Source organism: Coregonus clupeaformis, chromosome 19 (genome assembly GCF_020615455.1).
Source record: "Coregonus clupeaformis isolate EN_2021a chromosome 19, ASM2061545v1, whole genome shotgun sequence".
NCBI classification, from domain to species: Eukaryota; Metazoa; Chordata; class Actinopteri; order Salmoniformes; family Salmonidae; genus Coregonus; species Coregonus clupeaformis.
This window is the reverse complement of record NC_059210.1, coordinates 30,681,510-30,732,309: the sequence shown is the minus strand read 5'-3', so window position 1 is coordinate 30,732,309 and position 50,800 is coordinate 30,681,510. Positions and strand designations below refer to the sequence as shown.

Below are 50,800 nucleotides of genomic sequence, written 5' to 3'. Positions count from 1 at the left end.
CAAGATTTAGTCTGACAGCTGCAACAGATGTTTACATTTGAAGAATTTGAGGATCATTTTTTAAGTCTCTTGTGAGGGTATGCTAGAGAAGTCAGCTGCTGGGTATGCATAAATGGTCATTTGGTGGTGGTGGGTCTAACTAACTACTCCACTCACTCACACACACACACACACACACACACACACACACACACACACACACACACACTATAAGACTGAATGTGGGTGTTATACGGGCTGAGATCCATCCGTGGTGTCAGAGGTGATTTGTGTGTTGATAGAGTAAGTGGGTGTAAGTAAACTGAACTCACTATGTTCTCTCTTTGATACATTTTCTTATTATTCTTATGTGAGTGTACATCATTAACAGTAGATGTATCATTTTGAGATCCAATCTTTACTAGAAAACAGGGGGGAAAATGTAAAAATGTTTGAGATACATGACCCAGCTAGCGCATAACGTTTCTTAAAGGTTGGTGAGTGTCACGCCCTGACTCAGAGGACGCTTGTATGTTGAGTCAGAGTGTGTAAAACATTTTTGGGGGGGGGCACACGGTGTGGACGACGAGGCAGCAGGAGGCCGTTAAAGGGCGGATCTGCAGGTTAGGAGAGGAGGCCACGATGTTACGGGGGCTATTGGTTCAGATGGAGCAGGAGTTATTCGGTCAGAGGGAGGCGCTACAGGAGGCTATAAGGGAGAAGGAAAGTGTAGAGGCACGGCGAGAGGAGCTGGTTAGGCAGCAGAAGGAGCGGGGGTTAATAAAGGAACCCAGTCCCGCTCCTCGCACCAAGCAAGTGGTGCGTGTCGCCAGCCCGGTCCGGCCTGTTCCTGCTCCTCGCACCAAGCCAGTGGTGCGCGTCGCCAGCCCGGTCCGGCCTGTTCCTGTCCCTCGCACCAAGCCAGTGGTGCGCGTCGCAAGCCCGGCCCGGCCTGTTCCTGCCCCTCGCACCAAGCCAGTGGTGCGTGTCGCCAGCCCGGTCCGGCATGTTCCTGTCCCTCGCACCAAGCCAGTGGTGCGCGTCGCCAGCCCGGCCCGGCCTGTTCCTGCCCCTCGCACCAAGCCAGTGGTGCGCGTCGCCAGCCCGGTCCGGCCTGTTCCTGCTCCTCGCACCAAGCCAGTGGTGCGTGTGTCCAGTCCGGCACGGCCCGTGCCTGTTCCACCGGTGCCTAGTTCGGCACCGGTCAGCTGCTTTACTCCGGAGCCAGAGCAGTCCGCTCCACCGGTGCCCAGTTCAGCTCCGGTTAGCTGCTCCACTCCGGAGCCAGAGCAATCCGCTCCACCGGGGTCCAGTCCAGCTCCGGTCAGCGGATCCACTCCGGAGCCAGAGCAGTCCGCTCCACCGGTGCCCAGTTCAGCTCCGGTCAGCTGCTCCACTCCGGAGCCAGAGCAATCCGCTCCACCGGGGTCCAGTCCAGCTCCGGTCAGCGGCTCCACTCTGGAGCCAGAGCAGTCCGCTCCACCGGTGCCTGATCCAGCTCCGGTCAGCGGCTCCACTCCGGAGCCAGAGCAGTTCGCTCCACAGTCATCGGGTCCAGCTCCAGTCAGCGGTTCCAGTCCAGACCCAGACGTCAGCCCCTCTCCAGGTTTGGGGTCTCCCACACCAGGGTCCAGACAGGGCTTGGTACATCGTGGGAGGAAGGAGAGAGGAAGCAGCGCGCCGAGGTCCAGACCAGACCAGGAGCGTAACGGGGAGCCTGAGAGTAAGAGGTCGTCACGCCCGGAGCCGGATCCGCCTACGAGGCGGAATGCCCACCCGGCCCCTACCCTGTTATGTTTATGTTGTGCGGTCGGAGTCTGCACCTTTGGGGGGGGTACTGTCACGCCCTGACTCAGAGGACGCTTGTATGTTGAGTCAGGGTGTGTATTTTCCTTGCTGTGTTTTGTTCTATGTTGTGAATCTAGACTTTCTAGATCTATGTTGGCCGGTGTGGTTCCCAATCAGAGGCAGCTGTCGCTCGTTGTCTCTGATTGGGGACCATACTTAGGCAGCCTATTGGCACTAGTGGGTTGTGGGATCTTGTTCCGTGTTAGGTATGTTGTTTGTGTACCTTGGACTTCACGTTTCGTTTCTTGTTTTGTCGTTGTGTTTAATAGTCTAATAAACATGTATGCATATCATGCTGCGCCTTGGTCTGACCCGTTCATCAACGATCGTGACAGTGAGAGCGTGGTTGTCCTATGGTTATTTTGCATACAACCTTCCCACAATGTTCTGGGAAAGGTGCAGGATACCCAGCTAGCACATAACGCACTGAGAACCATATTTTTCTTAGGTGGGAATTTCAGTACTTCCGCATAACGTTTCCTACAGATTTCCTCATGGTTTTATTCAAGTAATGTTCTCTAATTGTTCAGAGAACTTTAAGAAACAACATTCTTCTGTGTGAATTTCAGTACTTCCACATAACGTTTCCTACAGGTTTCCTCCTGGTTCTATTTAAAGTAATGTTCTCAAATTGATCCCAGAATGTTAAGAAACAATGTTCTTCTGTGGGAATTTCAGTACTACAGCATAATGTTTTCTGCAGGTTTCCTCATGGTTCTATTTAAAGTCATTTTCTCAGAATGTTCAGAGAACATTAAGAAACAACGTTCTTCTGTGGGAATTTCAGTACTTCAGCATAATGTTTTCTGCAGGTTTCCTCATGGTTTTATTTAAAGTCATGTTCTCAGAACATTAAAACTGTAAGAGTCCATACCAGCTTTAGGACTCTCTGATATACTAATTTATAAAAAATAAAAAAAGACAGTCAGGCTTGTGGTAATAACCAATAAACCACAATTTCCATGAATAGAATTGGTAAGTACATTTTGATTGACTGACACAAACAGTACATTTACTGACACCACATAGAATGACATCACCATTTATTGTAACCTAGTAACTGGGAGAGTTCTGATCTAAAAATGAATTTCTCAAAACATGACCATTGCGGAAGGGATTCGGTGCATTTTCCATTACAGAGCTCTCCAGTAAAGCTCTTTGTTGACCCCTTATAAGAACTTCAAATATGTATTCCTGATCTCTCCTATAGTAGGCCTATGATATGAAAGCTCCATATGCTCCTCAATAGCATAAGATTAGCATCAGGTCATGGAGAGGGTCAGCATGTTTACTGCATGGGGAATCTGTAATTACTCCTGTTTCTAACTGATACTGAGAAACGACGAAGAGGTTTTCAGATGTGATTTTCAGATGAGAAACCCATTAAATTTTACATTTACATTTTACATTTTACAGATGTAGGATCTTAATTTGATCCCTCTTTTGTTGCTGAGAATCAAAAATATCCATTAATTATAATCCACCAAATAATTCACATTTCCTGTTGCTGCAGGATTATGTTCCTTCTGTAGCAAACTGTAGTCATTTAGCAGACACTCTTATCCATACAATTAGTGCATTCATCTTAAGATAGGTAGGTGAGACAACAACACATCACAATCGTATCAAGTACATTTTCCCTCAACAAAGTATTTATCAGCAAAGTCGGTGCTAGTAAGAAAAAAAAGTGCCATTTTGAGGCATCCTGAGAGTTATTTAAAATAATCTTCAAAGAGGTTAAGTTTCAGACATTTTTGGAAGATGGGCAGGGACTCCGCTGTCCTGACTGTAGGGGGAAGCTTTTTCCACCATTGAGGTGCCAGGACATAGAAGATCTTTGACAGGGTTGAGCGGGCGCTGCCCTCCCGTAGGGGTGGGAGTGCCAAGAGACAAGAGGTGTCTGGTTATATATCTGTCATAGCTTACTGGATATATTGTTATACTGAAGTTCACTACTGACAATATATTCTACTCTATTCTATTCTGATCTGTTCTATTCTATTATATCTTTATCTGAGCTGTAAAAGATAGGTTATCTGTTGTGTATCAGTTGTGTATCAGTAACAATTAAATAGCCTATTTCTCAAGCCTATCATTCGGTGAGAGGGGTCCACAGTTTGAATGCATGAGAACCACACCAAGGTATTTCCTACCCTGTGACTAAGCCATGTGGCTTTGAAACCTTGTCAAGAGTCATTATTGTATGCACAGAGCTATAGAAAGTGAATGGGTAGCAATGTCATGGCACATTGTGCATAGTCGGCTTGGATAAGTCAGTCAGGCAACTTCAAACAAATAGTCAGGTATGGTATGAGTCATCACATAAGTTTCCTATGATGTTCACCTCTTGTCTAAACGGGCTTTTCCTCATGACTTAACTCTCCAGTATCAGGCCTCTCCAAGGGGCTTAATTCGAAACAGACTGGCCATAGGGCAGTTCTGGCAAATGCCAGATTGACTGGTTCATCTTTAGCCCAGTGGGCTGGTCTAAAGTTGGTGGTAATTTTTGTGCAGAATTACCATTACTTTGCTAATAATGGCGGCCTCAAGGTAAGAAAATCGTCCGCTGTGGGGGCCTTGAGGGAAAAATGAGGGCGGTGTGTTAGAAATGCCCTGGATGATTTCTGGCCCCAGTCTGTCCCTGGGTTTAATTGGTTCATTAAAAAGTATATATATATTATAATCACTGATTCCTTGGTCCAGTTTATTCTTGGTGGGTTACATGAATGAGAAGTGAATCTTTATTGTAATGTTTGAGTTAATAATCCTGAATCAGTATGGAAAGTTCAATTTTTTTATACATTTTTCATTTGATTTCAATGTACTCGAAAACAGTATAGTTATTGCTCATGTTAATAGACTTTGTATTTTATTTCCTTTATTTCCTATCTGTGTAAAACCTTTAGTCTTTTTCTGACCCCTGATGTGTGCAGAGAATAAATAATAATTTGTTTTGCAATATTTCACACATTTGTATTCATTATACAAATATGTTTGATTAAGATACAGCTTTTCTCAATATTAAGGCAATTTCTAACTTCATTTACTTTTATTTGGTGCAGCAGATTGCCCTCATTCTCATAAGCAATGGTTGAATTCTCACATTGAGTGAATAGTCTACTTTAGTAAATGCCAATGTCGCCTCGAGGTGGCTAAATTGTATTGATTAGAAACGATCAACTTCACTGAAAACCCACTGATACTGAAATGAAAATAATCCATTCATCAAACCCTGAGATTCAAATAACTGAGAAACAAACAACCTACTGATTCACTGTATTATTAGGCTTACTTATACAACGGGTGGGTCTAACCCTGAATGCTGATTGGTTAAAATCGCATTCCAGACGGTGTCTATTACACAAGTTACCACCGGCTAAAGCTATGACGTTGAAATATCTATTTACTCTGTTCCATCTGACTGCGCAATCCACTGTCTCATCAGCCCAGCAGACAATTTATAAACTTGATCTCCACTATAAGAAGCATGTAGACATTATCTCCCATTTCTTTTAGACTAGCATTTGCTTTTCAACAGCGGAGATTTGTATAAACCTTGCTGCAGACAGCTTTTCTCAGCCAGTCAAAATCATGAATCAACTGGCATCATTTTTATGGATATATACAAAGAAATGTCAACAGAAAACAGGTCAAACGAAACGAAATGCAGCTAGTTTGCAGACTTTCCAGCTTCAGTTTGAAGCGATTGTGTTAGCTGTGTTGTTGGCTAGCTCCTCTGAACAACAGTGTCCTGATGAGAGAGCACATTGTCTATGCCATGCGAAATCGTGCACCATTAGCTCATTATTATGGATGTATCCGAATAAATGTCATTATACAACTGGTGGGTCTAATCCTGAATGCTGATTGGTTAAAAGCGCATTCCAGCCGGTGTCTATTCCACAAGTTACCACCAATTAAATCTATGACGTTAAAATGCCTATTTACTCTGTTCCATCTAACTGCGCAATCGACTGTCTCATCAGCCCAGCCAGACAATTTATAAACTTGATCTCCACTATAAAAAGCATCTAGACATTATCTCACATTTCTTTTAGACTAATATTTAGTTTTCAACAGCGGAGATTTATATAAACCTTGCTGTTTGTCTGTCCGACGTTTGCAAAAAAATTTCAATATTCAAATTCCATCTCCAGGTGTCCCATAGTAAAGAACATGTCGGGAGTGGGGACGAGACAGACAGACAGGCAGGCAGGCAGCGTTTCTCAGCCAGTCAAAATCATGAATCAGCTGGCATAATTTGAATAGATATATACAAAGAAATGTCAATTCAAAAAAGGTAAAACTAAACAAAGTGCAGCTAGTTTGCAGTCTATCCAGCTTCAGTTTGAAGTGATTGTGTTAGCTGTGTTGTTGGCTAGCTCCTCTGAACAACAGTGTCCTGACGAGAGAGCACATTTTCTATGCCAGGCGAAATCGCGCCTCATTAGCTCATTGTTATGGATGTGTCCAAATAAATATCACTAGAAAACAGCTTAAACAAATGCAGCTACTGTTGTTATTCTGGCTGCACTGTTTGATGTGACTGTAAATTAGCCATAGTTGACTTCGTCTCGGGCCTAACAACACCCATGCCAGTATATCCTCCAAACACCGGCTTCGAGGACATTATCACTTAACTAGAAAACAGCTAAAACAAACGCAAATGCAGCTACTTTGCTGCTATTCTGGCTGCACTGTTTGACGTGACTAAATTAGCCGTAGTTGGCTAGCTACAGTAGCAAGCAAGGGATAAGGACGTTGCCAGCCAGTATGGCAATGGAACATTTAGAACGACCGACTGGGTCGTGTCCATAGATACAGAACAAAAAGACTTAAGGGACTGGGTCGCGTCTCTGGCAACCAAACCGATAGAACGAACGACCATCCGGCTTGGGTAGCAACCTTTGATTTGTGTCGGGACTATACAGTGCATTTGGAGAGTATTCAGACACCTTGACTTTCACCAGAAAAAAATACGTTTTAGCCTTACTCTAAAATGGATTAAATTAAGTTTTCCCTCATCAATCTACACACAACACCCCATGATGACAAAGTGACAACAGGTTTTTAATTTTTTTTTGCAAATGTATTAAAAATTGAAAAACAGAAATACCTTATTTGCATAAGTATTTAGACTGCTATGAGACTCGAAATTGAGCTCAGATGCATCCTGTTTCCATTGATCATCCTTGAGATGTTTCTACAACTTGGAGTCCACCTGTGGTAAATTCAATTGATTGGACATGATTTGGAAAGGCACACCTGTCTATATAAGGTCCCACAGTTGACAGTGCATGTCAGAGCAAAAACCAAGCCATGAGGTCGAAGGAATTGTCTGTAGAGCTCAGAGACAGGACTATGTTGAGGCACAGATCTGGCGAAGGGTACCAACAAATGTCTGTAGCATTGAAGGTCCCCAAGAACACAGTGGTCTCCATTATTCTTAAATGGAAGAAGTTTGGAACCACCAAGACTCTTCCTAGAGCTGGCCGCCCGGCCAAACTGAGCAATTGGGGGAGAAGAGGCTTGGTCAGGGAGGTGACCAAGAACCCGATGGTCACTCTGAAAGAGCTCCAGAGGTCCTCTGTGGAGATGGGAGAACCTTCTAGAAGGACAACCATCTCTGCAGCACTCCACCAATAAGGCCTTTATGGAAGAGTGGCCAGACGGAAGCCACTCCTCAGTAAAAGGCACATGACAGGCCGCTTGGAGTTTGCCAAAAGGCACATAAAGGACTCTGACCATGAAAAACAAGATTCTCTGTTCTGACGAAATAAAGATTGAACTCTTTGGCCTGAATGCCAAGCGTCACGTTTGGAGGAAACCTTGACTACGGTGAAGCATGGTGATGGCAGCATCATGCTGTGGGGATGTTTTTAAGCGGCAGGGACTGGGAAACTAGTCAGGATTGAGGGAAAGGTGAAAGGCGCAAAGTAGAGAGAGATCCTTAATGAAAACCTGCTCCAGAGCGCTCAGGACCTCAGACTGGGGCAACGGTTCACCTTCCAACAGGACAATGATCCTAAGCACACAGCCAAGACAATGCAGGAGTGGCTTCGGGACAAGTCTCTGAATGTCCTTGAGTGGCCCAGCTAGAGCCTGGACTTGAACCCGTGCAGTAACGTGCAGTAAAATATAATATGCATCTCAAATAATAATCCAACTGGGCATAACAAAATACTTTTTATGTATCCTTATCAATTACTACCTTTTTATAGATGTGGTGAATACCATAGGTATCATCCTATGCGCGAAAAATGTAGTTATATAAGTGCACAGGGCTATGGCCAGTGACGTGAACGGGAAAAAGCGTTGAGGGAGGAGCGCCCTTCTCAAATCTGCGCAGCTTGGTCGTGTTGTCAACAAGGCAGCATTGTGTATCGTTCAGAAGCATACAGCTCTTTTCCATAAAATATATGTTCAAACTCGTTTTCATTGGGAAGGCAGATAAAGCAGTTTTGCATGTAAAAACACAGAATCCTACTCATTACTCCACGTGCTCAACCCACGTTACTTTTGTTTTGAGCCGACTTCGCCGTCGACCAAAACTGGACACCTGGCTCACGCCCGGGAGGAATCCCAGGTTCAAAACGATGCACTCAACGCTAACCCGCTTCACCCGGGGCATTAATAGAACACCCTCGCTGAAGTGTTATTTTTTTTTTGGCGTTGATAAATTGGCCAACATGTGACGTAGCGGTAACTGAGCTCCAATAAAAATAGCTATATGTAAATTACCTCTTCTTCAGTAGGAAGTCAGGCTGCAGTTGCTAGGCGCTCGCGTGTCTCAGCTGTAGTAAATGCTATAGTAAACAGTCCGTGGCTACACGGAGTAGCTGTGCAGTGTACACATATAGCAAAACAGCTTCTATACAGGCATGTAAGGAGACTGGTTCGGACGAAAGCTCAAGGAGACCAACAGAAATATCTTCGGGGTAAAAATGGTATGTTGTGCATGGTTGCTAACCAGCTGACTTGCTTCCCTTTTTACAGAAACAATTGCTACTGCGTGTGTGCTGAAATTAGGGACTCGGCTGACAGAGGGCAGTCTACTTTTTCTCTAGTAAACAATGTTCATTGTCTGTTACTGTTCATTCATTCACTGTCTGTTACACTGTATCAAACGTGGGTAACATTTTTCTATTCTAGACTAGATTGTAAGCGTAGGATGAGTTGTCTCGCGCAAGTTCAACTCTAACGCATGCACATTAACTGGCAAACTTGACTGCTAAACAGTGGCGGCTCCTGAAAAAATTCTCAGGAGGGGCAATTTTTCTGATGATTTAGGTGACCTACACACATTTTTAAAAAGATATGTCCAGCAACAACATGAAGACAGGGGCAGCATATAAGTCAATACCAGAATCATTTATTGACTGATCTCAGGGAGTGCTCCTAATCTCAGCTTGTTACCTGTATAAAAGACACCTGTCCACAGAAGCAATCAATCAATCAGATTCCAAACTCTCCACCATGGCCAAGACCAAAGAGCTCTCCAAGGATGTCAGGGACAAAATTGGAGACCTACACAAGGCTGGAATAATAATAATAATAATAATAATAATATGCCATTTAGCAGACGCTTTTATCCAAAGCGACTTACAGTCATGCGTGCATACATTTTTGTGTATGGGTGGTCCCGGGATCGAACCCACTACCTTGGCGTTACAAGCGCCGTGCTCTACCAGCTGAGCTACAGAAAGTGGATACTCATGGATGCGCATCGCAATTGTAAAATGTCAACACAATTGGAGACACCACGTCATTTTTGGAGACATGTTATTGACAGTAAACTATTGTAGATGCGACTGCTAACTAAATAAAACATTTTAGCTGGCTAGCTAATCATCTTAGCTAAATGTGGGGCAAACAATTCAGTTATTTACCGTTAATTTGAGGGATTGGGGTGAAAGAAATCGAGTTACATAGTGATACTTTACGATATACTGTATTGACAATATCGCAATATAACCATATCCACCCTGTCCAAAGTCTCTACTTGGTCTCAGTTCTCCAGTAAACTTGTGATTATCAACACTAACCTCATCGTTGTGGCGGCGGACAGCTAGCCTGTATCCCTCATCCAGTTGAGTGGCAATGTTATTTTTTCGTTCGTACCATTTTTTGGAAAATCCTCGGGTGTAGGACTTCCCCCTTTAGTAGAAACCTGTTGAATTATTAAATTTGGTCTGGGAGGTCCTAATTGTTTCGTTGCTAATTTATCTTCATTTGTTCGCCGACAAAAAGGAAATTCTTTCAAAGACACAATCGAGTTGCACTGAAGCCTAGCCATGTTGATAGTAGTAGTGAATTGATTGACGCTGCTACCCTCTCTTTTCTTAGTTACGTTCATGTGACGAAAGCGCGTAAGTGCAAGCCCACAGACACCCATTGAGATTGTATTGAAGGCTCTGAAATTTGAAAAAAATAGATTTTACATGGGAGTCTATGACAGAAGTTCTGGGCGATTTTCAATCTGACTGAAATCGCCCCAAAAGGGGGTGGAGCCATTTGAAGCACGACTTTAGCCTGATTCGACATTTAGTGGCAGTGTGGCACTGTGGCAGATCAGACGTATAGATTACAACACTGATAACTACTGTTGCCGTGATATAATTGATTAGAAAAAAAATCCCTTTTCCCGTTTGGCAGTGCGTCGCCCATATCGCCCTATTGAACAGGCCGTCCCTGCTGCTAAATATTGATGTCCGAATGATTGGAATTTGTACAATGATACTGTTTTATATAATATAATTTGTATATATATATAAAGTCAAACAGATTAGATTTTTGCATTCAACAATATGCTGACAGTTTGCTATTTGAGTGACTTGTTGTTCCTCTTTTCTAGCGCTGCCAGATTCTGAATTGCATGGCCAGGAGTAACCTTAGTTATTGAACAGAGGCAAGGCAAGGTGGGCAAAAATGTTTGACACTATGTCTGACCGACCTCATTTCATTCTGCTGTTTATGGACTTCAAATCAGTCTTATTGTGGTCATATCTGATCTCATTATCCTTATCAAGCTCTAATTTACATTATTTATCAATGCAATGACTGCCTGTTCCTCTTTCTATGCCATCTGCACCTGTGTGCCATGTGTTGCTGTGAGCTATTGTAATCATATGTTAATTGTGCCTAAACATAGGTCCTCTCTGTCAACCATGAGTACACTCGTGGAGCCGGGTGATGTCCACACCATTGCCCCCGAGATGCCAGCCATGTTTGATGGCATGAAGCTGGCTGCTGTCGCAACGGTGCTCTATTTCCTGGTGCGCTGTCTGAATCTGAAGAGTCCCACGGCCCCGCCTGATGTCACCTATCAGGACACGCCCCTCAATCGCTACCTGCTCAAGTCCTGCCCCATCCTGACCAAAGCGTGAGTACTGATACCTATCCAGCAGATAGGATGCCATTTGGGACACAGCCACTATCACCTATAGAGGCCTGGTCAAATGTAGTAAACTATATAGGAAATGGGGTGCCATTTGGGATGCAAACTGTGTCCACTGTTCCCTTGCACCGGCGCACACAGGCCTACTTGAGAGCAAGCACACAAACGTGAGCGAAATAGCAGTAATGCCATGCAGTGCTTCCTGGAACATGTTATGTTGTTGTGAATATGGTATCAATATCAAATTCCAGAGCAGACTGGTACATGCCACACACACAGACAGTCACACACTCATACTCATAAATCCACACATACTGTAGCTACAGGACATACTATCCCTTTTTCATAAACACCCTTAATCTGTCCTTTCCCCTGAGTCGTGATCACTTTCAACCCAGTCTTGATAGTGCCCTTTTCACAGTACCTCCCCTTGAGACCAATCCTCTACACTCCCTGCCTCAGTCAACGGCTGTCCAGACAACCCGAGATGCCCTGTGTGTGGGTATAGGAGGTGTCCTATTAAGACTATTATTTTACAGCCACATCGGAATTACATAACATCTACAGTATGGACCACACTGCAGACTTAGCATGACTAAATTACACTGTCTTTACATGGATAAAGTGAACATTTTAAGAGAAACTCTCTAGCTAAAGGATATAGGCAGCTGTTTGTCTTGTGTTTCATTGAGGCATATTTGCAGATCAGCTTAATATTGCAAATAGATTGTAACTTCCATCAATGTAATTGTCTGCATCACTTCCAATCCCCCATGTTTTTTTTATATATATATATACTCCCCTTTATTACTTTTCAACCCCGCAATCCTTTCCCTACTTGGGGTAAATTAGTGAACAACAATGCTTAGGCCTCTACTTCCAGCTTATACTTACTATCTACATTTTATGGACACAGTCAATTTTACAATAATTATATTTTATTTGTTTTTGCTCCTGAACTTCTTCTACTCTCAACCTCTCCGATCATTTTCATGATGTCCATCCGGTTTGCTTCTATATGCCATATCTTTTTAACTGTGCTCTTTCCCAAAAGCTCCCAACATACAACCTATATACTTATTATGGACACAGTATGCTTACATTATTAGTTATCTTGTTATTAGTCCCATCCTTCAACTCCATTCAACACCTCCCATCTATCTCTTAACACCATCCATATAAGATTTCTATTTGCCATATATATTTCAACTGTACTGTGATGTCTTACAAAAGTTCTGAACCTTTCTATTCTCATTGCTTCTACCGATTGTGAATTAAAAATAAACATTTTTGCTAAAAGTATTATTATATTATTGATTGATTTAACTATGGCTTTTCAGATCACCCAGTAATGCTATCTGCAAGGTTAGCTCCACGTAAATATTGCAATCCTTTAGCCATTCCTGGACCTGTGTCCAAAAACAAGCTACAAATGGACAGAACCAAAACAAATGATCTAATGATTCTGTCTCTTCACAGCAAAATCTGCAGAGCTGGGAAGACTGTATCCCCCATATAAATAACATTCTATTGGTAGCAAGAATTTTATATAATTTAAATTGAAAGATTCTAATTTTTGAATCCGGTGTCGTTTTGCGTGTCAGTTCATAAACACTATGCCATGGGATCGGTACGTCAAAAATCTCTTCCCAACTATTTTGCAATCTATATGGGACGGCTGTCAATCCTTTGGTCCTTAAATGAAACTGATATACTTTTTTATTTATCACAGTTTTCCTTAACCAATTATGTTCTTTAATGCAAGGCCGACAGACAAGTTCCTTACTTTCTCCCCCTTCCACTTTCCTCTTCCATTTTTGCGGTAAGGCTGCAATTACAGTGGGGGAAAAAAGTATTTAGTCAGCCACCAATTGTGCAAGTTCTCCCACTTAAAAAGATGAGAGGCCTGTTATTTTCATCATAGGTACACGTCAACTATGATAGACAAATTGAGGAAAAAAAATCCAGAAAATCACATTGTAGGATTTTTAATGAATTTATTTGCAAATTATGGTGGAAAATAAGTATTTGGTCAATAACAAATAAGCAAGATTTCTGGCTCTCACAGACCTGTAACTTCTTCTTTAAGAGGCTCCTCTGTCCTTCACTCGTTACCTGTATTAATGGCACCTGTTTGAACTTGTTATCTGTATAAAAGACACATGTCCACAACCTCAAACAGTCACACTCCAAACTCCACTATGGCCAAGACCAAAGAGCTGTCAAAGGACACCAGAAACAAAATTGTAGACCTGCACCAGGCTGGGAAGACTGAATCTGCAATAGGTAAGCAGCTTGGTTTGAAGAAATCAACTGTGGGAGCAATTATTAGGAAATGGAAGACATACAAGACCACTGATAATCTCCCTCGATCCCTCGCAAGATCTCACCCCGTGGGGTCAAAATTATCACAAGAACGGTGAGCAAAAATCCCAGAACCACACGGGGGGACCTAGTGAATGACCTGCAGAGAGCTGGGACCAAAGTAACAAAGCCTACCATCAGTAACACACTACGCCGCCAGGGACTCAAATCCTGCAGTGCAAGACGTGTCCCCCTGCTTAAGCCAGTACATGTCCAGGACTGTCTGAAGTTTGCTAGAGTGCATTTGGATGATCCAGAAGAGGATTGGGAGAATGTCATATGGTCAGATGAAACCAAAATAGAACTTTTTGGTAAAAACTCAACTCGTTGTGTTTAGAGGACAAAGAATGCTGAGTTGCATCCAAAGAACACCATACCTACTGTGAAGCATGGGGGTGGAAACATCATGCTTTGGGGCTGTTTTTCTGCAAAGGGACCAGGACGACTGATCCGTGTAAAGGAAAGAATGAATGGGACCATGTATTGTGAGATTTTGAGTGAAAACCTCCTTCCATCAGCAAGGGCATTGAAGATGAAACGTGGCTGGGTCTTTCAGCATGACAATGATCCCAAACACACCACCCGGGCAACGAAGGAGTGGCTTCGTAAGAAGCATTTCAAGGTCCTGGAGTGGCCTAGCCAGTCTCCAGATCTCAACCCCATAGAAAATCTTTGGAGGGAGTTGAGAGTCCGTGTTGCCCAGCGACAGCCCCAAAACATCACTGCTCTAGAGGAGATCTGCATGGAGGAATGGGCCAAAATACCAGCAACAGTGTGTGAAAACCTTGTGAAGACTTACAGAAAACGTTTGACCTGTGTCATTGCCAACAAAGGGTATATAACAAAGTATTGAGAAACTTTTGTTATTGACCAAATACTTATTTTCCACCATAATTTGCTAATAAATTCATTTAAAAATCCTACAATGAATTTAACCACAATATTTGTTGCATTATTTGTTCTGTCGTTTCTGGAGGATTAAATTGAAATTGCAACCAACTTTCTATGGCTTGTTTTAGAAATTGTGATATTTGGGAGATGATTTCCTTTTCAAATAACTGAAAATGAGCAGTTGTAATCTGAATAAAGGGGAAAAAGGCCATTCTTGAACATTGGGTGAGACAATCTTACTAATTTGTTTGAGAACCAGTTCAGATGTAAGTATAACTTTTGTATGACTGAAGCTTTTAGTGATAGGTCTAATGCTTTTAATATTTAATAATTTCTGTCCTCCGAATTCATATTCATTATATAAATAGTCCCTTTTAATTTTGTCTGGCTTGCCGTTCCAAATAAAATTTGAATATTTTTATTCTCATATAATTTAAAAAAAACTGTTCGCTAGGCTTAGGCAAGACCATAAGCAAATAGGTAAACTGGGATAATACTAAAGAGTTAATCAGGGTGATTTTTCCACAAATTGACAGGTATTTACCTTTCCATGGTAGCAAGATCTTATCTATTTTTGCTCACTTTCGATTAAAATTTATTGAAGTGAGATCATTTATTACCTTTGGGATATGTATATCCACATCACCATCAGACCATTTTATTGGTAAACTACATGGTAATGTAAAAATTGTATTTTTTAGTGATCCAATACGTAATATAGTACATTTGTCATAATTTGGTTGTAATCCAGAGAGATTAGAAAATGTATCTTGATCCTCTGAGGCTGTGGAGGGATTCTAGTTGTGGATTTAAAAGAAAACATGAATCATCAGCGTACAATGACACACCTTTGTTTTCAATCCCTGGATTTCTAATCCTCTGATATTATTATTGGATCTGATTTTAATAGCTAACATCTCGATAGCCACAATAAATAGATATGCCGATAGTGGACAACCTTGTTTCACGCCTCTTGACAGTTTAAAACTTTCTGATAAATGGCCATTATTTACTATTTTACACCTAGGGTTACTATACATGGTTTTGACCCATGTTATAAGAGATTCTCCAAAATTGAAATGCTCCAGGCATTTATATATAAACCCCAGTCGTACTTTATCAAATGCCTTTTTGAAGTCTGCTATGAATACCAGGCCTGATTTCCCATATTTTCCATAGTGTTCTATTGCTTCCAATACTTCCCTTATATTATCTCCAATGTATCTTCCATGTAAAAAACCTGTCTGATTGAATGAATAATATCCGACAATACCGTTTTTAATTCTATGCGCTATACATTTTGCTCGAATTTTTGCATCACAACACTGAAGTGTAAGGGGCCTCCAATTTTTTTAATGGACTGGATCTTTATATTTTCCACTTGTATCCTGTTTCAGTAATATTGAGATATTCTTCTTGAGTGTCAGATAATCTACCATTTACATAGCAGTGATTAAAACATGCTAATAACGGTCCTCTTAGTATATCAAAAAAGGTTTGGTATGCCATCCAACCCTGGAGTTTTCCCGGACTTAAAGTCTTTAATTGCATCCAGAAGTTCCTCCTCTGTAATTTCACCTTCACATGAGTCTTTCTGTATGGCTGTTAATTTTACATTATCAATAGAAAAAAATTCTCTACAATTAGCTTCAGTTAGAGGAGATGGAAGCGACTGAAAAGAAAACATATGCTTAAAGTACCTTGTTTCCTCCTTCAAAATATAATTTGGTGAATTATGGGTGACTCCGTCAATTGTAACCAATTTCATTAAATTCTTTTTGGTAGCATTCCTATGTTGAAGATTAAAAAAGAATTTTGTGCATTTTTCCCCATATTCCATCCAGTTTGCTTTATTTTTTATAATATATTACACTTGATCTTTCTTGAATAAGTTTCTCCATTTCTTTTTGTTTTTCCTCTAATTTATTCTGAGCCTCTATGTTAGTTTTTATTGCCGTCTATCTGTTCTGTTAGACTTTCTATTTCCTTTGTTAGTATAAACTCTTTTGACCTAAATTGCTTTTGTTTTCGAGATGAGTACTGAATTGCATGGCCTCTAAAGGCACATTTAAAGGAGTCCCATACAATAAGGGGATTTGCTGTACCTATGTTATGTCGGAAAAAGTCAGTTATAAATTCCTTTGTTCTAATTATAAATAAATTTACCATCCAATAGGCTTTGATTAAATTTCCAATATCCTCGCCCACGTGGAAATTCAGTAAGAGTAATGTATATGCCAATTATATGATGGTCCGACCGCATTCTGTGCCCTATCAACACTTTTTAAAACTTTTGGTGCCAACGAGAATGAGATAAGAAAGTCAAGACGACTAGCTTGATTGAGTCTCCGCCATGTATATCTCACTAGATCAGGATATTTAAGCCTCCATATATCTACTAGTTCTAATGTATCCATGACATTTCACAATTTCCTTAAGAGCATGTGGGTGATTGTTTGTGGTGTGAATTCCTTTACGGTCCATTGAGCTATATAAAACAGTATTATAATCCCCCACCATAATAATATTGTCTTGAATTGCTTGCAGGGTTGATAATTTATTATATATATTGTCAAAGAAGTGTGGATCATCATTATTTGGTCCGTAAAGGTTAATGAGCCATATCTGTTTATGGTCCAATAACATATTTAAAATAATCCATCTACCTTGCGTATCTATTTGGACAATTTGCACATTCGGATCGAAATTACTATTAATTAATATCATCACCCCTTTTGAATTTCTTTGCCCATGGGAGAAGTATATTCCCCCCCATTCCTTTTTCCACGCAACTTCATCTTGAATTGTTGAATGAGTTTCCTGTATACAATAGATATTATATTCCTTCTCTTTGAGCCATGTAAATATTGTTCTTCTTTTGTTATCAGCTAAACCATTACAATTATAACTGGCTATACTTATTTCACCACTTACCATAATGAGATACAGGTTTCATATATTTTTGTAAATTTACCAATAAAAAATACCGTAATGATTGAGTGTCCATATAGCTGTACCATGATATTTGCATTGCTACTGAGTAACCCTTCAATTGTTCTCCAATAATTCCCCCGCTAAAGCCCCTCCCCATCCCAAATTGAGCCGTCATCCCAGTGATCAGCATCCCACCCACGTTCCTCCGGATCCCTAAGGCCCCGAGAGGCCAGGACCCATCCATCGAAAACAGCACACAGTGCCACCCACAAAACCGAAGCAGATTAACTGCCAAAAGCATTTCCAATGCTGTCACCTCATATATAAAAAAAAATAATGCATATCCTATTTTCCATCATTATCAATTAATATGCGTAATAATGTCGGCAGTTCATGCGTAGGATTTTAACATATAACCCGGATTGCCATTGTATTACATTTAATTTATTGACAAGCAATTATTATCCTACCAAATAATTTCAGTGGTCCATCCCATACCCCCCCCCCCCCAACATCCCCACCCCCCCACAACAGATGCCGGACAAACACACACACTCACATACTCCAACACACTCAACCCCCCTCCTCCACAATCCACCATAAAATCAGATACTCAACGGCTGTTATATCCCAGAGCCCAACTCAAGAAAGGACCTGATTTACGAGTGCACATACAGTTACAGCTGATTGAGAAAGCATGCAGATTGAGCTGAAATTGACAACAGTGTGAGATTTGATTAATCTACTTAATCTATGTCAAGTCCTAGTTGATGGAGATCAGATCCACCCTCTTCACCTGAGACACACACTCTGATCCCCTGTTGTAACCATTTTTCCCAAGCATCTCCGTGCAGTCAGACCTTTGATTATTTTGTGCCACCTGGGCCACAATGATAAACCCCCTCTCTGATTGTCAGAATGTGACCCCATCCCCGTGGGTCACTGCAGCCAGTGTTGCCAGCACTGCCACTACCTGGGTGGGGGTACCCCACCGGCTAGGTAAAAGGTCGTCAAGGTTCTCATTAGCAGTTTTGAGAATTTCCAGGTATATAATGCTCTCCCATCAGGGGGCTCTGGCTTTGTAGGACCAACCCTGCCAGGCAGGCTCAGAATCTTGAGGGGGCGGTGCTGCTCAAGTAGGTCTCTGACCGCATTTATTTCTCTGTTTAGGTTGCATACTCACAGCAGGTCCATAAAAGAGATGGGAACTTCTCTTTGGTGTATAGGTCACTCAGGTGGGTGTCTAGGATATAGGGTTAGGGATCTTTCCATCATGATAGGACAATAAAAAATTAGATTAGATGTATGCTATATTTAAAAATGTATATCCCTCATCTACACAAAATTGAAAGCTCTCTCTCACTACCCCTGCTCATAGACCCCTGTCGGTTCTGGGATATGCAACCATTTCCCCTCTCACTCACTAACGTCGCACCTTTCCAAACACAAAAATGCACACCACATGGTTGACTGCGGAAGAAATGGGCCGAGCGTGCAAACGCTCCTGCATCCACACCTGCCGCAAGGGGGAAAGGACGCCAGAGAGAACACAGGACCAACCACAACAACCATGTTAATGTCTTGCTACCAGTGATATATTACTAATAATTGATCCTATAGGCCAAAGCCTGGTCACAGAGCGGGGAAACAAGGTTACTTAACACAGTTGTGTGTCTCTTTGCGTGAGATGGAAAGACTATGCCAGAGGCACAGCTAGGATCCAGAGTTACTCGCAAATTATATGTTTGTACATGCAATAACATGTTAACTTCATGCTAGATTTTGTGTGTGCTTTAGCGTGTGATTCCATGCAGGTGTGTGTGTGTGTGGAATGTACCAGTTCGCTCTGGGATTTCATACCATGTTCACAACACAAAATGTTCCACAAGGCACTGACATTACTGCTCTTACATCACTGGCTCACTCTGCTCTCACACATCCACTCTTGCCCATTTGTGTATTCACACAGGTACATACCACCGCTGCTGTGGGGGAAGAGTGGACACCTCCAGACGGCCCTGTATGGGAAGATGGGGCGTGTCAGCTCCCCGACCCCCTGTGGGGTACGCAAGTACCTCCTCATGCAGGATGGGGCCACTGCCACCTTTGACCTCTTCGAGCCGCTGGGTGACCACCGCACTGGAGGTGAGATATTCGCTCCAGGGTGAAGATTCCCCTAGGTGCAGAACTCAGCTTCCCCTGCCCCAATCATAACCTTAACCATTAGTGAGGAAATGTAAAAATGACCCAAGATCAGCGTCTAGGGGCAGCTTCACCCTACTCTGAGATATTCAGTGTCATGTACTGTACCACATGTCATGTACAGACCTGGGTTCAAATACTATTTTAAATCTTTCAAATACTTGTAGTGTTTGCTTGAATAATAATAATAACTTTATTTGTAGAGCGCTTTTCGATAACATGTTAACAAAGTGCTTTGCCTCAAGTGTATAATAAAAGTACGATAGAGACATAAAAATGGAGAAGAAAAACAAAATGGCTATATAAAATCATATATTTAAAAGCAGTTTTATAAAAGTGGGTTTTCAGGGGGGATTTAAAGAGACACTGAATCTGCAAGCCTGATCTCCTCTGGCAGACCATTACAAAGTTCAACCTAGACTTTGGAATGGTCAACAATGCTTTACCAGGGGATCTCGAGCTGCATTTTGGCACATAGCGAGAGAGAAGTTCTGCAATGTAGGTTGGGGCTAAACCAAGCCTAACCTTAAACATAATTGTATCTGTTCTAAAGGTGATTTGTAGCCAGTGTAGGGAAGCTAGCCTGCCTGGAGTGCCAGATGGGTGGGATTTGCACTTTTGCAATTATTGTGTTGGTTCAATTATGCCAAACGAGCTCAATCAAGCCCAGCTAAAGTATTTGAAATTATTTCAAATAGTATTTGAACCCAGGTCTGCTCATGTACCACATGCCATGTACAGTACTCTATCTGTGATTGGGCATGACTCAGCCTATTGGTTAGGGTTACAAAAACAGCTGTGCTGTGGTCAATACTGTCTGCAACTGTCTGCATCCCTTCAAGTCCTCAGTGTAGTGGCACTTCAAAATGAGTTTTGAATGCAACAGGTCTGCGATTCGTGTGCATTATTTTGACATTTTTAGGTAATTCATCGTATGGAATTGGCTTTGGTTGGTGTCCACTGTTTCCTTATCTTGAATACTGTATGTCAAGGTAACATATATATATATATCTTTTTTTTTTTTCTCAAGGACTGTTGACTTTTTTGGCACCTGCCCTAGGGTATCTAATTGGGTTCGAGACCATTAGCAAGATGGTCCCCCTGAGAAAAGAGTAGCATAGTCACCGGCCTCCAATTTTGTAAACAAACACACCCTTTATCTGTGCAGTGACTCCCTGGTAGGCTTGGACGGTATACTGGGGTATTTTGAAATACAGATGGTATGATTTTAATAATAATAATAATAATAATAATAATAATAATAATAATAATAATAATAATGATAATAATAGCAGCTAAGTAGCTAGCCTGCAAGATCAAGCTTCTTGGTTACAGCAGAGGCAATCAATCAAGATTCTTGGGGCCTCATTTATAAATGTACCCCCAAAATGTGTGTGCGCCAATTTTCACGCAAAAGTTGGCATTAATAAAAATTGAACTTGATGTGAGAATGTGCTCACCTCCAAGCAAACTTTAGACCATGTGTACACACATCTCTGCTAGTGGTTGAAATATTGTATTGCAAGCTGGCAAGTAAGTGTTTTGTGCAAATGGGGGATATGATGAAAAGCTTATTCATAAAAAAACAGGAAAACAAGAATTCAGCCATTTGCCGTTGGTGAGAAGAGCGAAAATCTTCTTTAAAAAATAAAATCTAAAATATAGACATTTCATATTTTTCCTATTTATTTTTGTTTTCATAACAGTTGCAGAAAAAAATGCTCACCTTTTCTGGCTGTGATGGGTTCATATTCCCCAAGTAGCCATACAACAAAGTACCATGCACAGCTCTCATTTAATTGGACCTAGTAAATAGACTGGCTATATGTATTTCAAGTTTTGCAATCCCATAGGCAGCGCTGTTTATATTATTCAGTCAAATTTAACAGGTGAACAGTTGATATTTTACATTGAAGTAGGCTGTAGCATACATAAGCCTACCTTAATCTAAAATATCAACTGTTCACCTGTTAAATTCAACTGTGTATTATAAATAGCACTGCCTATGGGATTATTGCATTTCAACATCAAAAAAATGAGTAGCCTGCCCTAGACAATGTTTCAGAATTCACGGGCAGTCCATCATTTAGGTTGTGGGAAAAGTCGATGCAAAACATTGTTAAATTCAAACGTTATGCTGCCAGGTCCATAATAATTTGACATTGTTTTCTCTTTCAGAAACGGACACAGTCCTTTGCCAGATACAGCATAAATTAATGCTAAAGATTAAAGCATTCTGCCAACTCAGTAAATAAACTGGTAGCTTATGTAAAATATTTGAAACTATGGTTAGGATACAGTATTGCTGTGCGACAGGAGCGCGACACCATTGCCTATTTTAATCTCAGAGCCTATACCAAGGCAGGACATTGTAACCCAATCTATTGATAAACTACATTAGAAAAAAAATAAAAATTGCATGCCGTGGCCTAATGCCAATAGTTCCAAATTATACAGCAAATAAAGGAAGTTATTGTCACCGTAAAAGGTGAATGGAGGGCGTTTTCCAGGCAGAGTTGTAATGCTTGTTCACGCTCGCACAGTTTTACAACCGGTCTGATTTATAACTGGGAAACATGTGTATGTATGGCGTGCGCCAAGTTTATAAATCTTAATATTGTTGTACCTGTGCAGACTTTTCAGAAATTGCGCATGCAGAAATGTTGTGTGAAATTTAAGCAACGGTTATAAATGAGGCCCCTGCTGCCTAAATGTGTTTTGTGCATTCCCCCCAAAAAATTTTTTTGAAAGAAATAGCGGCCCTTGTGTGCAATACCCTGTACCCCGGTCTGGTACAGAACGGTATGAAAATCTGGATGCCGCCTAACCCTACTCCTTGGTCTTGTTCATTAGGCACCACACAGACGAAAATGACTGAAACAGGGAAGGACTACCGGGACTGGTCCAATGCAAATTTTAAATTTCCTGTTGCAAAATGTTTTAAAGCGTTTTCCACTGTGTGCCCTAATGAATATGACCCCGTTGCACATAGAATAGCATACTTTTCAACCTTCAATTTACCCTAACACCACCTACCCACGGACTCCCCTTTTGCACCCGTGTTTGTTTACTGTGTTTTTACTCCAAAGATGACATCACAATGGTGATCTGCCCGGGGATTGGTAACCACAGTGAGAAGCACTACATCCGCACCTTTGTGGATCACTCCCAGAGGCAGGGATACAGGTGTGCTGTTCTCAACCATCTGGGGGCCCTGCCCAACATCGAGCTCACCTCGCCACGCATGTTCACCTACGGTAAGACAGACAGGGCCAGGGCTCTGTTAAGTACGCATATTGTTGTCCTTTTTAATAATAAAGCTGTGAAGAGACCGTCATTAGATCATTTATTTAGGTACTGTCCATATGTAGCTTGTTTTTGGTCATAGGTCCAGGAATGGCTGAAGAATTGCAACATTTACCTGGAGCTAACGCTGGAGATGGCACTACTGGGTGATTTGGAAAGTCATAGTCAATCGATCAATAATATAATAATACTTTTAGCAAAAATGTTTATCTTTAATTTACAATCTGTAGAAACATGGCAAAATAGAAATCCAATATGGATGGTGTTAAGAGATAGATGGGAGGAGCTGAAGGGTGGGACTAATAACAACAAGATAAATGTATATAGGTTCAGAACTTTTGTGAAACAGCACAGTTAAAGAATATATAGAAATCAAACTGGATGGACATCAGAAATAGATGGGAGAGGTTGAGGGAAGAGGAAGGACAGCACTAAAAACAAACAAATAGAACTATTGTAAAATAGAATCTGTCCTTAAAATGTATATAGTATGTACAGTGAGGGGAAAAAAGTATTTGATCCCATGCTGATTTTGTACGTTTGTCCACTGACAAAGACATGATCAGTCTATAATTTTAATGGTAGGTTTATTTGAACAGTGAGAGACAGAATAACAACCAAAAAATCCAGAAAAACGCATGTCAAAAATGTTGTAAATTGATTTGGATTTTAATGAGGGAAATAAATATTTGACCCCCTATCAATCAGAAAGATTTCTGGCTCCCTCTCCCTTTAAGAGTGTGCTCCTAATCTCAGCTCGTTACCTGTATAAAATACACCTGGGAGCCAGAAATCTTTCTGATTGAGAGGGGGTAAAATATTTATTTCCCTCATTAAAATGCAAATCAATTTATAACATTTTTGACATGCGTTTTTCTGGATTTTTTTGGTTGTTATTCTGTCTCTCACTGCTCAAATAAACCTACCATTAAAATTATAGACTGATCATTTCTTTGTCAGTGGGCAAACGTACAAAATCAGCAGGGGATCAAATACTTTTTTCCCTCACTGTATAAGCTGGAAGTAGAAGCCTAAGTGATGGTGTTCATTAGTTTACTCCAGTTAGGGGAGGGGTTAGCGGAAAATAATAATGGAAATATATTTTTACAAGGTGTGTGGAAAATTATATATATATTTACACTCACACACACACACACACACACACACACACAGTACCAGTCAAAAGTTTGGACACAACTACTCATTCAAGGGTTTTTCTTTATTTTTACTATTTTCTATGTTGTAGAATAATAGTGAAGACATCAAAACTATGAAATGGCACATATGGAATCATGTAGTAACCAAAAAAGTGTTAAACAAATCAAAATATATTTGAGATTCTTCAAATAGCCACCCTTTGCACACTCTTGGCATTTTCTCAACCAGCTTCACCTGGAATGCTTTGCCAACAGTCTTGAAGGAGTTCCCGCATATGCTGAGCACTTGTTGGCTGCTTTTCCTTCACTCTGCCGTCCGACTCATCCCAAACCATCTCAATTGGGTTGAGGTCGGGGGATTGTGGAGGCCAGGTCATCTGATGCAGCACTCCATCACTCTCCTTCTTGGTAAAATAGCCCTTACACAGCCTGGAGGTGTGTTTTGGGTCATTGTCCTGTTGAAAAACTAATTATAGTCCCACTAAACCCAAACGAGATGGGATGGCGTATCGCTGCAGAATGCTGTGGTAGCCATGCTGGTTAAGTGTGCCTTGAATTCAAAATAAATCACAGACAGTGTCACCAGCAAAGCACCCCCACACCATAACACCTCCTCCTCCATGCTTTACGGTGGGAACTGCACATGCGGAGATCATCCGCTCACCCACACCGCGTCTCACAAAGACACGGCGGTTGGAACCAAAAATCTCAAATTTGGACTGCAGACCAAAGGACAAATTTCCACCGATCTAATGTCCATTGCTCGTGTTTCTTGGCCCAAGCAGGTCTCTTCTTCTTATTGGTGTCCTTTAGTAGGTTTCTTTGCTGCGATTCACACAGTCTCCTCTGAACAGTTGATGTTGAGATGTGTCTGTTACTTGAACTCTGAAGCATTTATTTGGGCTGCAATCTGAGGTGCAGTTAACTCTAATGAACTTATCCTCTGCAGCAGAGGTACATCTGGGTCTTCCTTTCCTGTTGAGGTCCTCATGAGAGGCAGTTTCATCATAGCGCTTGATGGTTTTTGCGACTGCACTTGAAGAAACTAAAAGTTATTGAAATGTTTCGTATTGACTGACCTTCATGTCTTAAAGTAATGATGGACTGTCGTTTCTGTTTGCTTATTTGAGCTGTTCTTGCCATAATATGGACTTGGTCTTTTACCAAATAGGGCTATCTTCTGTATACCACCCCTACCTAGTCACAACACAACCAATTGGCTCAAACGCATTAAGAAGGCAAGAAATTCCACAAATTAACTTTTAACAAGGCACACCTGTTAATTGAAATGCATTCCAGGTGACTACCTCATGAAGCTGGTTGAGAGAATGCCAAGAGTGTGCAAAGCTGTCAAGGCACAGGGTGGCTACTTTGAAGAATCTCAAATATAACATGTTTTAATTTGTTTAACACTTTTTTGGTTACTATATGATTCCATATGTGTTATTTCATTGTTTTGATGTCTTCACTATTATTCTACAATGTAGAAAATAGTAAAAAATAAAGAAAAACCCTGGAATGAGTAGGTGTGTCCAAACCTTTGACGGGTACTGTATAATTACAAAAACATATATGGGGGATTGGAAATGATGCAGCCAGTTACATTGATGGAAGCTACAATCTATCTGCAACAATAAAGCTGATCTAACCCTTACATAAAAAAGTAATAAAGCTGGTGGGACATTTAGTTGAAGTTGACTTTGGTCTACTTCAAATTAGTCTGCTACAGCCGGACATGATTGAAAACACCTGTGACTGAATTAATGTTTCATGAGTTTTCCATGTAAAAGCTTGTTGTCTAAAAGTTGGTTAATTAATACATGTATTGCATTTACCTCTAACTTGCACTGTCTTTCTAACTGCTGCTAGGGGTGGCAGGTAGCCTAGAGGTTCGAAAGGCAGGTCAGCAATTGGAGGGTTGCCGGTTTGAATCCCTAGTACAACTGGCAAATTTGGTGGGGAGTGAGCCAGTAACCGGAGGGTTGCTGGCATCCGTGTCCTAGAGGCCATCTTCTGCCGTTGTGCCCTTGCGCAATGCCCGTAACCCCTACATCTGTCCAGGGGCACTACACTGTGGCTGCCCCTGGGTTCCAATCCCTTTTATACAAGTAACAAGATGAGATTAGGAGCACTCCCTTTAAGAGTGTGCTCCTAATCTCAGCTCGTTACCTGTATAAAAGACACCTGGGAGCCAGAAATCTTTCTGATTGAGAGGGGGTCAAATACTTATTTCCCTGATTTTTAAAATGCAAATCAATTTATAACATTTTTGACATGCGTTTTTCTGGATTCTTTTGTTGTTATTCTGTCTCTCAATGTTCAAATAAACCTACCATTTAAAATTATAGATTGATCATTTCTTTTTCAGTGGGCAAACGTACAAAATCAGCAGGGGATCAAATACTTTTTTCCCTCACTGTGTATATATATTTTTTTCTTTTTTATATTGTCCTTATTGTTATTTTTCTCCTTCTTTCTTCCTCTTCCAGGTTGTACATGGGAGTTTGCAGCCATGGTAGGTTACATCAAGCGGGCCTTCCCCCAGACACTGCTCATCGTGGTGGGCTTCAGCCTGGGGGGGAACATTGTGTGCAAGTTTCTGGGGGAGAACAGGATCAACCAGGAGAGAGTGCTGTGCTGCGTCAGTGTCTGCCAGGGATACAGCGCACTCCGGTAAGTTACAATGGAATTCATCCATTTCACAAAATATAGCATGTTACAAATGGCACCCAATACATTGTGCCAAGTAGAACGTTGTTGAAAAATGTTGATGCTGTGATTCGGCTACATGTGAATAAATAAAGATGTAAAGCCAGGACTCCCTTGAAAAAGAGATTAATAACTCAATGGTAGTCCCTTGTTTAAATAAAGGATAAATAACTACGCGTGTGTGTGTAAACGTGTGCGTGCTATGCGCGAACACGCGTGTGTCTAGATCCACGCCTGTGTGGATTTGTGGAAGGGGCAGGCAGCCAGTCTGGCCTCTCTTTGTTCATACCAATAGGTAGGCCATGGCCACCACTTTACCCCATGTAGCTTTTGTGTTTGTCAGCATCTGTTTAATCTCACTCAGAGCACTATACACACACACACACACACACACACACACACACACACACACACACACGTGTGACTCCACCTCAGTGACTGACTGCTATTGTCTCTCATAGACCTCATTTCACCCTGTTTAGCTGTGCACTTTTAGACACCGACACTGTCATTTTTCACGTGCACTCTGCAAATAGTCTGAAGTAGGTTACTCCGGCTATAAAAACCTGCCATCACATGCCCATTACCTGTTTATACAAACCACACCCAAGTGCTACCAAAGTGCTTACACCACTAATACACTTTTCACATAGGATTTACGGTATGTTGTCTGTTAAAAAATAAAAAAATCGGCCTATGTTTATATGACCCCTGTTAAAGCAGGCCCGGCATAAGCCTTTTATACCTCCCGTGCACATGCCGGAACAGAGTGCATGGGAGTAGGGCTGTGCAGATGTGGGTGGGCGTCTATTTTAATAAACCCATTGAATATACGCCATCACAAATACATCTGTTAATTCGTTAAGACAAAAGAATGGAATAGCATATTTTTTGTAAATTATGCTACTGGTCTATGAAGCCTAATTGGCTGCGCCATGCAAATCTAATCCATAGTTTGTTATTTTGTTCATTAAATAGACAGGACACACTTACATTCCCCTGCCCTGATCACAGTCAATCCACATATACACTACATGACCAAAAGTATGTGGACACCTGATCATTGAATATCTCATTCCAAAATCATGGGCATTAATATGGAGTTGGTCCCCCTTTGCTCATATAACAGCCTACACTCTTCTGGGAAGGCTTTCCACTAGATGTTGGAACATTGCTGCAGCCACAAGCATTAGTGAGGTCGGGCACAGATGTTGGGCGATTAGGCCTGGCTCGCAGTTGGCGTTCCAATTCATCCCAAAGGTGTTCGACAGGGTTGAGGTCAGGGCTCTGTGCAGGCCAGTCAAGTTCTTCCACACCGATCTCGACAACCCATTTCTGTATGGACCTCTTTAATTTATTTTTGGCACGGGGGCATTGTCATGCTGAAACAGGAAAGGGCCTTCTCCAAACTGTTGCCACAAAGTTGGAAGCACAGAATTGTCTAGAATGTCATTGTATGCTGTAGCGTTAAGATTTCATTGGAACTAGGTTACGGATACTTGGTGAGCGTTAACCCTGTAGGTTTACCTCAGGTAACTTATTATTAACAAGGTTACAGCTACTTGGTGAGCACGCACACTGTTCACCTGAGTACATGTTGTGGTCACCAATAGTGAGGTGAGACACAGTTTAAGAGGCGATGGCTGGCGGATAGCCATCAAACATTGAACATTTTCTGGTTATGGTTAACCATATTTGTTTTAAGAAAAAAGTGTACAATCTAAACAAAACGCATGTCCCTGTCCTCTTTTTCAAGATGTGGCCGATTTTTAAACAGCCAGAAGACATTTTATTGACGACTTGTTGTTTCTAAATGGCTGCTGGGTAATTTGATATGCATCGAAATCTTTGTTCGTAGGCATCAAATTGAGCGAATGCTGCACAGGTTCACTGAGTTGCAAACCAAATGGGTATAATGGGGTGATTGTTGTCTAATCGGGTGGTCTAGCTAATGGATTTGTAGATCTGACGCAGTTGCTACCTCAGATTATGAGCCTAGCAAGTGTCATGAAGTGTCAGGTCTCCCGAGTGGCGCAGTGGTCTAAGGCACTGCATCGCAGTGCTAGCTGGTTCGTATCCAGGCTCTGTCGTAGCCGGCCGCGACCAGAAGACACATGGGGCGGCGCACAATTGGCCCAGGGTAGGGGAGGGAATGGCCGGCAGGGATGTAGCTCAGTTGGTAGAGCATGGCGTTTGCAATGCCAGGGTTGTGGGTTCGCTTCCCATGGGGGGCCAGTATGAAAAAATAAATAATGCTCTGGATAAGAGCGTCTGCTAAATGACTAAAATGTAAATGTAACTAAGGGGCCTAGCCCGAACCATGAAAGACCGCACCAGACCATTATTCCTCCTCCACCAAACTTTACAGTTGGCACTGCATTCGGGGCAGGTATCGTTCTCCTGGCATCCACCAAACCCAGATTAGACCGTCGGACTGCCAGGTGGTGAAGCGTGATCCATCACTCCAGATAACTAATTTCCCCTGCTCCAGAGTCCAATGGTGGCGAGCTTTACGCCATTCCAGCCGATGCTTGGCATTGCGCATGGTGATCTTAGGCTTGCGCAGTGCTCTAAGGCACTGCATCCCAGTGCTAGCTGTGCCACTAGAGATCCTAGTTCGAATCCAGGCTCTGTCGTAGCCGGCCGCGACCGGGAGACCCATGGGGCGGCGCACAATTGGCCCAGCGTCGTCCAGGGTAGGGGAGGGAATGGCCGGCAGGGATGTAGCTCAGTTGGTAGAGCATGGCGTTTGCAATGCCAGGGTTGTGGGTTTGATTCCCACGGGTGGCCAGTATGAAAAAATTAAATAAAATGATGTATGCACTCACTAACTGTAAGTAGCTCTGGATAAGAGCGTCTGCTAAATGACTAAAATGTAAATGTTGTGCTCGGCCATGGAAACCCATTTCACTAAACTCCTGACAAACAGTTATTGTACTGACGTTGCTTCCAGAGGCAGTTTGAAACTCGGTTGTGAGTGTTGCAACCGAGGACAGACTATTTTTACGCGCTTCAGCACTCGCCAGTCCCGTTCTGTAAGCTTGTGTGGCCTACCACTTCGCGGCTGAGCCGTTGTTTCTCCTAGAGGTTTCCACTTAAATGATAATGCCTGAGAAGCCGGTGTTTGGAGGATTTATTGGCACGGGTGCTGTTTGACCCGAGACGAAGTCGAGGGCCGGCAAACCGTGCCAATATGTCCTCCAAACACCGGCTTCGAGGGCATTATCACTTTTATACAACGGGTTACCAACATATTCAAATAATGATTGACATATTTCTTATTAAAAACATTATTTTGATGAATTTATTAATACTATTTCATCCTTCCACAATATATAGTCCCGACACACATCTAGGGTTGCTACCCAAACTAGCTGGTCGTTCGTTCTATCAGTTCGGTTTCCAGAGACACGACCCAGTCGTTCAGTCTCTTTGTTCTGTATCTATGGACGCGACCCAGTCATTCGTGGCTGGCAACGTTCTTGTCCCTTGCTTGCTTGCTTGCTTGCTAGCTAGCCAACTACGGCTAATTTACAGTCTCGTCAACCAGTGCAGCCAGAATAACAGCAAAGTAGCTGCATTTGCGTTTGTTTAAGCTGTTTTCTATTGACATTTATTTGGACACATCCATAACAATGAGCTAATGATGCGTCAGGACACGGTTGTTCAGAGGAGCTTGCCAGCAACACCGCTAACACAATCCCTTCAAACTGAAGCTGGAAAGACCGCAAACTAGCTGCGCTTTGTTTCGTTTTGTAACTTTTTTTTCAATTGACATTTCTTTGTGTATACAGTGGGGAAAAAAAGTATTTAGTCAGCCACCAATTGTGCAAGTTCTCCCACTTAAAAAGATAAGAGAGGCCTGTAATTTTCATCATAGGTATACGTCAACTATGACAGTCAAAATGAGAGAAAAAAATTACAGAAAATCACATTGTAGGATTTTTTATGAATTCATTTGCAAATTATGGTGGAAAATAAGTATTTGGTAAATAACAAAAGTTTCTCAATACTTTGTTAAATACCCTTTGTTGGCAATGACACAGGTCAAACGTTTTCTGTAAGTCTTCACAAGGTTTTCACACACTGTTGCTGGTATTTTGGCCCAATCCTCCATGCAGATCTCCTCTAGAGCAGTGATGTTTTGGGGCTGTCGCTGGGCAACACAGACTTTCAACTCCCTCCAAAGATTTTCTATGGGGTTGAAATCTGGAGACTGGCTAGGCCACTCCAGGACCTTGAAATGCTTCTTACGAAGCCACTCCTTCGTTGCCCGGGCGGTGTGTTTGGGATCATTGTCATGCTGAAAGACCCAGCCACGTTTCATCTTCAATGCCCTTGCCGATGGAAGGAGGTTTTCACTCAAAATCTCACGATACATGGCCCCATTCATTCTTTCCTTTACACGGATCAGTCGTCCTGGTCCCTTTGCAGAAAAACAGCCCCAAAGCATGATGTTTCCACCCCCATGCTTCACAGTAGGTATGGTGTTCTTTGGATGCAACTCAGCATTCTTTGTCCTCCAAACACGACGAGTTGAGTTTTTACCAAAAAGGTCTATTTTGGTTTCATCTGACCATATGACATTCTCCCAATCCTCTTCTGGATCATCCAAATGCACTCTAGCAAACTTCAGACGGGCCTGGACATGTACTGGCTTAAGCATGGGGACACGTCTGGCACTGCAGGATTTGAGTCCCTGGCGGCGTAGTGTGTTAGTGATGGTAGGCTTTGTTACTTTGGTCCCAGCTCTCTGCAGGTCATTCACTAGGTCCCCCCGTGTGGTTCTGGGATTTTTGCTCACCGTTCTTGTGATCATTTTGACCCCACGGGGTGAGATCTTGCGTGGAGCCCCAGATCGAGGGAGATTATCAGTGGTCTTGTATGTCTTCCATTTCCTAATAATTGCTCCCACAGTTGATTTCTTCAAACCAAGCTGCTTACCTATTGCAGATTCAGTCTTCCCAGCCTGGTGCAGGTCTACAATTTTGTTTCTGGTGTCCTTTGACAGCTCTTTGGTCTTGGCCATAGTGGAGTTTGGAGTATGACTGTTTGAGGTTGTGGACAGGTGTCTTTTTATACTGATAACAAGTTCAAACAGGTGCCATTAATACAGGTAATGAGTGGAGGACAGAGGAGCCTCTTAAAGAAGAAGTTACAGGTCTGTGAGAGCCAGAAATCTTGCTTGTTTGTAGGTGACCAAATACTTATTTTCCACCATAATTTGCAAATAAATTCATAAAAAATCCTACAATGTGATTTTCTGGAGAAAATAAATCTCAATTTTTCTGTCATAGTTGACGTGTACCTATGATGAAAATTACAGGCCTCTCTCATCTTTTTAAGTGGGAGAACTTGCACAATTGGTGGCTGACTAAATACTTTTTTTCCCCACTGTATATCCATAAAAATTATGCCAGCTGATTCATGATTTTGACTGGTTGAGAAACGCTGCCTGTCTCTCGTCCCGACACGTTCATTATGGGACAGCTGGATATCGAATTTGAATATTGAAACAATGTTGCAAATGTCGGCGAGACTGACTGCAAGGTTTATACAAATCTCCGCTGTTGAAAACTAAATGTTAGTCTAAAAGATGTGAGATAATGTCTAGATGCTTTTTATAGTGGCGATCAAGTTTATAAATTGTCTGGCTGGGCTGATGAGACGGTGGATTGCGCAGTCAGATGGAACAGAGTAAATAGGCATTTTAATGTCATAGATTTAGCCGGTGGTAACTTGTGGAATAGACACCGGCTGGAATGCGCTTTTAACCAATCAGCATTCATGATTAGACCCACCCGTTGTATAATTCACAATAACAGCACTTACAGTTGACCGGGGCAGCTCTAGCAGGTCAGAAATTTGACGAACTGACTGAAAGGTGGCGTCCTATGACAGTGCCATGTTGAAACTCACTGAACTCTTCAGTAAGGCCATTCTACTGCCAATGTTTGTCTATGAAGATTGCATGTCTGTGTGCTCAATTTTATACACTTGTCAGCAACGGGTGTGGCTGAAATAGCCACTAATTTGAAGGGGTGTCCATATACTTTTGTGTGTGTAAACATAGTGTATGTGTATAGGGGTAAGGTGACTAGGCATCAGGATATAAGATAAACAGAGTAGCACCAGCTTGTGTGTGTGTGTGTGTGTGTGTGTGTGTGAAGAGTCAGTATAAATGTATTCACATTTTACGTGTGAGTGAGCAGATGATGGAGTGAGTGTGTAGGGCCCTGTGAGTGTGTATGGAGGCAGTGCATAAACAAAAGGTTCAACGAGGATACAAGGTTAACTCCGGTAGTCCATGTAACTATTTATCAGTCTTATTGCTTGGGGATAGAAGCTGTTCAAGAGCCTGTTGGTGCCAGACTTGATGCAGGCTGTAACACAACAAATGTGCAATAAGTCGAGGGGTATGAATACTTTTTGAAGGCACTGTAGAAATACATGCACAATAACAGAACCACTCATTGTGTGTCATTGACTTGGTGCCGTTATTGACTGTGTGTGTCTGTGTGTGTGTGTGTGTGTTAATCCAGGGCCCAGGAGACGTTCCTACAGTGGGACCAGTGTCGGAGGCTCTATAACTTCCTCATGGCAGACAACATGAAGAAGATCATCCTCTCCCACCGGTACATAAAACTGCTAAAACACACATCTTAGTAGTTAGTACACATATCACTACTGTCATAAGTCCCTATGCAATGTTCAGTCTTTAAAATCAGACCTAGACAGAAATCCTAAATAAATTGGCCTAATAGTTCATGTACTAGCTACATGCTTAAAGCCAGACTAATTTACGTAATTTGTGATTATGAAATATCGAACTGTCTGGACGACAAAACAAACCCAGGCAAGACATCATGTAAACAAACCCAGGCAAGACATCATGTAAACAAACCCAGGCAAGACATCATGTAAACAAACCCAGGCAAGACATCATGTAAACAAACCCAGGCAAGACTTCATGTAAACAAACCCAGGCAAGACTTCATGTAAACAAACCCAGGCAAGACATCATGTAAACAAACCCAGGCAAGACATCATGTAAACAAACCCAGGCAAGACATCATGTAAACAAACCCAGGCAAAACGTCATAATATGAGAGTTCTCAAGCGGCCCGGGGACGGTCATGTAATTTATAATAGATGAATTGTCATATTGCTCAGAGTTTGAGAATTAGTTGCTTATTATAATATCTCGATGTGTGCTCGATGCTGCCCCTCATCCCTGATTCTCTGCTGGGCGTGCAATATAAAGTGCGACCTTGTGTGGTTTCAATAAAATTATCCATAGCCTATACTATAGGCCTAGGCTATAGGAAGAGCATGCTCTGAGAAGCACAGGGCAAAGTTATATTTCTTAGAAAATGTACTTCCTTCCCGAGTTTTGGTGCTGCTGGGATGGTGTATATAAAACTAGGCTACACTGCATTACACACTGCACTGGATAGGCGTTCCCAATCATAAGCCCCGGCCTGCCCTGCTCTTGCTGATGTAAACCTTTTTGTGCTGTCTAAACAATGACTGTGCTGTGTACGGTGGCACTTCAGGAGGCGAGTCAAAGGCTTCTTCCGAAAATACGTTTTAACTTGTAAAAATAAAATCTATATCTGTGTGTGCTGACTAGGCCTACTGATGTCCTGGGCCCGGTTTCCCAAAAGCATCTTAAGGCTAAGTTCATCATTAGAACCTTCGTAGGAGCATCATTAAAACTCAGAGCTGTTTCCCAAAACCATTGTTATTAACGTTGCACTTGAAAACGCTCGTAATCTAAAGCCTGCCTCAGACCAGCTAAGTGTGTCGTTGGATGCTTTTTTTCCCCTCCCGCGTCACTTTAATACACCGCTAAACATAGAATCGCCGTGACCACCGATGACTTATAATAATAATAATAATATGCCATTTAGCAGACGCTTTTATCCAAAGCGACTTACAGTCATGCGTGCATACATTTTTTTTTTTTTGTGTATGGGTGGTCCCGGGGTTCGAACCCACTACCTTGGCGTTACAAGCGCCGTGCTCTACCAGCTGAGCTACAGATGTCTTTTCAATCTCTACAAATGTCTTTTCAATTGTTACAAACAAGCGAAGGATAAAAATATTATTCAAAAGAAAACCGAGATGACTGCATTCAAAGATAAATAGCCTACCTACAGTATAGGCCTATATACTGAGTGTACAAAACATTAGGGACACCTTCTTAATATTGAGTTGCACCCCCTTTTGCCCTCAGAACAACCTCAATTCGTCGGGGCAAGGTGTCGACCGCATTCCACAGGGATGCTGGCCCATGTTGACGCAATGCTTCCCACAGTTATGTCAAGTTGGCTGGATGTCTTTTGGGTGGTGGACCATTCTTGATACACACGAAACTGTTGAGCATGAAAAACCCAGCAGTGTTGCAGTTCTTGACACACTCAAACCGGTGCGCCTGGCACCTACTACCATACCCCATTCAAAGGCAGTTAAATATTTTGTCTTGCCCATTCACCCTCTGAATGGCACACATACACAATCCATGTCTCGATTGCCTCAAGGCTTAAAAATTCTTCTTTAACCTGTCCTCTACATTGATTTGAAGTAGATTTAACAAGTGACGTCAATAAGGGATCATAGGATTCACCTGGTCAGTCTGTAATGGAAAGAGCAGGCGTTCCTAATGTTTTGTACACTCAGTGTATGTCAATGATTTGACATTTCATGTTAATTCAATTGAGTTTTATTTGGGTACTGTCAAACATTTTGACTCAATATATTTCATGATGTGTATCCTAACGTGCGCAATGATGTACCAAATCTTGATAAATAATATTGCATTATTATAGGGTAAGCATTAGAATAAGCTGACTCTCAATATTTGCAGGCATAGGTGATATCTCTAGGACCTAATCTAATGTTAAGGTAAGATTTGAATGGAAAAGCTGACCCGAGAGCAGCGCTACCTTTCTGTCGATTCGATCAGTATCGACACATGCCTCAACGGACAATGGACAGCGCATGGGTGCTGAAAGTAGGCTAATTCGAGAAGGCCTAATTCATTTAAATTTTTAGTCATTTGCTAAACACTCTTATCCAGAGTCTTAGTCGTGAGTGCATACCTTTTTTTTTTTGTCATTTTAATTTGACTTTGTGTTGGAGCCTATTTATTCCTATTCAATAAGTAAGAGGTAGGCCTCTGTTTGACAGATTAAATTACTATCCATAGATTTTGTCAGCCAATTCCTTAAGTCACCTTGCACTCCTTAAATATCTGTGTCAGTGAAGAACTTGGTGTGTTACGTTAAAACCAGGGCTCGAATTGAGGGGGTATGTGAGGGTATTGTGGCTTTTGTTAAAGAAAATGGCTAAACGCATAGGTCTACCCCTTTGTTAGCTTAACATAAAAAAATTTATAAAAAAATTAAAGGACCCGATTTTATATAAAGCGATCTATAATGATAAAGCATCGTTATACATCGCTTTATATAATCGGGTCAGTTTTTTTTTTTTTTTTTCGTATATAGCTTTATGCTACAAACAAGCTGTAAAATGCTGGGAAAGAAGTGGCTCCAATGCATATGGGATGTACATCTTTGGTTTGTCTCTGACATTCGGAGGCTGCACTACAACCTTCTATAGCCGAGGAGACAAAACATTTACTTTGCTTGGAAAGTAATGTGTGATTCTGTCACTATCAATTGACGTTCGACATTTCAACAGGCTATTAAACAACATACCAAATCCGTCAGAAGCAAGCCAGGTAGCCTATGAATTATTTAGGCTATATTTTATTATTATTATTATTATTATTTAAATGCTATAGCCTGCCGTTTTTAAAGTAATCAATTGTGAAGCATTTGTGACATGCTACAGGCTGGCAGGAGTGATCAGTAGTTCAACAACACATCAATAGCACTTCAACAACATGCCTATAAATTTAGCATTTTGACTGTATGAATTGATATATATATATATATATACATACAGTACCAGTCAAAAGTTTGGACACCTACTCATTCAAGGGTTTTTCTGAATTTTTTACAATTTTTTTACATTGTAGAATAATAGTGAAGACATCAAAACTATGAAATAACACATGGAATCATGTACTAACCAAAAAAGTGTTAAACAAATCAAAATATATTTTATATTTGAGATTCTTCAAATAGCCACCCTGTGCCTTGATGACAGCTTTGCACACGCTTGGCATTCTCTCAACCAGCTTCATGAGGTAGTCACCTGGAATGCATTTCAATTAACAGGTGTGCCTTGTTAAAAGTTAATTTGTGGAATTAATTTCCTCCTAAATGCGTTTGAGCCAAACAGTTGTATTGTGACAAGGTAGGGGGGTATACAGAAGATAGCCCTATTTGGTAAAAGACCAAGTCCATATTATGGCAAGAACAGCTCAAATAAGCAAAGAGAAACGACAGTCCATCATTACTTTAAGACATGAAGGTCAGTCAATACTGAATATTTCAAGAACTTTGAACGTTTCTTCAAGTGCAGTCGCAAAAACCATCAAGCGCTGTGATGGAACTGGCTCTCATGAGGACCGCCACAGGAATGGAAGACCCAGAGTTACCTCTGCTGCAGAGGATAAGTTCATTAGAGTTACCAGCTTCAGAAATTGCAGCCCAAATAAATGCTTCAGAGTTCAAGTAACAGACACATCAACATCAACTGTTCAGAGGAGACTGTGTGAATCAGGCCTTCATGGTCGAATTGCTGCAAAGAAACCACCACTAAAGGACACCAATATTAAGAAGAGACTTGCTTGGGCCAAGAAACACGAGCAATGGACATTAGACCAGTGGAAATGTGTCCTTTTGGTCTGGAGTCCAAATTTGAGATTTTTGTTTCCAACCGCCGTGTCTTTGTGAGACGCGGTGTGGGTGAATGGATGATCTCCGCATTGTGTATTTCCCACTGTAAAGCATGGAGGAGGAGGTGTTATGGTGTGGGGGTGCTTTGCTGGTGACACTGTCTGTGATTTATTTTGAATTCAAGGCACACTTAACAAGCATGGCTACCACAGCATTCTGCAGCGATACGCCATCCCATCTGGTTTGGGCTTAGTGGGACTATCATTTGTTTTTCAACAGGACAATGACCCAACACACCTCCAGGTTGTGTAAGGGATATTTTTACCAAGAAGGAGAATGATGGAGTGCTGCATCAGATGACCTGGCCTCCACAATCCCCCGACCTCAACCCAATTTGAGATGGTTTGGGATGACGGCAGAGTGATGGAAAAGCAGCCAACAAGTGCTCAGCATATGTGGGAACTCCTTCAAGACTGTTGGAAAAGCATTCCAGGTGAAGCTGGTTGAGAGAATGCCAAGAGTATGCAAAACTGTCATCAAGGCAAAGGGTGACTATTTGAAGAATCTCAAATGTAAAATATTTTTGGGTTACTACATGATTCCATATGTGTTATTTCATAGTTTTGATGTCTTCACTATTATTCTACAATGTAGAAAATAGTTTTAAAAAAATAAGAAAAACCCTTAAATGAGTAGGTGTGTCCAAACTTTTGACTGGTACTGTATATATTAAACCACAACAAAAAAGTGCCATTTTATTTGGGACTTAGAGTCTTGCTTTAATGTACCTTGTCTGTTAAGAACACCCCTTACAAAAAAAGATTGCAGTTTTGAAACTGCAGTAAAAGTGCAGTAACTGCAGTCGACAGGTATTTTGGACATAGTAATAGCAGAATAACTAAAATTGAACTGCAGTTATACTGCACTGTAACTGCAGTCGCACTGCGAAATTACTGCAGTAAAAAAACATTATTTGGACCCAGTATTTTCAGCATACTGCACTCTGACTGCAATCTTTTTTCCTAACGGACACTTCTGATACTTGTGTTGAGGTGGTTATTTTTTGTGCATTTAATTTATTTTACGTCATACCACCTGTACACTGTTTTCTGGTTGACAGGGGCAGTTTGTTTGGAATGAACTCGAGCAAGATGGACGACGCAGACCTAAGCCGACTGTACACAGCTACCTCTCTAATGCAGATCGATGACAATATCATGAGGTAACGGCAGGCTATCTCAGACTGTGGTGGCCATTTTGAAGTGATCTTGTCCTTGTAATTGTTGCCTGATGTGTTTTTTTGTTAATGCATTTCACAGAAAGTTCCATGGTCACGACACGCTGAAAGAGTACTACGAGAAGGAAAGCTGCGTACACTACATTCACAATGTGAGTGAACACGGACCAGGCCGGTGTCTCCCAAAACCTTCATAGCTGAAGTAGTACATTATTGTTCTTGACGACCCAGACTCAAGTCTCCTGTAGAAACACGAAGTGCTTCATTGAACGAATTTTGCTCGGCAAGGCTAAGAAGATTGACGTCAGATATTTATTTTATAATTGTTACACTATTGTGATTGTCGGGCTGGGTTGTGGAGATTTATTTTTACTACCTTAGCTACTAAGGATTTGAGAAACCTAGCCCAAAGTGATTACAAAGTGGTTTTCAAACTTTGATTAATGACTATGACAATCCTATTTCAGGTCAATGTGCCTCTTCTGTTGGTCAACTCCTCAGATGACCCTCTGGTCCATCAGTCACTTCTGACCATCCCACGCACACTCGCAGGTATTAGCTCTATTCATTAAGAGTTGTAACTAATTGAGTAATCATCACAATTATTGATTCATTAATACCAAGTATTTATTAATAGTGCTTGATGGCAGTTTTAGTAGCCGGTAAAGGATATCTTCCAAAAATCGATGGGAGTAAATGGGACATGCTCACCAAGCTCACAATTTATGGCCAAATCACCTCAGAAACGTGTACTGAGCATTCTTATTTGATTACATTTAGTTTAATGCAAAATCTTGATACACTGGTCATTGTGACGATGTGTGATGTCATTAGTAGTAGCACAATTAATTATTCAACCAACTCCAGGGTCACATCAACTTAGCCACTTCTTCCTTTCTCTGCTGGACACACTATCTTTAAGTGTTGACCGCTAAGTGTTGATATATCCTTCTCTTAGCTCTCTTTCGGCAGCATCTCCCTACCCAGACAGTCTTGTTGAATTTTTCAGGGCCACCCCCCCCATGCTGTGTGGTATTATTGATAGGGTATGTGTGTGTGTGTGTGTTGTCAGTGTTTGTGTGTGCACTTTTGTGTGTGTGTGCGCCATGTGTCGCCCGCATTTAAAGTATTTTTCTACCTCAGTGACCCTTTTTAGTGTGTAAATCAATAGCCACAGGGCTTGTAGGAGAAAGGTGCTGGTGTCTACTGCCCCTGAGACCAGGACTGCCCAACCCTGTTCCTGGAGGGCTACCGTCCTGTAGGTTTTCACTCCAACCCTGTTCCTGGAGGGCTACCGTCCTGTAGGTTTTCACTCCAACCCTGTTCCTGGAGGGCTACCGTCCTGTAGGTTTTCACTCCAACCCTGTTCCTGGAGGGCTACCGTCCTGTAGGTTTTCACTCCAACCCTGTTCCTGGAGGGCTACCGTCCTGTAGGTTTTCACTCCAACCCTAATCTAGCGCATCTGATTCTAATAATTATCTGGTTGATAAGGTCCTCTGTAGCTCAGCTGGTAGAGCATGGCGCTTGTAACGCCAAGGTAGTGGGTGCGATCCCCGGGACCACCCATACACAAAAATGTATGCACGCATGACTGTAAGTCGCTTTGGATAAAAGCGTCTGCTAAATGGCTTATTATTATTATTATTATTATTATTATTATTATTATTATTATTATTATTATAAGCTGAATCAGGCTAGTTACAACTGGGGTTGAATTGAAAACCTACAGGAGGGTAGCACTCCAGGAGCAGGGTTGGAGAGCCCTGCCTTAGACCCTGTAACTCTATGCCTGGCCTGCATATTCCATAGGGGACTGTGTTGTGGCGGTGTTCTATAGGGGATATAGGCTATCCTCGCCACCAAAGGCTACTAGAGTGCAAACAAACTATTGTATGGGACAACTGCGTAGACACCAATATGGAAGTAGACTCATGTACAGTCTGTAGGCGCACACAAACATGAGTAAGGGTGAGAGTGTCATGCTCTCTAATAAAGGTAGATGGGTTCAGTCAGTCGGTGTTACTCCGGTTCGCCTTAACGGCCAGCACTTAACCCCATTAGCGCTGTCTGTCTGTATCTGGAGGTCACAGTCAGGAAGCCAGCCAGCGAGCATCCGTCTGCCTGGGCTCTTTCAGCAGCCAGTGCTGGCACCAGCTGTCTCTGCTGTGTGCCTCTCTGCTCCCTCTCAGCACTGATGAGCTGCCTTTAACTGGCCTGTGTGTTTGTGTGCGTGTGCTTCCTCCAAATGGAGCGCTAATCACAGGTCAGCTGCCACCACCTCACCACTATCCTTATTTACTTTACATAGAGACAGACGCTGATCTAGGATCAGTTCTTTTTGTTTTTAAGTCCTAATGAATAAGATGATATGGACAGGGGGGGACCTGACCCTAGATCAGCACTCCTACTCTGAGATGCTTTGTAAATACAGGCCCATGCCGGTCAGTGGGATGCCTGGTCAGGGCAGGCCTGTGGCTGTGTTATTTACTGACTGTTGTATTATTTACTCTGGTCACTAGTGTTTCTGTAATGGTGCCGCCTAGGCCGGCGTGAAAGACTGGGTTGCGGTTAGAATAGAAAAGCAGTGTGCTCCACGTTTTGTAGTCTATATAGACTTCTGTCCCATACACGTTTGATTTGCATCTGAGCCTCTCTTGCGTTCAGTTTGCAATGACTAAATGTTACGAGAGGGAAAGGGAGTGCTACATAGAAAGAGTGAGAACGTGAGAGAAATAAAGAGCGTGAGGGCTGAGAGTGTTGGGTGGCAGAAATGGAAAAGGAGACTAGGCCTAGGAGTCTGGCTCTGCCAGAAAGAGCTACCTGCGAGCTAGCACAAAAATAAACAAATGAATTGTCAGTACATTGGCAATATCTAATTCATTACCTCATCAATTTGCACAGTTATATCTACCATTCAAGAGGTGTTCTGCATCATGTTTACTGCATTCAAGTAAGAGTGCAATGACCTAATCTAGATGAACAATAGAGCACTAAAATGGCTTCTGTTGCCATTTAGCCCAATACATTTTGACTTAGTCTACAGCATTTTTCAGAGAAGTAAAAAGCTTTACAGCTTTTCTTACTTTCAAGGCATACATATCCAATACAACTATTGGTATACAGTATATAAAAGGATAGTTCTGCGACTTGGCATACTTTGGTGGTATCTTATCTAGTAATAGGCCAGTAGTAACAGCATCCACCAAAAGCCGTTGTTTACGTAACGACACCACCGCATGCTAACTGTTAGCATCGTTGTATCTCTCTTTCTCCACCTCCCCCAGAAAAGAAGCAGAATGTGATCTTCGCCCTGACGCTCCACGGGGGTCATCTGGGCTTCTTCGAGGGGGCTGTGCTGTTTCCCCAGCCACTCACCTGGATGGACAAGGTCATAGTGGGCTATGCCAACGCAATATGCCAGTGGGAGAGACACAGACCGCCCTGCCAGAGGACACGTCGTGGTCCCTGTCCACAGGCCAAACGTAAAGCTTAATGCTCACGTATGTTGTATGGACACACACTGCCAGGGATAAAACAGGGATGCCAGGACTGCCATGAGACCAAAGGCAAAGTTTCACACTCTATATACATTTACAGGCGTACACACATACATTTATTGTTTATTATTAATATACGCACATACAGTATCCTGCCTCAATACCTCTTCCTCTGTACTACTCCCCTAACATCCTGCCACCTGTCAATAAAGAGTCACTTTATCTGTCACTCACTCTATTTTAAAGGGACTCAAGTGTATAAGGACACAAATATGCCCACGAGAGAAGGCCGAACCCTGTATTCTTCGAAAGGGAGACGGGATGACTTATGGGCACAGTAGCTCGCCTCTGACTTGGTCGGACTATAGCTTAGATGGCCATTGCTTGTGCTTAGAGAAACACAACATTCAATGACCTTAATTGAAAGCCTTACCCATGGACTATTGCTTCAGTCAGTCGAATGGATGGCACTCTCTCCTCTAAACGTGGATACACTGTGTAACCTGCACATGCTGGTGAACAGCTACAAGGGCCCCACAGTGGCTTATTGGTCAGTTCTGTCCATGGAAAAGAGTGTAGAGGAGAGTAGTTTCTGTGTGCAAAGTCCCAGCCAGCACCCCTTGGTTCTCACACTTGGGTTTCTACTTGATCCTGACTCTCCTAGCTGTTTGTTCTGAGTGTGTACTGTTGTGAGCTTGAACCAGTGAGGGTGAAAAGCACTGGGGGGTTTCGAATGGGAGCTCTGTGAGGTTGAAACTCTGAAGGCTTTTGTTAAGCAGAGAAATCGAATTCCTAGAACAGACTTAATTCTATTTCTATGTTAAGCTTCTTTAACAAATCTGGTCTGGGCCCTAGTTACAGTATAGGCTAATAGGTAATACTTTCCTGGTCAGGTCACATCGTCTGAGGAAAAACTGTGATAGTATATTTTGTCTTCACATTGTCAAAGTGCCTCAAACTAAGACTATCTTTGATTTCAAACCAAAAAAGGATGGCAGTGGTTTTAAAGTACTTTATGACTATTCTCAGTACACATACATAATGTTCAAGGACCACACTCTGTAAATGTCTGACATTCTCGGGAAGCACCCAACCCCACCCAGAACACATTAATGAAAAGTTCCCTTGTCCAAACAATAATTATACTTACTGTATTCTTGGTGGAACAGCCTCCAAAATTCTTACTGGTTGGCTTGCACTACACTGCACTCCACTTCTGAGAATCAAATATATTGATTCTTATAGATTGTAACTTGAGTTGTGAGTATAGGAATGTTTCTGACCATTCTAAGAAGTTGATTCTTACAAGCCGAGTGCACTGTATTGACTGACTAAAGGCCTTATTCACATCCACTGTGGGGGAAGGGTCCCCTCAGCTGTCCTCAATTGAAATACCGAAACAAATGTGACTGTGTTCTTCCTTATTCCTTAAGACCTATGCCTTTTAATTTTATTTTTTACAAAGTAGGTTGAGCTTTACCGTATGTAAGTTTAGGTGCAAAGTCTGACAGCAATCTTTGTTTTTTTTTGTCCTTATTTTCACATTTTCCATTTATTTATATTTGATCTCTTTTAAGAGATATTTGTCAAACTTTTCTGTTGTGTTCAAAAAATCATTATTGTTTCTGTAAAAAATGCATATGGTGTGGTTCCTGAGATGTAGAGCACAGACTAAGAGCTCACAACTAAATTGGCTTAAATACTCTGGTGGAGATTCAGTCAAAGGTGCATTGTAGAGAAATGCACTTCACTTTTAAAGGTAATTTGCACTTGAGCTGACATCTAAATGTGATCTGGGAATTTGGGGTTATGTTGATCAGTGCAGTGCGTTTGTCGACAATGCACCTTTGATTGAATCCCGGGCCTCTGTCTTTTTATCTGCGCTTGTCTGTATTCTATTTCATGGTATAAAAATGGACCAAGTTACTGTGTTTATTATTGGGTAGATGAGAGGAGTTGCGGGACTGAGAGCCTTACTGAGAGAACTAAGGTCATAACATAACTTTCACTATCTTTCCCTATGGAATTCATCCTTTGTTTGCCTTATTTATTTGTTTTGTTTACAACCCCTATAGATGTACAATGATGTTCAGTCATTATAATGTAGAATCACAACTTGGCGTGACGTATAAAGTAATCATGTGTGTTTTTGGTTCCGATAGATAAGGGTGTGCAAAATGCAATACGTTTATGAAAAACTGTTTGGACTTGTATCCTTGAAATAAATACATTATTTTGTTGTAGATTTGTCTGCATTTATTTTGTATTCCTATTATGTTTGTGTGCAAAGATCCTACAAATCAAGGTGAACAGATTGTCATCTTTCTTTTATATACAGTTTATTGTACACGGTGGTGACATGCTCATGCCTCTGCACCAATTCAGAGGATAAAAACTGCTCATTCATCTCCAAGCATGGTCAAAAACAAACCGAGATGGGCATTTGTTGGATTCATGGCCTTGTATCACCGTGAGGGGAAAGGGGAGGTGGATAGACCAAACTGGGACCTGCCAGGTTTAACTAGCGCTAGCTGTGTGGGTCAGAGATGGGTTACACAAAGCACGTCCCCACAGCACAGAGAAAAGCTCAATGGTTAGGGCTGTTAAGTAACCCGGGTAAGAGCGAAGGATATATATAGTCTCCTCTGTGCTGTTGGGAGTGCTTTGTTGGGTGTCTAATACTTAATAACCGCTGGAAAACAAAAACCATGCAATACCACACCCCTTTTTTTTTTTTTTTTACAGTTTTCTAAAGCCACACCTATGTTTATATAGTGTATTTCTCCAGAGTCTGTGGGGTGGGGTCTCCATCTAGATGGAGAGGTGGCAGATGGGGACGAGGGGGTGTTCAGTCGAACAGCTTGGCTGCTATGGCTTTGCCGTCGTACTTGGAGTTCTTGCCCTCGAACTCGGAGGGCAGGATGTCCGCATCAAACTCCTTGTAGTAGTTGTCCAGCTCGTCTCCGTGGACAAACACCTGATTTGGTAGACAGACAAACCTATGAACTAAACATTTCTCACCATATACACTCAGTGGCCAGTTTATTAGGTGCACCCATCTAGTACCCTTTGCCTCCAGAACAGCTTGAATTCTTCGGGGCATGGAGACGTTGCTTAATTGGTTTCAAGGGACCTAATGTGTGCCAACATTCCCCACACCACCGCCACCAGCCTGTACCGTTGACACCAGGCAGGATGGGGCCATGGACTCATGCTGATTACGCCAAATCCTGACTCTGCCATCAGCATGACTCAATAGGAACTGGGATTCGTCGGACCAGGCGCCGTTTTTCCGCTCTTCAATTGTCCAGTGTTGGTGATCGTGTGCCCACTGGAGCCGCTTCTTCTTGTTTTTAGCTGATCGTAGTGGAACCTGGTGTGGTCGTCTGCTGCAACAGCCCAGTTTGTGGCCCACCTGTTAGCTCGCACGATTATTGCCATTTTCCTTCGACCTCTCATCAACGAGCTGTTTTCACCCACAGGACTGCCACTGATGTTTTTTATTTGTCGTACCATTCTCGGTAAACCCTAGACACTGTCGTGTGTTAAACACCCAGGAGGCCAGGATTTTCTGAGATACTGGAACCTGTCACTGATGATAATACCACGCTCAAAGTCGCTTAGGTCACTCGTTTTGCCCAACGTTCAATCGAACAGTAACTGGATGCCTGTCTGCCTGCTTTATATAGCAAGCCACGGCCACGTGACTCACTGTCTGTAGGAGCAAACCATTTTCATGAACAGGGGGGTGTACCTAATAAACTGGCAACTGAGTGTATTTTTCGTTATTGTATTAATGTATTTACTGTTAACTATATATTACACGTTGATAAAGAACCCATTCACCTTCATTATTTGTTGATTCATATAGTTTTATCATGTTACTTCAGACATTTCTCCCATAAAAGCCCATGTTTTTCCCACTACTTTCCCACCAACCTCTCTCACTATAAAAAGGTTTCATTCATTCTTTCATGTTCTTTCTCAGGGCCTGTTTCACTCACTCTCTCAAGCAGCTTGCCCTTCATGAGGGGCTTGACCACGTTGTAGGTGGTGGTGAAGTACCAGGGTTGGTGGATGAAGTGGACCGCCTTGAAACGGGCAGGGAAGGAGTCCTGATACACACAAGAGGAACAGAGGTCCAATTTGTTACAGATCTCACCACAACTATGTTCATAAATAAGCATCCTCATTGTACGAGTAACGGAAAGGGAAACTAGAATTGTTGAGCTATGCCATAAAGAGTTCAGCACATGTAGGTGAAACAGATGGTCTGATTTAGAGCTGGGACGATAACCGAAAATGTCAAATCAATTATTTTTGTATCCTAAGGTAATGTGCTGTTTACTATTCCTTTGGAATGTGTGTAAAAGTGACCTGCAACATGTCCACCATCTTCTTGAGCTCAGTGGGTTTGATGCCAGAGGCCTGCTGCATGGTGAAGCCCTTGAAGTTCTCAATGATGCAGAAACCGTTGATCTGAGTCTCCTCATTCTCCAGCAGGCTCTCCAGGATTACACAGTAGGCACGCAGGATCTGATGAACATATATATACACACAGTCACACACACACACACAGTCACACGTGCACAGACACACACACACATTTGAAGCACACACCTGTTGACACCTTTGTTGTCAACATGGCAGAGGAATGAGAAAAGGGCCAGCACTCACTTGATTATGATTGCAATAATAGGAGCTTTAGTTTTAATTTTCTTTCATAGCAACATGACTCAATAGACCACACTGGCATACGTTTCGGCCAGTGTGTGGTCTGTTAAGTAATATTACTATGAAAGAGAATTAAAACTAAGCTTCTATTATTGCAAATCATAATCAAGTGAGAGCTGGCCCTTTTTTCATTTTTAAGTGATTTATTTTTGGTTCCAATCACCCTTTTTTACCTGTCTACACATAGATTTGTATTTAATTTTTAATTTTTTTGAGTACGTTCTCCTCTAGTGAGTGTGACAGAAGCCCTTGATAACCACAGATCTCATGATCCAATTCAAATGATTATTATCAAGGGCTTGCCCACATGATTTCAATTATCAATAACTCCCATTTGACAACTATTACTGTATATCTATGAAAACGTTGGTTCTGTCATGTTTTTAGTGCCTTTTGGGGACCACCAATGTATCTCAAATGTAACATTGTGGGGACCCAGGTCCCCGGAAGTCACCTCGTCGAAGGTGATCTCTTCGTAGTCCCAGTTCTCGATGTTGAAGAGAAGCACGATGCGGCCATACTTGTCTCTGCTGGACAGGATGCCTGGGTAGCCGGCCTCGATGGTGCTGCGGACAGCCTCGGGGGTCAGGTTCTCGAACAGCTCTGGGTAGTCCCTCCTGAAGCGCACGTAACCTGAACGCAGACGCAGGATCATCAATATCAAATAGACTCTGGCCAAGTTAGGAGTTAAGCAGACAGGAACTTCAACAGACGCGTATGTTGTTGCTTGGTTAGGTTTAATCAAACTACATTTCATTCCAATGCCAGATTCAAAATGATCATGTGCACCATAGCGTAGCTTCCTTAGCCTGGTCCCAAATCTGTTTGTGCTCTCTTGCCAACTTCAACAGTACTTGGCAATATAGCAACAGATTTGGGACCAGGCTATAGCTGCCTGTCATCGAAAGATAAAGCATTTTTAACACATCACATCAGCTTGAATGAAATAGACAGAACTTGCTCACTAAGCTTCACTGACATACTGTACAGTAGTTTGAGAGAACCCACCCTTCATTAGGTCGAAGGCTCTTGGCACGTCGTATTTCCTGGCGCGGATGAAGCGGACCAGCATGCCGTCAGGCTTCTCTCCGAAGGTTTCCAGCACCCCTTTGGCCAGGTCGTCCTCAGCCTCTGCCTTTTCCTTGATTATTCCCCTCAGCTCCTTGACTGCCAACACCCGCTTCTCGTCTGTCTCGTTCAGCTCATCCTTGGCCTGTAGGGAACCAACAAAGCATCAGTCAGTCAACCTCAGATGAGGTCTACAACCTCAGAACTGGAGAGCATCCATCTTTTTTCAGATGATAGTGCTCTATGTGCATGTGGCATCAACACAGTATGATGTCATGCTTGTTCTTGGAATTTACAATGAAGTGTTCTTGTTTTTGAGACCAGAGGAGTTTGTACAGGTAGTCTGGACTCCAGTTGAACTCTCAACACACATGATTTGTGGTTTTACTTGAGTTTGTGGTAGGGCTTATGATGCGAAGTGAATCTACAGTGTGAGGTTTGTGAGAGAGTGACCGCAGACCTTCTGCACGGTGTGGTCAGGCAGCTTGGCGCAGGGTCCGAACACGGGACCGTGGTCCTTGACCGTGAGGCGCTCCAGCTTGGCCCTGAGAGCCTGCTCTTCCTCCGACACCATACGGAACGTTCCACTCTGGGTAGAGAGGGTGGCTGATGACATAACCATGACTTGCCAACAAAAACACCAAAGAGCTACCTTGCGAATGAGGTTTAATCCACGACGTACGCCCATATACAATCCAAAAGGAGGCCTCTATCAATGGGCTTTAGTGTTAGCATTGGCTAATCTCCCTCACATGAGCGCAGTAAAGTCTGGTAAACCTGGGCTGAGATCTGATTAGGGGTTAATGAAAGCGATTGACAGCATCCAGCACTAATGTGCCTGAGAAATGTTGAGCTGCCATTGTCCATGGCACAGGAAGTTATGACTTGAGTCATAGAAATAGATTCTATAGGTTGGCCATCCCCATTTAAAGTCAACGTTGCCTGATGGGTGGACTGTCTGGCGGCCATATTGAGTGACATTCTATTTATGCTGTTTAAGTAACCATAATGTGGGAAGTGAAGGAAGAACATAACAATAACACAATAAGATTATCTATTGTGGATTGCATCCTCTGAAGGAACATGATGCATTCTGTTTCTGCTCTTCAATGGATGAAAATTAAGCACCTGAACTGAACATTTCTGAACATCTCAGAACTGACTCTCAGGCTTAGAATGTCTCTACATTTATCATTCCCCAGACTTGTTACTTTTGACATTGATCTGCAATACAAACACCACTGAATGGTTTGAATAATTACAGTGCAGCATCTATGCCTGTTGCATACAAAGAGAGGAGCTTAGAGGTACTTACGACGACAGCCATTTCTTTAGTTGTTTAGAGCAGCTTTGTACCCACTGGAAAATAAGAGGGATTTGATTATTCACAATTGGAGAACGGATTGTATTCCAGGAAAACATCAAAATAAACAATGAACTTATTGTGCTCCAGGTTTAAACTCCCTCCATCTTAACCCCCCCAGCATTTGTAACACTTCAGATCGTGCACCTTATTTGTCTCATTCGCGTTCTATGTTTAGGTTACTTCCATTTCAGGGTATTGTCAGGGTAAATTCCCTGAAATACAGTACATGGATTGGTCCAGCTGCCAACATTTCTAATTCTGTGTTTGAACAGTGAAGACATTTATACCAGTCCATTATCTGATTAACTACACGGTTTATGATTATCTGTGTTCTTTATATAGCAGGCTGTATCAAATAAAAACACCAGACTCGATCATAATATCACTGACACAATAGCACATTTGTTGTATGGACAGGGTCAGGTATGGGTTAGCCACTCAATTCAGAAAAGCTGTGCAAATCATCTAGTGCATTCAGATTACCAGAGCTACCATCAAAATCATCAAGAGCTACACATGCAGTCAAAGCTTCCCTCAATTTCTGATTGAGTCAGCTAGAGAGGTCTGCGACCAAAGCTCTGAAAGCAATGGACTCGGATGCAATGATAGTCAGAGCTACAGGCAGTGGATTCCCAAGTCCTCCACAAGGCACAACAAGGAAGCTGAAACATTCCACCTGTCCACATTGAGATATGCTCTATCAACCACAAAGTATTCAAATCTCTCCTGTTTCTCAGATTTAACCCCCAGCGTTCAACAACCAAACCAGCATACAAGGCAATGCACTGCCTTGTAAAACATGGGAGAAATATGTAATAAAATACCAATCATTTTTCACTCCTTCCTCTGAGCAAAGAAACTTCCTAATTTGGGCTCCAATCCAGCAACACTCCACTGGATCCATCAGAAATGCCAAACCCCCAGCAGGATTTGGAAAGCACCACCCCCCTGGGTGTGAGGGAGATGGGTCACAGTGGGTACCCCACACCGGAGGCTCCCAGATCGGGGAGATTGAGCCTTACCTGGGGAGGGAGGAGGCTGGGCGCTGTCGAGAGTCACAGGAGTCTGTGTGGAGCAGGACCGCCGGGCCCTATGATTTGTAGTGTCGGGATTAGTGTCGTCACACTGGATCATGCCCATCAGATTTCTCTGATAATCAGCATAAAGTGGAAAGGGGGGAGAAGAAATGAGGGAAGGACAGAAGAGGGCAATGATGCTGAGCCAATAGAAGTGAAGGCAGGGTTAGGGTGGGCTAGAGTGACGTGGGTGAAGGGAGGGGTTGCTGTGAGGTGAGATGGA

At 42.3% G+C, this 50,800-nt stretch overlaps 2 protein-coding genes across 2 annotated transcripts; one reads left to right on the top strand and one right to left on the bottom strand.

Annotated features, from left to right (window-relative positions):
• The first annotated feature begins 8,593 nt into the window (after positions 1 to 8,593).
• On the top strand, positions 8,594 to 44,576 carry LOC121532122 (monoacylglycerol lipase ABHD2). Its single transcript, XM_041837838.2, has 11 exons — positions 8,594 to 8,774; positions 10,682 to 10,745; positions 10,979 to 11,209; positions 19,383 to 19,558; positions 22,705 to 22,872; positions 26,568 to 26,751; positions 33,330 to 33,422; positions 38,719 to 38,820; positions 38,918 to 38,987; positions 39,303 to 39,387; positions 42,121 to 44,576. Exons 3-11 carry the CDS (start codon positions 10,995 to 10,997, stop codon positions 42,327 to 42,329), a joined length of 1,302 nt encoding a protein of 433 aa, XP_041693772.1. The 5' UTR covers positions 8,594 to 8,774; positions 10,682 to 10,745; positions 10,979 to 10,994; the 3' UTR covers positions 42,330 to 44,576.
• A 67-nt stretch (positions 44,577 to 44,643) lies between these two features.
• LOC121532123 (retinaldehyde-binding protein 1) lies at positions 44,644 to 50,590 on the bottom strand. The gene is made up of 8 exons (XM_041837839.2): positions 50,524 to 50,590; positions 49,451 to 49,494; positions 48,596 to 48,724; positions 48,076 to 48,280; positions 47,522 to 47,700; positions 46,711 to 46,869; positions 46,338 to 46,448; positions 44,644 to 45,310 (listed from the first exon to the last, which is right to left on the bottom strand). The coding sequence occupies exons 2-8, from the start codon at positions 49,460 to 49,462 to the stop codon at positions 45,182 to 45,184; spliced, it is 924 nt and encodes a 307-aa protein (XP_041693773.1). The 5' UTR covers positions 49,463 to 49,494; positions 50,524 to 50,590; the 3' UTR covers positions 44,644 to 45,181.
• Positions 50,591 to 50,800: the final 210 nt, after the last annotated feature.

Bases quoted from the DNA above. Each gene is read 5' to 3' on its own strand.
- LOC121532122 (XM_041837838.2), top strand. From the start codon at position 10,995: ATGAGTACACTCGTGGAGCCGGGTGATGTCCACACCATTGCCCCCGAG. The intron at 26,752-33,329 runs GTAAGTTACAAT...GTGTTAATCCAG, and splicing joins CAGGGATACAGCGCACTCCG to GGCCCAGGAGACGTTCCTAC. The intron at 38,988-39,302 runs GTGAGTGAACAC...ATCCTATTTCAG, and splicing joins GCGTACACTACATTCACAAT to GTCAATGTGCCTCTTCTGTT.
- LOC121532123 (XM_041837839.2), bottom strand. The intron at 47,701-48,075 runs GTGGGTTCTCTC...GTCTGCGTTCAG, and splicing joins AGCCTTCGACCTAATGAAGG to GTTACGTGCGCTTCAGGAGG. The intron at 46,870-47,521 runs GTGACTTCCGGG...TATGTTCATCAG, and splicing joins AAGAGATCACCTTCGACGAG to ATCCTGCGTGCCTACTGTGT.